The 71306-nt window shown below is 38.6% G+C and overlaps 6 protein-coding genes across 9 annotated transcripts; 5 read left to right on the top strand and 1 right to left on the bottom strand.

Annotated features, from left to right (window-relative positions):
* The first annotated feature begins 2887 nt into the window (after window positions 1-2887).
* Window positions 2888-4834, top strand: LOC130742996 (bidirectional sugar transporter SWEET3-like). The gene is made up of 6 exons (XM_057595109.1): window positions 2888-2993; window positions 3235-3271; window positions 3368-3590; window positions 3719-3880; window positions 4239-4358; window positions 4462-4834. The coding sequence occupies exons 1-6, from the start codon at window positions 2957-2959 to the stop codon at window positions 4648-4650; spliced, it is 768 nt and encodes a 255-aa protein (XP_057451092.1). The 5' UTR covers window positions 2888-2956; the 3' UTR covers window positions 4651-4834.
* Window positions 4835-32651: 27817 nt separating this feature from the next.
* LOC130742962 (uncharacterized) lies at window positions 32652-34684 on the top strand. Its single transcript, XM_057595074.1, has 3 exons — window positions 32652-33008; window positions 33844-34095; window positions 34331-34684. The coding sequence occupies exons 1-3, from the start codon at window positions 32652-32654 to the stop codon at window positions 34619-34621; spliced, it is 900 nt and encodes a 299-aa protein (XP_057451057.1). The 3' UTR covers window positions 34622-34684.
* A 6478-nt stretch (window positions 34685-41162) lies between these two features.
* On the top strand, window positions 41163-47057 carry LOC130742935 (polypyrimidine tract-binding protein homolog 2). 4 transcript variants are annotated; one of them, XM_057595043.1, is made up of 11 exons: window positions 41163-41319; window positions 41750-41949; window positions 42037-42246; window positions 43249-43311; window positions 43393-43466; window positions 44069-44164; window positions 44392-44449; window positions 44683-44787; window positions 44937-45018; window positions 45609-45721; window positions 46357-47057. In XM_057595043.1, the coding sequence occupies exons 2-11, from the start codon at window positions 41764-41766 to the stop codon at window positions 46693-46695; spliced, it is 1326 nt and encodes a 441-aa protein (XP_057451026.1). In that variant the 5' UTR covers window positions 41163-41319; window positions 41750-41763; the 3' UTR covers window positions 46696-47057. The 4 variants fall into 4 exon arrangements, with proteins under 4 accessions (XP_057451026.1, XP_057451040.1, XP_057451034.1 ...); XM_057595057.1 differs by lacking the exons at window positions 41163-41319; window positions 41750-41949 and adding an exon at window positions 42383-42440 and having other exon boundaries at window positions 42073-42246; XM_057595051.1 differs by lacking the exons at window positions 41163-41319; window positions 41750-41949 and adding an exon at window positions 42380-42440 and having other exon boundaries at window positions 42073-42246.
* Window positions 47058-50028: 2971 nt separating this feature from the next.
* Window positions 50029-51986, top strand: LOC130743800 (protein FAR1-RELATED SEQUENCE 6-like). Its single transcript, XM_057596028.1, has 3 exons — window positions 50029-50148; window positions 50227-51410; window positions 51494-51986. The coding sequence occupies exons 1-3, from the start codon at window positions 50029-50031 to the stop codon at window positions 51984-51986; spliced, it is 1797 nt and encodes a 598-aa protein (XP_057452011.1).
* A 15-nt stretch (window positions 51987-52001) lies between these two features.
* On the top strand, window positions 52002-52988 carry LOC130743794 (uncharacterized). The gene is made up of 2 exons (XM_057596022.1): window positions 52002-52574; window positions 52806-52988. Exons 1-2 carry the CDS (start codon window positions 52002-52004, stop codon window positions 52986-52988), a joined length of 756 nt encoding a protein of 251 aa, XP_057452005.1.
* A 15082-nt stretch (window positions 52989-68070) lies between these two features.
* Window positions 68071-68991, bottom strand: LOC130743782 (uncharacterized). The gene has a single exon (XM_057596013.1). The coding sequence runs from the start codon at window positions 68989-68991 to the stop codon at window positions 68071-68073; it is 921 nt and encodes a 306-aa protein (XP_057451996.1).
* Between the last annotated feature and the right edge of the window lie 2315 nt (window positions 68992-71306).

The raw sequence follows: 71306 nt of genomic DNA, 5'->3' as shown, positions 1-71306 counted from the left end.
TTTAAATCTATTTTCCGATGTAACAAAAAAAAAAATTTAAATCTTGTGGGCCATAATAGGAGTGCGTTACGTTTATGTCTGCTTTAAGGCACGTAATTCGGAAGATACCTGAATAAGCTTGCAATTTAACGTGTTTTCAGAGTGTTACACGATTAGGAAACGTGAAACAAACATAGTGAATTGTATCTATTCTTTTATTAATTTTATAATATGTTGTGTTTGGTTGAGAAGAAAATTAAATAAGAAAAAAGAGAGGGTAAAAAATCCAGATTTCACTGCATTGTCATCCATTTGGTTAAGAAAGAAAATGAAATGATAGAAAAGTACGTAATGTGATTCTCTATGTATTTTTCATTTTTTCTTTCATAAATGATTTTTTTTAAATCAAAACCAATCAATTAAGAAGAAGCAAATGACACAGAGGCCAGTACATCAGATTGGACAATAATGCCAATAAATCGAGGAGGTACCTCCTCAATCCACACAACCTCACCCAAGGAAAACGATAAAGAAGCTAAAACATCAGCCGCACAGTTACTTGTACGGCGAACGAACAGTAAAGAAAACAGCTCAAAGTTTGAAAGTAGAAAATTACAATCTCTCACAATAGAATCTAAGAAAGAGCAACCACCAATGCGTTTACAGGCTTCAGCTTAAGGTACGTAGGCAATCATTTTCAAACACAACCCGCCGGAAACAAAGATCCCTCGCCAACGTCATTGACCACCGCATGGATAAAGCTTCTGCCACCGTAGGGGATTTGACCGGACCATATTTCCAACAAGTCGCTGCTAGAACTTCAGCATGCATATCTCGTGCAAAAAAACTGAATCCGCCGCGTCCCTCATGTGTAACCGAGGCGTCGAAATTGATTTTGAAGAGACCTGGAGCATGTCGGGACCAATGTGTGGGGTGGTGTTGCGTCGTACGAGCTGGACCCGCCACCATGGCCTGTTCCGGATGGAACAGAGAAGCTTTCCGAAGCGTTTGATCCATTGTTCCCTGCGCGTTCTGGAAAACTAGCTCATTGCGCGAGCTACACACAACATAAAGAATCTCTAAAAAAAATCGCAGTCTTTCTTCATCAGCTACCTGCAAAAATAAAGCATAAGTTCATGCAACTTACGCTCTTGTTGCATACGCAAACCCAAGCTGCTAGCAAACCACGTTGCTTGCCCCAGCGGTCAGAACAAAAGAGCATGGTGCACGGACTCTAGGGCTTCATGGCAACGAGGACATGTTGGGTCCAACGCCAAACCGCGCATATGGAGCACTTCACGGACGGGAAGAGCTACCAAGCAAGCTCGCCAACCAGTTTCGCGGCATCTAGGGAGGGTTGGAGCTTTCCATATTTTCCTCCAAGCTGCACTAGGCAAAGAAGGCATGGTTGAAACCATACCAGTAGAGAAGATGTAACTAGGTAAATGATTGGAGAAGATGTAATTTTCCGGTGAAAGAAAAAAAATGTAACTACCTCTTTTTACTTAAAATATTAAGAGTTTAATTTTCGACGGTGTATTTACACCGTCAATCAATCAGATTTCAACAATGTGAGAAATTTTTTTTTATTTAATTTCATTAATTGACGCAGCATATTCTTACAATTTGATTGGTTGACATGTAAAAAAACTTTACATTGCTAGTGTATCATCCTTTTTCTTAAATATTAATATCATTTTGTAAAATTAATTTTCTCTTTCCTCCATATACTTTTCTACTCTCATGCAAAATAATCCAAAATACTATCTCAACTTGCTTTTTGTTTCTTAAATTTTTCGTTGTTTCATTCCACTTTCTTTTATTCCATTTTTTTAACTACCAAACAAAGCAGTGAGGTTCAGCCTATTTGATCCAAATTGAAAATTTTCACCAACTGTTGAGCTGCTAAAATAAATGGGTTGGAAAATAAAGTTTTGCTTATAAAAAAATGAGATATATTCCTTGCCTTAGCAAAATAGAATTTCAAAAATATGCGGCTTGCCAAATAAATTTCACACCTCTGCAAGATGGAAGCCACGTCATATAGAACAGATCGTTTCAGTATTGTTTTTAGACGCATTATTGGGATCTATAATGCTTTACCAACAGAAAAGAAAAGAAAAGTAAAGCAACACCAAATGCGTATATCAACTGGTATGATATTATTTTATCGTATGTGGAGAAGGTCTTAAGATTGGATATATGTGAACGCATTTATGTTAAAAATTTAGTTGGAAAAAACTTTTCCATCCAAAATGATACTACTCAACTCAAACATGATTACCTTTTAAGTTGAGGATACGAACAGAAAAGTAAAGGCACTTCAAAATTAAAAATATATAGTTTTAAAAACAAAACACATAGCCAAAATATTGAAGACAACGTGAATTATCAAGTGTCACGCAAGAAATTTGTGAAGAAGGGAGCCATCACACAACAAGATTATGGCAAATAATGTATGTGTGTATCTCTTGCTTCAGCATTATAACACAAGCCTCTAAAAAAAATAAAAAGGAATATGGGGACTGGAGGGGAATTTAGAAGAATACACTCATTTTGAGCAAGTTGATAAAAAAGCTTGTCAATTTGAACCAAGTTTTGCATCCACATGTTTATTAAAGCCGTAAAGAGCAATTCTTCCTTTAGTCTGAGTCTCGGCATAACGGTAAGGTCACTGCTACATGACTTTTCGGCTACAGATTTAAATGATTACATTAGCCTTTTGTAAGAGTAGAATGTAAAACTACCTACATTAAATTTATAAAATGAGACCGACCTCACGCATAACGAGCAGCATGATTTAGTTTTTTCTTTTCATTTTCCCTATTTTCCACTTTTAATACTATTTTAAGCTTCACCACTATACGCGTTCAGCATTGCTTACAATCAGCTATAAATAGAGCATCCCCCAACAGTCTTCTTGGTCGTAAAAAATCTTCATCTCTTCTAAGCTAAGCATAAAGCAAAGAACTAAAAAATGGCAGAGACCCTTCGCATGGCTGTTGCTGTTCTTGGTACTATTTTGTTCATTCATTCCTTAGTTTAACTGCTTAAACTACTTAACAAATTTTTGGAAATCCTTCTTCTACGGTTCGGTTGATTCTAAACTCAAAATCAATTCTCGGAGCAAACTAGCTTCTCTGAGTAGCTTCTGATCTCCTTAACTGATTCTGAGTAAAAATAAGCTGACCCAAGATGCTATGATTATACTTTGAGTCTTGAACAAAAAGTGACTGATTTGCATTTTTCTTGCAGGCAATGCTGCCTCAGTGTCACTTTATGCTGCACCAATGTATGTTACAAACCTTATTCTCTTCTAGTATTTCCATTTCCGTTTCATCTTCCATTATCAAGTGTTGAATGGTTTCCATGCTTTTCATGTGTACAGGGTCACGTTTAAAAGGGTGATAAGGAAGAAAAGCACAGAGGAGTTTTCATGCATCCCTTACATCATTGGACTGTTGAACTGTCTCCTCTTCACTTGGTATGGATTGCCTTTTGTTAGCAACAAGTGGGAAAATTTCCCTCTCGTCACGGTTAATGGCGTCGGTATCGCTCTTGAGTTGTCTTATGTTCTCATATACTTCTGGTTCGCTTCCTCCAAAGGAAAGGTGAGTAATTAACAATTACTTCCTAAACATCTTTGAAGTTACTCTTTTATTTCTTTGATCGCGCCCTTGCACAATTTACATAAATGGGAAGTGACAAGTTTTTCTGATATACAAATTTTTTTGTGCAGGTGAAGGTAGCCATGATCACGATTCCAGTTCTGCTTGTGTTCTGCATAACTGCTGTGGTATCAGTTTTTGCCTTCCATGATAGTACTCACAAAAAGCTACTTGTGGGTAGCTTAGGCTTAGGTGTTTCCGTTGCAATGTACGGATCTCCTCTGGTAGCAATGGTGAGTCATGGTTGTTTCCTCTGAAAAATTGTCATACTAGCACATGTGTTCTTGGTAAAATGCAAACTAAAAGAAAGGAAAGTTAAACCAGAACAGAGGAACAGAGCAGTTCTTAATTAGGTAGCATGTTTTGAAATTGCCAAAATCAATTATGTGGAGAAGCTCTTCTGAGAAACTTCTCGATTTCATGTCAGAATTGATTCTGAGAAAAAACTTGTTGATCTGAAAATGCTAATTACCTCAGTAACTAGAATGGTGATGGAACATTAAAAAAAAGTTTGCTTTAGTGATTTTTATTTTTGGGGGTTTGTAAATCATGAATTGAATGTAACATAGTTTTATTTTCTTATTAGTGCAGAAGAAGGTTGTACAAACAAAGAGTGTGGAGTTCATGCCACTACCATTATCCATATGCACATGTTTTGCTAGTACACTCTGGTTAACTTATGGGATCCTCATTCGTGATATTTTTGTTGCGGTTTGTACCATAATCCCTAATTAATCATAATCTCATAAATCATAGAGAAATAAAAGTTAAGTATTTTAAATACTAATGTTATGTTTTTCCAACTATGATTCAGGGGCCAAGTGTGGTTGGAGTTCCATTAGCCATACTTCAGATAGTCCTTCACTGCAAATACCGTAAGAGGAGTGTTGCTGAAGAACCAAACAAAAGGGACATGGAAAAGGGTAACTTGGAGAAGGTGGACATTGAAATTGGGGAAGTGGAAAAGGATGTCACAAATCATCATGATAAGGCCAACTCGTGAACAAAAGTTATGGGGAGTGATGTGGAAAAGGTTGAAGAGATTTCAGAATGTTCTATTCAGATTCCTTCTTTTGTGTTTGTTTCTCTGTATTACCAAATTTTATCTACTTAGCTACATCTAGATGTATTAACCCCATAAAATTCACTCGTAGTTCTTAATAAATTCCTTCTTTTATTGACCATAATGCATGGTTTGGTTTACTCATTCATTATTATTGTTTGTGATGTGAAGCTCAATACCCCTTGAAGAAAAATGAATCATGTCAACATCAAATATACAATTTTAAGGGATGTGGATCCTCTGCAGTTCTTCTGTTGCTGCAGCATGTATCATTGACTTAAATTCATTCATAAACTACTTTATAACCATTGGAAGCATAGATGAGTGACTGAGATGGTCAAGAAGAAAGGTTGCAAGTCAAAGTGATGTAGGAATCCATTTTCAATTTTAAGGCGACACTTTTAATTTTGTAAATTGTAATGCTGGTCTGTTGATCATATCATGAACTCATGTCACTAATGCTTTGTTTCGCTTATCTAAAAAAACTAATGCTTTGTTTCCCATAAAGAAAAATAATGCAAATATATTTTAAGCAAACCTGCACTTATTGAGATACAGATTGAAAACTGTGAAAAAAAAAGTGAGATATGATAAATGATATAATAGAAAAAAGAAAAACAAAAGGAGTGAAACTATGACATAGGAGAACGAGGGTGTGCACATATCAAAATTGTCCAATAAATAATTTGAGAGGGAAAAAATAAGGAAAAAGAAAACACATATTTCGAGAACTTTTCTCTCATCCAGCTTCAATGCAAAAGTAGTGGACTGGGGGCGCTTGCCTCAGGGTGGTGAGTGAGCCGGGAAGTTTGGGCCTCCCCCGAGGGGCCCAACTGGCCCACTAAGGACAATTATGAGCGCTAAGTCCAACCTCAAGCCTATAAATAGGGGGCGGTTACCAATTGTAAGGGACTCTTAGCTCATTTGAGAAATAACAAACTTGAAATTCAGTTACATTCTCTCTCTAAGCGGTTACAAGCTCTCTCTTTCTCTAAATCCTCAGGTTGCAATCCCTTCACTCTAGATACCATACCTCACCTAAATGTTCTTGGATAAAACAAGTAGAAAGGATGGAATGAATAAAGTGGGCCCCACATAAACTTGTTCCCCGAATTGGATAAAAAAGGTGAGGTGAGGGTATTTTTTGTGATTTGATCAAAATAACCTTATAATATTAAATTATTAATAAATACTAATAATACTAATTATATAAAAAATTAACTTTAGTTTTAAAACTACATATTTATATAATGTTACAAAAAAAACTATATATTTATAAAACGTTAACTGTTTTTTTACATGGAGGGGCTAAATCCTAAGAAAACACTACTTAGGAATAAAAGTAGAAACAGAGGATGCAGACTCCAACATATCATAAGAAATCAGTCTATGACATTCTCCAAACGGAGAATACATCAAGTGATTACCAAAGGGAAATAGAAGCTCAATATAAACCATGTAGTCCGCAAGAGTGCTCGCCTTCCTTTGGGCATTATGAAACTTCATATCCTCATGCTCAACTTGCAACTAACAAATAGATTGTGCAAAGTCTCATAAGGATGATAGCTAACATCGGAGGACATAAGACGAATAAGCTCAAGAGATCGCTCCCTATAATAACACACATAATGCCCAAACTAAGATTCGTCTATGTTGAACTTTGCCCATCCATCATCTGGAATTCGCCACCCATGTTGCCGCATTTGAGCTATATGTCCATCAAACACACTCACCTGCTTGTCCCTGACAGCGGAAAGTTGGGTGACAGAACAATCCACTTAGCATGAAACCCCAAATTCTAGGAATACTAGGTTAAATTCGACTAAAAATCAAATCGTCTCTTAAGTGATAAATTGCCCAGAGATCTGTGGCAAAACATGTTAACTATCACATGTGATTTTTACTTGAAGATGTTTATGTCATTTGTAAATATATTCTTTCGACTTTTCTTTTGACTTTCTTTAAGAGAAAAATGATGAAAAGTAAATAATCATTAAATAGGTAAAAAATGAATAAATAAAATTTTAACTATTTTTCATAAATATTTTTATTAACAATTTTTTATTATATCTTATTTTCACTTGAGGATGTTTATGTCATTTCATAAACATATATTTTAAGTGAGCCTTTGTAACTAATAGACCCAATGGAGAACCTAAGTACTTTCGAAGATTATCAATGCTTTTCATTTCGGAAAGACTCTCTAAATAATTGCTTCTCGAGCGGGGCATACTAATATAGCACATAAACTTTAATTTGTTCAAATTCACATGAAGACCGAAAGAATGACAAAGCTCTTGCAGAACCCAATAAATGAGACTTACTTCAGAGTTACAGGCATGGACAAGAAAGAGGACGTCATTCGGGAAGAGTAAATGAGAATTGCCCAAACCTCTTCTCGACACTTTTATTAGTTTCCATATTCCCTCGTCTAACTTCTCGCAAATAAGTAGAGATAAATTATCCGTACATAGAAGAAATAAATATGGGGACATAGGATCACCTTTGCAAAATGCACCCGGACATCCTTGTTAAGAAAATTCCTTTTCCAAGAAACAAGGTTGCTTTTTGTCTTCTCCAAGTTGGAATTGAAGTGAGCCTTTGTAACTCCAAGTACTTTTTATTATTATTAGTGCGTTTTATTTCGAAAAGACTCTCTAAATGATTGCTTCTTGAGAGGGGCATTCTAATAGAGCACATAAACTTCAATATGTTTACACTCACATGAAGACCGAAAGAATAACAAAGCTCTTGCAAAACCCAAGAAATGAAACTCACTTCAAAATCATAGGAATAGACAAGCAAGAGGACGGGAAGAGTAAATGAGGATTGGTTGAACCTCATCTTGACACTTTAATCGGTTTTTATCTTCCCTCATCTACCTTCGAGCGAATAAGTAGAGATAATTTCTCGATAGATAGAAGAATAAAATAAGGGGCCATATGATCACCTTTGTAAAGCCCTATCGTAGGAGAAAACTTTCTAAACAACCACCTTCCAAAGAAGGGCCAGGCTAGAAGATTTCACACAATTCATAATAAGAGAAACCACTTGTACTGCAAAACCAAATTCGTGAAGAGTACTATCAAGGTAATCCAAATAGATGCTATCGTAGGCCTTTTCCAAGTCAATGTTTTGGCAATAAATCCATTATGAGTGATAGAGTTTTGAAATTCTAGCTCTCGCAGGACAGATGTCAAACTCTACGTCCAGGATAACGCGTATAACATGCACGGGATAAATCACAAAAGCAATACAGTAAGAACAGTAAAGCAATAAAGAAGAAGACAGAGAACTGATAACTCGGTTCAGTGTAACATCACTTACATCTAAGGGCTTCCACCCGAGAAAGGAAATCGACTCTCAATAGTAATGGTACACCCGATCTTAGATGAAAAAACCTTGTTCAAAGCCTTCCTACCTAATACTACATGTGTCTTTCTACTTCGTACTCTCCCTAAGTATGAGGCCCCTCTCACTTTCTCTCAATCACTCACCATAGTGACTGATACAACAACAATAACAGATAGAAGAGATTACACATCAACTAAAACAAACTAACTCTATGACTAATGATTATTAATGGAGGTAGTAGAGTGGTGTAAAATAAAAACAAGGACTCACAAAACACAATCCTAAAAACACAATTATTCGGTGTCCAACGCGCACTTTGCATCTAGGGTTGAGCCTCCATAAATAGTTATTCTTCTGCAAGCCTTGATCTTCAATGGGTTGGATGAAGAAATATTCCATAAACTAAATATGGAACAAATCTTGTTGTCAAAGATTTGATCTCAAACATATTTTCTCCACAAAGTAAAGCAGAATCAAATCAAATCTCTTTTAACGAGATTTGATCACAATAAAACAATTGCCACAAATACGTTGAGGCACACGACAAATAAATCAAACATTCTAGAAAACAGATGGAATATTTCACAGCATCATAAAACACACATGATAGACATCATGTTAGCTAGAACATCTTATCCAACATCTTATTTTAGCAGAGTGCGAGTGCAGTCAATCAACCAACGAAAGAACAAAAGAATCGAATGATTAATCATAATCATAATCATTCTTTTTAGTTTCATCTCTTAACCATCAAAGTTCACTGAACCGCTCAACGGAATCGTGTTCACTGTTCAGTAAAAAGACAAAAGAAAAGGTTAATTAAAATTGAAGCGTGCACTAACATGACAAATGACATGCCAATGCAAGTAACATAAACAGTAAAATTCCAAACCTGAATTATTAAAGTATGGAGATATAGATTCTATTCTTGATAGATTTGCTGAGAAAAAATAACAAGAAATCTACCTAGCTAGTGTGTATTTGGTCACTTGAATTGAATGATTGAGATACAGCTGGTTCCAAAATTCCATTTCCACAAATGTAGTAAAATTAAAATAAGCATGAATACTATTTAAAGAAACCAAAGAAAAGAGGGTCACCAATTAATGGTATTAATTTGCTGGAATTTATACGAGTACACACAATCCATAAACCATTAGTTAATCAAGTGCTCGTTCATGAGTATCGAGCAATGTTGAGATACTTTTGTTTTTTAGTTGTCCTTTCTCCGTCTTGCAAAAGGTTGGATTTTCTAAAGTTGCTGACAGAAAGAATAAAAAGCATAACATTATTCCATACGAATCATCAGTTTTTTTTACAACATGATTTCTAGTTATTTTTTAAAATTAGTGTAATAATTTTCTTTTCATTATTATATATATAAAAATCAATTTACTTGTTTTAAAATTTTAAAACTAATTTATTCCTTTGTTGTTATTTGTGATTGTTGTGTTTTGTCCTCTCAATGCATATTTTTTATCATTCTTTTATTTGTAGAAATTGTAGTTGTGTTGCTAATATTTTAGCTTAGATTTTCTTTTAAGTTTTGGAAACAATAATAATATGTTCGTTCACATCTCATTTTTTATACACTCAATTTTATCAATTTTTATTTTTATCTTTCTCCTCTTATGAACTATCACATCTTTATTTTGTCTTTTCTTCCTATCTCTTTTATCATTCCACATCTTTCCAACCCAGATAGGGGTGTGAAAGAAACATTATTCGTTTAGGAAATTTTGTTTGGGTTTAGGAGGTTCCAATGACAGTTGTCCTGTCGTTCCAATGACAGTTGTCCTGACGTTGCACTTTGATGTAATGAGTTCTTACTACAACGTTTTTTATTTTTCACAACAATTGAAAAGTGTAGTCACAGATACAAAAGGTTTTTTTTGTTTTTTACAACTTCACGTAACAGCTTTTGACTGTCTTTTTTTGTTACCTATGACTTTTAGGGATAGTTTTTTGTGTTCTCTTGTAACACTGTGAGAAAATGTAACCTATTATGGAGAAAATACAATAATTATCACGTAATAATTGTTCCCTATTATTACATATAGAACACTTATTTAATATTGTTATAAAATGTGTTGTCTAAAACGAATCATTTATGGAAATCCTAAGACACTTTTTGCTTGTTGGTTGTTGCATTACCCTTGTTGCTAAAAAGCTAAAAAATGACGTAATGATCTACATCTACACATCTTTCTTTTATTTAATTTATGATTAATCTAAAAAGAAAAAAATCTCGAACTAATTTAGTAGGAATCACCTGACATATTAAAAAAACTGCATAATTAATTATGGCTCCACCATCACGTGTAGAAAGTTGTTTTAAAATATATTTATTTTGCTTCATGGGGTGGTTGTCTAATTTGTCCGTCACGATATATAATTTTATTTTACCTGAATTAATAATATTTAAGATAGATATGTTAGAAATTTCACAATTTTTTACTTTATTTTTCATAAATAATCATATTTATCTATTATGGTGGTTAAATATTAACTCAATGGGTTAAGTTAGATGGGTCTAAATCTTTTATTCTCCCATTTTTCTTATTCCACCTATAAAATTGTATTATGTTCTTCATGAGATAGGACCTAGACACCCTTATTGGTCTCAGTGACGAAGTACACACGAAGTGGCGGTGAGAGTGTGGTAGTGTAGGTTGCAGGCGTCGGGTGTACCTGCAAAACAATTTGACGCTCAAGTCAGTTTGCGAGTAAGGAGAGAATCCAAGAACTTTAGAAAAACTCAATGTGAAAAGCTAAAATGAATAGCAAGTTGAGTAAATGAACTATTGAAATTGTACTTTTAGAGTCGGAGATATGCGTTCAATATCTTTTCATGTGTATGAGAAATCCTTAAATGAGAGCTTCCGAGCGCATGATTAGTTTGCACCAAATTGTTCGTCGCATCTCAGCTATATCATCTAAGAACTAAAGCTATAATTATCATATCCTTTCATTTAAGATTTTGATTCAAGTTAGACAACCCATTTGCTTGATATTTTTTTTCCAGCAGAGGACCCCCCGGGGTAGAGTTGGTTCGTTCTAAAATATCTAAAGCTGAGTTAAGACATCTGTTTCCGTTTGCATTTCACTGCTGAATTCTGCAAAGAAATCCTTTTCTTTCCACTGAACAATACCGCAGACGAGTCTTTTTTTCTCCCGTTTCTCAAACATGCAGCATGTGTAAGCAGAGTTAATTTCTTGGGGAAAGCTTTTCTACGTGTCACGATAGGATGCGGCCATTGCAAAAGCTATTAAGCTATGAGCATTTTCGTTCTAGCAAAATGTCCTTTTCCAGCATTGGCACCAGGGCCTTTTCCCTTTTAGAAGCATGGAGAGGCTGATTCTCTGTTCAAATTCTGCAGCTGCAGCACTCCCAATGGACACTACTTACACCCTGCCACGTACCTTTGATATCATATATGCTCAGACCAGAACATGGGTGTGTGGATTCCTTGTCGTTTTAAATTTTAATGCAGATCATCAAAGGTGGTTGGTTACTTGCTTCTTATATGTGCAAGCAAGAGTGTATTAACAATTCATTTTGGTCACCTTATCTTTGGATATCAATGCAGGAAAGATGTTAGCACTCGATCATTTTAAAATAAAAGTGAGCAGAACAGATCTTTATATAAATTAAGATGTGTTAGTAAGCACAAGGTCTAAACTAAATAAACAAAATGTTGGTTGGTTGAGATGACTAAAACATTAATGAATATCCTCTCTAGAGAATAGTCGAGCGGATGCAGCCATCTTGAGTTTAATTTGGATATAAGAAGTACGATTTTATTACATCGAGTTAAACGTAGATTTACAATGAGTTTAAACAACTTTCAAACATGTATGAGAAGATCACGATGATATTGACAATTTATTTTGGTCATTGGATATTGTTATGATTAGTGTAAGCAAACATTCTAACTCTATCTCAAAAGCTAGTTTCATGTGAGAATTGTTTTACCTATTATAAGGTATTTATTTGGTCACATCTCTAGTTAATGTAAGACCTTTCAACACACTTCTCAAAATCCAGAACTGAATATTTTCGTGTGTGAAATTTGCAAAAATTGGCATTTGTTGATAACTCATATATGAGTTTTTTTATTATTACCAGAGGAAAATGAACTCATATACATGAGTTGCCCCAATAAATGGATATAAAATAGTTTCTTATAATTTAGATATAAGACATTTGTGAATAACTCGTATATGAGTTGCCCAATAAACGAAAAGGTTCTTATAATTTAGATATAAGACTTAGCTCTACTAAAAAAATTAGGTTAAAATTAAATTGAAAGTTGCTCTACCATTTGTAATAGATTTATTTAACTATAGCTCAAAAATGTGGAATTCCTCAACAAAAGTTCTGTGATTAAACTTCTTTCAATGCGTGTCTAGCTAGTCTTCACCACACAGGACTTGCCTCATGTTAATTTTTCATCAACAACCAGATCAGACTTTCTGGTCCTTCACACATGATGAGCACCAAACGTTATTAATTTGAAATAATAGCAAATGTGTGCTTTTTAATTAAAAATACTGTGCCACAACCACATCACTATATCACTTCACTCTCGTTCAATAACCAGTGTACCTGCAGATTCTGTACCTCATCAAACAGAAATTCATATTCATTTGCAAAGCCCCATGCATGAGTCATGATCATCTTTCCACGCGGTAAATAATCAACCGCAAGATCTTGGTGAACTCACATGGCAGTTATAAAATTATCAGTTCCTTTCGCTTCCTGAGCTATCCCTGCTGTTTATGATGTCCATATAATCCAAGGGTATCTAATCTGCATATACTACATTTATTAATGCACAGATTTTTAATTCATTTATATATCTCTTTCTCTTCCATATAATTTTCACGTTTTTTTTTTCTACATTTACCTCTCTTATTTTCTTCACATCATTTATTATATACCTCTCATTTCTCTCTCATTTTTTCCTTTCATATCTTGTATTGTCATTGATTTGGATTCACCATGTAGTATTCATTTTTTAGTGCATTATGTGCTAGTTCTCATTCTTGTGCTCCATTTGTGACCTAAATTCTGAGCCTAATCAATGAGCTGAGTTTTCTCATATTGTTTGGGGCCATGTTTTCAGGGAAGTTAATTCATCACTAGTGGATTCGCTTACAAAATTTGGGTTACAATTGCGAGTTTCGCCTATATTTTTATTTTATCTAATTTTTATTCTGCTCATCAGTTTTTGTTAAATAGTACCTCAACGGTGTATAGTAGAGGGGTGTAGTTTTTCTTTTCTTTTTTTCTTTGCTTCCCTCAAGTGCTTGAGCTCGCTTGAACAATAGAAGAAAAAAAATGTACACGACACAATAGGGCAGTCGATCGACCAGTTACAATCGGTTTCCGGCCGTCGTGTCGGTTTCGTCGGGTGAAAGTCCCACCGCCCGTTCACATCGCCGATTTGGTCGGTTCTCGGATTTTAAGGGTTGCGGGTGCGCCGGATCGGTTAGACGATAACCAAAAGTAAAATCAAGAGAGAAAAATACAATACAAGAAAGGAGAAAAGAAGGAAGACTCAAAGTTCTCACTGAAATTTCACATTCAATACAAAAGATGAACAGCCATAACAATTACAGAACCATGGAAATAATCTATCAAATGAAAAAAACCCAAATAAATGGAGGAACTCAGAACTAGAGATGAACCAATTGGAGGAGCCTATAACCCAGAGCCAAAGCCTCCTCCACCTTGACGAGATCGCCTCCGCCGTGTAGAGATCGTAGCCGCCGTAACAAGATCAACTCCTCTTCTGATCTGATCTGCAACTTCAACTCCTTTGGTAAGATAAAGGAGTAAGCTTTGAAACATGCACGCTCATATTTGTGTCAAGGAGAAAGAGAGAGGGCGGGGATGACATGGATTATCGGTGGGCGGAGTGTTGATGATGAAGATGGTGAAGGCAATAGAAGACAAGGGCTCTTCGAGTGGAAGGGGAGAAAACGAGAGTTGTTGCAGCAAGATGGAGAACAAAAGAGATGAGATTGGGTGGCTAGGTCATAGTGGGAGGAGGGTTCCTCCACTGGCGTGGGTGGGGAAGTGGGAAGAAGAGAAAAGAAAGAGAGGTTGAGCTAGAGTTTCAGGAAGTTTGTTATAGCTAGAGAAGAGAAGTGAGATGGTGAGAAGAATTGAGAGGTTAAAAGGCTAGGGTTAAGGATTAGGCTTGGGCGTAGTGGGCTATTTTACTCCTAGGTTTCTTTTTTTTTATATAGAAAAATACTTCGGTCGGTTCGGGCTCCAACCCAAACCGAAACTGACAGGTCTAAGCCACTTAGAACCGTGGTTTCCCATCCGACCCCACCCACAAACCGACCTGTTTCACTCGAGAAGCCTTTTTTCGATGGCGGGCCGGACGGTTTTGGGCGGGCCAAAAATATTTGGACACGCCTACGACACAAGTAGTTAAGCTGAATAAGGTGTATTCTTCACATTATCTTACGTTTTACATATACATAACCGGACCAGGATCCACTAGAGTTGAAGTTATAACGACATTCCCTTGCAGTTCAATCCAATGGTACTTCAAAGGATGATCGATGATATTTATATTTTTTTTATAAAGATAAAATAATACTAGCAAAAAGCTTGAGAGCAGCTCCCAAGCAGAGAATGATGATATCCACCAATTGTCAAAATCTATGAATAATTGCCACAATTTTATCAAATGAATTTACTTATAAAATAAACGAATTTAAAATATACGACAATTCGTGATCGTTTTAGCTCTCAACACTGGTGTTTTATGTTTTTTTCTTGATTAGTAATTTATGGTGATAAAAAACTATCACAAAACCTGTAAGTCGTCTGATGGGTGTAGTAGTGCACAAAGTCCGAAAATCATTTTCTATTCTTTAAAGGTACAACACTTCCAATATTTCACTAACCTATTTTATTTTATAATGGGAGGTTCAGGTAGTTCAAACCCTCAAGGAAGGGAATGCTTGCACTGAATTTTTGGTTAAAACCGGAGCTCGCAAGGCATTGGTTTTTCGTATGCATGGTTTAGGACCCCATCTAAAACCATTGCTAACTATCGAATGCAATAAGAACTAGCTTTGCTAGGATGTAGGGGTTGGGGGCTTTTTGGTTTTTATTTTGTTGTTTTCCTTTTCTTTTCTTTCACTTTGTATCAAAAAAGAGAAAAGCGATTTCATTAATGCATAAAAGATTATTCACACACCAAAATCGAATAATGTTTGGTGGCCATATGATTTCCACCTCACCTTGAGTAATATGAAGAGACAAAAGAAGAAGAAAAAGGTGATATCATATATAATGTGACAGGAAATGCAGAGAAAGATAGGAAAAAAAATGTGTGCAAATGAGATGAAAGAGAAAGTGAAGTGTGAATAAATCATTACTCCACCAAAATCACTTCCACTTCGAGAGAGAAATGAAGATACGAGAGAGAAATGAAAGATTTGATTGTTAATGTGATATGAAAATGAGAGAGACCAAAAGAGAAAAGTGAGTGAAAATTATATCAAATGAAAGAAAAAAAAATGTATGAACGAATCATAACTCTAGATAGTACTAATACGAGTCCGACTCCTCTAAAGTGCTCAAAGTATCATAATCATTAATTGAATCACATTATTGGTTTTTAAAATAGACAATCAGTATTAATGCTTTTGATGATTTACTTTGCACTAACATGACTTCTCACTTGAGCTAAATTGCTACTACCTATATGTTTTCTATGTAAAGAATTAGAGCGTAAAAATGTTGAAATGATTTCACATTTTTAATAGATATCAGGAAAGAAATATACTTAAAATTTCAACCTATGAAAATTTGAGAAAAGTTACACATGATAGACCTGAATCCATTTCTAAAAACATATGGTGCGAACTATTCAGTTGTTTGTTTGGGCTTTTTTCCCTTCATGTTAAAAAAAATGATAACGTGTATTTTTTTTTTATAAGAATATGATAAAATGTATATATTATTAGAATTTTAATGCTGGACAGACAATAATCATATAGACACCAATTTACGCTATTTGTTTTGGGCTAAGGTGTTTGCCCTTCTTTTTGGGTCATTCTTGTTTTTTGTTTGGTCAATTTCAACGGGCTCTTATTGGAACAAAATGTAGTTTCACAGTCTTTCAGGCAAATGAGCAAGAATTTAGTTATAAAACTGCATAATGTTTGACCAAACAAAAAAAACAACTGCATAATGGTCGAGATGCGGCCCAAAAAAGACAAAATTAGCTTTTGATTGAATTCGAGTATTTGACACACAATAAAGACAAAATTTGAAGAAGTGTCTTTTTTCACTGACAATTTTTTTTTTTTAAAAAAAATGTTTTGGAATTTGGTTTTTCTACGGCCTATACTGTGCAACATCTCTAAACTAATCAGAGCATTTATAACATGGTTTTGTCTAGCATGAGTGTTAATCCAAAATTTTACTTGGTAAGATTTGTCGACGCAGAACAAGCAATGGAAGGGTTGTCGACATTTGTTGAAATCTAGCAAAAGAAAGCCAGGAAAAATGCTAAGTTAAATTGGCAAGTTTGGTTAATCATGGAACTCGACAACCACAACGCTTAGAGCAGTTACGAAAGAGGTGGGCAGTTAAAAGCACGTGCACTCACCCACGGTGCAAGGAAATAGTTAAGAACGCGTGCCTCCCCCCATGACGCAGGCCACTCATGATGCAGGCAAGCGGTTGAGATGCATGCCCATTCCCACGATGCAAGAAGCTTCTGGAGCAAGTATGAGATCGTGGAGTATCAAGCCCACTAATCCATTCAGCAGAGGAAAAGAAAAACCGCCAAGGACATGTGAAGCAATTGAGCACTATAAATAGGAGGAGATCATTCAGAAAAAGGGTTGTCAACTCAACTCCAAAAAACTCACTAAAAAGCTCACATGTCCGCATCAAAGAGACTTCAAGAGCCTAACGTGATGATGAAGGAGTATGTTGCAGAACCAGCCATTTACAATTCCTGCATTTAGTGCTTTCAAACTTGTTGTTTTGCTAAGTTTTCTGTCGATTTCTCATTTGATGTAATTTCCCTTTGTTTTTCGATTTACGTTTCCTGTACTTTGCATTTTGATTAATGAAATTCGGTTTCCAGTCTTTATAAATTACTTGTTTTCTTTGCAAATTAACCCGTTCACCCTTGTTTGTCGAAAAACACATTTTGCACACAACACTTTGGTAAGACGTTTTCCCAAAAGAACCCCTAATCTTAAACTTTTTCCAGTCGAATTTGGAGAATGTTTGTTTACTAAAAATCACCAAAAACAATGGGTCAATTACAAACTAATGCACGGTGGTTCAGTTTTGTGAAATGCAATTATGTGCGTTGGATATCAATTAAAACAATCTGATGGTCTAGATGTTTTACAAGTTAATGGATCATAGGCATCAACTTCAATGTATATGTTGTTAAAACCCATATTTGGGGACCAAAATCACGTTAAACTAGAGGAATGAGGGTGCTGGGTTATTTTGCTTTTGAGTATAATTGTGAAGTGTCAAAAGGACTCAGTTGAAATAATGTTGTTTTTCTTATCGGTCAACCCACTTAATTAACTTACTATTACAGGAGTGCTTCAACCAAATACATTGACCATCGGATTGTAGCCTTATAACATTGACCAATTAGTCTTTCATTTTTTATGTGTTTTTATAAGCAATTAGAATTATATTGAAATGAAGTAAAAGGGGTGCTTCAACCAAATACAAGTAGGAAGGAAAAAATAGAGCTAAGTGTAATAGCATTCACAGAGACAATGATCCTTCTACTACCAAAGTTAACCTATCACCTCCTTGGAAAAAGACTTTAGAAAAAATGCCTCATTAAAACCTTACTAGGAAAACCCCCCTTGGGAAAACCTAGTGAAGGAAAAAGAGTACCCTTTTCTAAAATCAAAAGGTAATTCCAAAGAGAACTACAACATGACAGCAACTAAGTGTTGTAAGATCAAGTTTTGATCTAGTAGTACAACTCTATGTTTTGTTGATTACATGTTAACTATTGTGTATGAACAATTATGGTACTCTAACGTTGTTTTCTAAGTGTTTTAATGACAGACTCTGACTCTGATGTAATTACACATAAATCAGAAGCACTATGCTAAAAGAGTTACCTCCGCAACGCTTTCGCACTCACTATGTTCAATCTGAACAGTAGATTAAGCTTCAGAAGATCTGAAGATAGTAAAGCTCTGATATGGATTCAGTTCACTTGAAGTTCTGAAGATCAGAAGCTCTGAAGGATCAGAAGCTCTGAAGGTCTAGAAGCTCTGAAGGTCCAGAAGCTGAGTAGTGACGATTCTGAAGTCCAAGAGTAAGCTGACTCTGAAGACCAAGTACTTCTCCTCTGAGTCCAGAAGCAGAAGGTACAAAGGTCAGAGGATCCAAGCTTCCCTCTAACTCTGATCACCAAGCTTCACAAGTTCCAACATGAAGCGTCGCTCTGATCAGAAGTCAACTAGGATAAAGGTCATGTCACTATCCAAAGTACAAAAGCAATTGTATCATTCCTGACGACCTTACCTAACTTATTCAGCCACAGCAGAACCTGGAAAACCCATATCTGCCCTCCAACGGTAGCATTCCATGCAAACTTCCAAATCTTAATCCTTGGAGTATATAAAGAGGCTGAAGATGAAAGATGTTGTTTTGAAGAAACTTTGTTCAAGATCACGCGAAATTCAAATATTCTCTTAAGCAATCTTTCTTCACATTGTACTTATTGTGTTTACTATTAGCTTTCTGAGAAGCATTTCTTTGTAAACCCAAACTTTTAAACAGTTGTTTGTTTTTCCTTAAGGAGACCAAGGTTGGTCGGATCCTTGAGAAGACTAAGAGAGTGAATCTTAGTGATAGCTAAGTCATTGTATTGTTAGTCACTTTGCAGGTTGCAAGTGTAGTTGTAACAAACTATGATTAGTGGATTGCCTTCATTCTAAGAAGGAAGAAATCACCTTAACGGGTGGGCTGAATTAGCTTGAGGGATTTATCAAGTGAACCAGGATAAAATCATTGTGTGTTTTCCTCAACTCTTATCTTAACACTTTTATCTTTGGTGTTTGAAGAGATTTGTTAAAATCTCAAGTGGGAAAAGTTTTAGATTGAAAACGTTATTCAAACCCATACCTTCAATTGGTATCAGAGCGCAAGTTCTGATTACCACACCTAACAGTGTTCAGTGATCCGGGCCGGTGTGAAAAACTGAGATGGCTGCCACCATTGAAGCGCAAAAAGATGTCTATAGTGCAAAACCTCCTATGTTCGATGGTCAAAGGTTTGAGTACTAGAAAGACAGGATCGAAAGCTTTTTTCTGGGCTTTGATGCAGATCTCTGAGATATTATAGTGGATGGCTACGAGCGTCCAGTTGATGGTGATGGCAAGAAGATCTCCAGAACAGAGATGACTGCAGAGCAGAAGAAGCTTTACTCACTGCATCATAAAGCTAGAACTATTCTTCTCAGTGCTATTTCTTATGAAGAATACCAAAAGATTACAGATCGTGAGTATGCTAAGGGTATCTTTGATTCCTTGAAGATGACCCATGAAGGAAACAAGAAGGTGAAAGAGTCAAAGACGTTGTCCTTGATCAGGAAGTATGAATCCTTCCAAATGGAATCCAGTGAGTCCATTGAGGATATGTTCTCCAGATTTCAGTTACATATTGCTGGAATAAGACCCCTCAACAAAGTTACACAACTGCTGATCATGTCATGAGGATTCTTAGAGGTCTTTTTGAAAGCTGGATGCCTTTGATAACTTCCTTGGAGCTCACAAGAGATGTTAAGAAAATGAGTTTGGAAGAACTCATATGCATACTGAAGTGCCATGAACTGAAGCGTGCTGAACATCAGGATCAGAAGAAGAAGTCTATAGCCTTGAAATCCAACTCTGAAAAGGCTAAAGCTCTCCAAGCTGAAGAAGAAGAATCTGAAGAAAACTCTGAAGATTCTGATGAAGATGAGCTAACCTTGATCTCCAGAAAGCTCAACCGCATCTGGAAGCACAGGCAGAGCAAGTACAGAGGCTCTGGAAAGACTAAAGGAAAGAATGAATCCTCTTCTGGTCAGAAGAAGTCTTCATCAAAGGAAGTCACATGCTTTGAATGCAAAGAATCAGGGCACTACAAGAGTGATTGTCCTAAGCTGAAAAAGGACAAGAAGCCAAAGAAGCATTTCAAAGCTAAGAAAGGTCTCATGGTGACTTTTGATGAATTAGAGTTAGAGGATGTTGACTCTGATGGAGAAGTTGTTGAAGGACTCATGGCTATTGTCAAGAACAAGGAAGCAGAGTCAAAAGAAGCAACTAACTCTGAATCTGCATCAGAGGAAGATCCAGACTGTGACGATGAAAATGAGGTATTCGCTTCTTTCTCAACCTCTGAACTTAAATGTGTTTTGTCTGATATCATGGATAAATATAACTCTCTCCTGACTAAGCATAAAAAGTTGAAAAAGGATTTCTCTGTTGTTTCTAAGACTTCTGCTGAACATGATAAAATTATTTCTGAGTTAAAAGAGAATAATCATGCTTTAGTAAACTCTAACTCTGTGCTTAAAAACCAGATTATTAAGTTAGAAGAAGTTGTTGCTTGTGATGCCTCTGATATTAAAAATGAATCCAAATATGAAAAATCTTTTCAAAGATTCCTAGCTAAAAGCGTAGACAAAAGCTTGATGGCTTCAATGATCTATGGCGTAAGCAGAAATGGAATGTGTGGCATTGGCTATTCTGGACCCAGTAGAAATGAGCCTCCCATGCCTAAGGCTAAACCTCTGTATGAACATTTTGTACCCTCTGATACTATATTACCTGAACCATTGCCTGTTAAAGTTGCTAACCCCCCTCCTAAGAAGGGAACTCTCTCTATGCTTAAATGTCATGCTCAAATTCCTTTACATTATCATGTTGAGAAACCCAAGGTTGTCAGAATCTCTGGGGTAACTAACAAGAAAGGACCCAGAAAATGGGTACCTAAGGATAAGATTATCTATGTTGCAGATATCCTTGATCGCTCCACTGAAACACCAATCATGGTATCTGGACAGTGGATGCTCGCGTCACATGACGGGAGAAAGGCGTATGTTCTCAGAGCTAAAACTTAAGCCTGGAGGCGAAGTTGGTTTTGGTGGCAATGAGAAGGGTAAAATTGTTGGTTCTGGTACTATTGGTGTTGATAATAGTCCATGCATTGATAATGTTCTGTTGGTAGATGGATTAAATAATAACTTATTGTCTATAAGTCAATTAGCTGACAAGGGTTATGATATTATCTTCAATCAAAAGTCTTGCAGGGATGTAAGTCAGATCGATGGCTCTGTTCTGTTTAACAGCAAGAGGAGGAACAACACTTATAAGATCAGATTATCTGAGTTGGAAACTCAGAAAGTAAAGTGCATTCTTTCTGTTAATGAGGAGCAATGGGTATGACATAGACGGTTAGGGCATGCCAGTATGAGAAAGATTTCTCAGCTGAGTAAGCTTGACCTTGTCAGGGGCTTACCCACTTTGAAGTTCTCTTCAGATGCTCTTTGTGAAGCATGTCAGAAAGGCATATTTACAAAAGTCCCTTTCAAGGCAAAGAATGTTGTTTCCACCTCAAGGCTGTTGGAACTTCTGCATATCGACCTTTTTGAACCAGTGAAAACTGAGTCTATAGGTGGCAAGAGATATGGGATGGTCATTGTTGACGACTATAGCCGCTAGACATGGTAAAATTTCTATCCCGCAAGGATGAGTCTCATTCTGTGTTCTCTACTTTTATTGCCCAAGTGCAAAACGAGAAGGCTTGCAGGATTGTGCGTGTCAGAAGTGATCATAGTGGAGAGTTTGAGAATGACAAGTTTGAGAGTATGTTTGATTCCTATGGAATTGCACATGATTTATCTTGTCCTAGAACTCCTCAATAGAATGGTGTTGTTGAGAGGAAGGATAGAACTCTTCAAGAGATGGCTAGAACCATGCTTCAAGAAACTGACATGGCAAAGCACTTCTGGGCTGAGGCAGTAAACACAGCATGTTACATTCAGAACAGGATCTCTATCAGACCAATTCTGAGTAAGACTCCTTATGAATTGTGGAAGCAAATAAAACCCAACATTTCTTACTTTCATCATTTTGGTTGTGTTTGCTATCTTCTGAATACTAAGGATAGATTGCATAAGTTTGATTCTAAATCTTCTAAATGTCTATTACTTGGTTACTCTGATCGTTCTAAAGGCTTTAGAATTTATAATACTGATGCTAAAACTATTGAGGAATCTATTCATGTTAGATTTGATGATAAGCTTGACTCTGATTAGTCAAAGCTAGTTGAAAAGTTTGCATATATGAGTATAAATGTTTCTGATAAAGGCAAAGCTCCAGAGGAAGCTGAGCCAGAGGAAGACTCTCCAGAGGAAGTTGGTCCCTTTGATTCACAGCCTCAGAAGAAGAGCAGAATTGTTGCCTCTCACCCTAAGGAGTTGATTCTGGGAAACAAAGATGAACCAATCAGAACAAGATCAGCATTCAGACCCTCTGAAGAGACTCTGCTTAGTCTGAAAGGATTGGTATCCTTAATTGAACCAAAGTCAATTGATGAAGCTCTTCAAGACAAAGACTGGATTCTGGCAATGGAAGAAGAATTGAATCAATTCTCCAAGAATGATGTTTGGAACCTTGTTAAGAAACCTCAAGGTGCTCACATCATTGGAACCAAATGGGTTTTCAGAAACAAGCTGAATGAAAAAGGAGATGTAGTCAGAAACAAAGCAAAGCTAGTTGCTCAAGGCTACAGTCAGCAAGAAGGAATAGATTATACTGCAACATTTGCTCCAGTAGCAAGATTGGAAGCTATCAGACTGCTGATCTCATTCTCAGTGAATCACAACATAATTCTTCATCAGATGGAGTGCCTTCCTGAATGGATACATCTCAGAGGAAGTGTATGTGCACCAACCTCCTGGTTTTGAAGATGAGAAGAACCCTGACCATGTTTTCAAATTGAAGAAATCTCTCTATGGTCTGAAGCAAGCTCCCAGAGCATGGTATGAGAGACTTTGCTCATTCCTTCTGGAAAATGAGTTTGTAAGGGGTAAAGTAGATACAACTCTCTTTTGCAAAACTTATAAAGATGATATCTTAATTGTTCAAATTTATGTTGATGATATTATATTTGGATCTGCTAATCCATCTCTCTGCAAGGAATTTTCTGAGATGATGCAGCTGAATTTGAAATGAGTATGATGGGAGAACTCAAGTACTTTCTGGGAATACAAGTTGATCAAAAACCAGAAGCAACTTACATCCATCAGAGCAAGTACACAAAGGAACTTCTGAAGAAGTTCAATATGATAGAATCAACAATTGCTAAGACTCCTATGCATCCTACATGCATTCTGGAGAAAGAAGATGCTAGTCGAAAAGTATGTCAGAAGCTCTATCGTGGAATGATAGGTTCACTTCTATACTTAACTGCATCTAGGCCAGATATTCTGTTTAGTGTACATTTATGTGCTCGATTCCAATCAGATCCAAGAGAAACTCACTTAACTGTTGTTAAGAGAATTCTCAGATATCTGAAAGGTACCACTAACCTTGGCTTGATGTATAAGAAAACATTAGAGTATAAGCTTTCAGGTTACTGTGATGCTGATTATGCTGGAGATAGAACTTAAAGGAAGAGTACTTCTGGAAATTGTCAATTTCTGGGAAGTAACTTAGTCTCATGGGCAAGCAAGAGGCAGTCTACTATTGCACTAGCCACTGCAGAGACAGAATATATCTCAGCAGCTATTTGTAGCACTCAGATGCTCTGGATGAAACATCAGCTAGAGGATTATCAAATCCTTGAGAGCAACATTCCAATTTACTGTGACAATACTGCTGCAATCTCACTCAGTAAGAATCCAATCTTACACTCAAGGGCAAAACACATTGAGGTAAAGTATCACTTTATTAGAGACTATATTCAGAAGGGCGAACTTCTTCTGAAGTTTGTTGATACTGACCATCAATGGGCAGATATCTTTACAAAGCCCTTAGCAGAGGATAAATTTAATTTTATACTGAAAAATCTGAATATGGACTTTTGTCCAGTATGAAGATGGATCAGAACCTCTGACTATGATGCTTCCTCATCAGAAGATGTCTAGTTCAGAAGGTAACTTTGTCAGATGCTAAGTACCTATTGGTGCTTACTCTGAGACAAGACAATAAACGTGTGTCAGTTTATTCTGATGCCTCGTTCCTTGTGCCCTTCGGATAATCTGTTGTAATGAGTGTAGATGTGCTTATTCTCCACCGTGTGTTATGTGTATTAACTGTTCATAATGATGTTCTTAATTTTTAGCCGTCGATTTTACTTTTGTTAAACAATCAACAACGGTTACTTTCTAAAAACAACTACGCACACATGCTCCAAACTCCTAAGTCCACTACACCAACCTCACCCATTATACTTCCATACACTCCACAAGCCTCTGAACCACAAGCTCTAGAGACACCAACCACTGAAAAGTCTAACTCTGAGCCTAAACCCTCTGATCACTCAAATCAGGAACCCTCCGATAAAGAAATTCTCTCTCCTACTCCCTCTGTCTCTTTTCCCACCACTGTTCAATTTTCCTCTCCTTCAAATAAATCTAAAGCCTCTCGCCAATTCTTTCAAATTGCCAGAGAAAGAATTTCGAAAATTCCTGAACATTTCATAAATGTTTCAAGTCCAAACCGCTATTCTGGACCAAGACCAGAACCTCTGGTTCCTCCTGATTTTCCAATCCATGCGGTCCCTCTGACTTCAGTACCACCGCCTCTTCCTCTTTCTCCTCCACCTCAAAATGAAAATTCTGTCTCTGACCAATCTCCAAATCCAGAGATCAACTTTATGCTGCTATTGAAGAAGCAAGGAAGAAGAAAGAACAAGAAGAAGAAGCAGCAAGGTTTGAAGCAGAACAATGTGAAGCTCTTAGGTTGCAAGCTCTGGAACAAGCAGTTAGATTACAAGCTGAAGCTGAGGCTCTTAGAAATCAAGCACTTGGAATTATTCCATTTACTGCTATTGCCTCCACCTCTGCTCAAGTTCCTCACTCTGATCAAGCTGTTCCGTCTGCTCAAGCTCAGTCAGACCCAAGACTTGACCTCATTGAACGAAGACTTGATTCTCAAGAAGCTCTTCTCCAGAGTCTTCAAGAGATGTGCACAGAACTTCTGAAGAGGACACCCAAGCCTTAGTCTTTAGAAACTATCTTTTCTTATGTTTTCCTTCTACTATGTTACTATGTTTTCGTATTTAACTATGTTTCTTTTATCTAATTATCGTTTTTCTATCCTATGTGCTTACATAATTACTTGTTCATCATTACTTAGTTTTTTTACTCATACGCATTAATCAACAAACAAGCTTCTTTTATAAATAACATCATTCATACATTTGCATTCATACATTTAAAATGGAGGATTTTTCCTCAATGATCTACACTGCCTGCGCATCGCTGCTTTCTCAAGCTCCAGACGATGCTGCCTATACTCTAGTTGGATCAAGCTCTGGCGCACTTCCTGCCTCTCAGGACCCTCTGCCATTGTCTCAAGTGCAGTCTTCGTCGCTTGTCTTTTGGCAGAATTATCCAGCTCTCGCTGGAAGAGATCTTGAAGCTCCTCTACAAACGCAAGGAAGCCTCTAAGGATGCTGTCCATTTCTGGACTTAGGCCCATGCCTAGTAGCTGGTTTGTCAGACTATAGACACTCGGCTCCTCTGGATGGTGCACGTTGATGAAGAGAACTTCATCAAAGGCTTTCTTCATTAATTCTTCGATGTATGCTATGAAGGATGCCATTGCAATGTTGATTTCAAGTGCAAATGAGATGTGAAGACTGTCATGCTTTAACCGCTATTTATAAGCTCAGTTCAGTCTCCAGAAGTTAATGCTGAAGTAGTTTCTCGAGGATTGTTTATTGGTAACAGATTCTTACCTTTAACTCCTTGGCCGGTAGTAAACGTTCTGCTCTTTCATTTAATCTTCTGCATACGCATTAATTAAATACGTTTTCTTTAATTTTTTTATTTTATTTTCTCCATCCTTTTAAACTTAGACCTTCTTTAAGGAGGAGTACTTTGTACTTCAAGCTAAGTTTTTCACACCCCATGCTTTGCTTATGACAAAAAGGGGGAGTATACAACCAGTTTTTGATGTGTAAGCTGTGTTAGTGTGATTTCTTTTTCTTTTGGAGAATTTAAGAGTTCCACTCTTTATGACCATAGATCTGTCCGTGGGCATTTGCAAGGAATACATTTTCACTTCTTCTGAAGTGATCATATGCTAAATCAGTTGACTCTGATACTTTTGCCTTGCTTTTGACTCTGAATATTTATGCGCTCTGATATTCACATATTATCAATGTCATAAATTCTCACTCTGAACTCTTTTATTATTTAGCTCAGAATCTAGATATTACTAATGTCTTCATTAAGTCTTAGATTCAGGGGGAGCTAAACTCAGAATCAAGCTGTGACTTGGATTCAGAACAAGCAACATAAACCATTCACCTTAGGATAAGTTTATCTCTATTCTCTAAACTCTGAGTGAATTCAGTTTATTGTTTAAGAATTGTTCATCAAAATACTTGGTTTTGTCATCATCAAAAAGGGGGAGATTTTAAGATCCAGTTTTGATCTAGTAGTACAACTCTATGTTTTGATGATTACATGTTAACTATTGTGTATGAACAATTATGGTACTCTAACGTTGTTTTCTGAGTGTTTTAATGGCAGGCTCTGACTCTGATGTAATTACACATAAATCAGAAGCACTATGCTAAAAGAGTTACCTCCGCAACGCTTTCGCACTCACTATGTTCAATCTAAACAGTAGATTAAGCTTCAGAAGATCTGAAGATAGTAAAGCTCTGATATGGATTTAGTTCACTTGAAGTTTTGAAGATCAGAAGCTCTGAAGGTCCAGAAGCTCTGAAGGTCCAGAAGCTGAGTAGTGAAGATTCTGAAGTCCAAGAGTAAGCTGGCTCTGAAGACCAAGTACTTCTCCTCTGAGTCCAGAAGCAGAAGGTACAAAGGTCAGAGGATCCAAGCTTCCCTCTGACTCTGATCACCAAGCTTCACAAGTTCCAACATGAAGCGTCGCTCTGATCAGAAGTCAACTAGGATAAAGGTCATGTCACTATCCAAAGTACAAAAGCAATTGTACCATTCCTGACGACCTTACCTAACTTATTCAGCCACAGCAGAACCTGGAAAACCTAGATCTGCCCTCCAACGGTAGCATTCCATGCAAACTTCCAAACCTTAATCCTTGGAGTATATAAAGAGGCTGAAGATGAAAGATGCCGTTTTGAAGAAACTTTGTTCAAGCTCACGCGAAATTCAAATATTCTCTTAAGCAATCTTTCTTCACATTGTACTTATTGTGTTTACTGTTAGCTTTCTGAGAAGCATTTCTTTGTAAACCCAAACTTTCAAACAGTTGTTTGTTTTTCCTTAAGGAGACCAAGGTTGGTCGGATCCTTGAGAAGACTAAGAGAGTGAATCTTAGTGATAGCTAAGTCATTGTATTGTTAGTCACTTTGCAGGTTGCAAGTGCAGTTGTAACAAACTCTGATTAGTGGATTGCCTTCATTCTAAGAAGGAAGAAATCAACTTAACGGGTGGACTGGATTAGCTTGAGGGATTTATCAAGTGAACCAGGATAAAATCATTGTGTGCTTTCCTCAACTCTTATCTTAGCACTTTTATCTTTGGTGTTTGAAGAGATTTGTTAAAATCTCAAGTGGGAAAAGTTTTAGATTGAAAACGCTATTCAAACCCCCCCTTTCTATCGTTTTTCATACCTTCAATTAAGTGTCACCAGCAAAATAAACTCATTGACATATACAAGTCAAAGCTATCCAACCAATAAAATATACTCCCTCCTCAAGCAGATAGGCAACAAAACAATTTCTTCCCACACAAAATCTCTGAATACGTAACAAGTCCATCCATCACGTGACAGACACGCAGTAGTAGCATGAATGAAGTGCCTTCTCAATCTATCACTCCAGCGCTGCCACAAGTGAAAAAGTCAAACACCCAGCACTAAACGGATTCTAGCTAATTCCTGCAAAATCCACAAAAGAGAGAAGCATCAACCCACAATAAACAAAAGACAGCAACACTAAGCCATCAAATTCCAAGCACATCCAACTGAAATAGCCATCATCCATGCATGAAATCCCACCAGCCATTTTAACCCAAAAGCATGACAATGGCCAACAAGTAATCCAATTCCATGCATATCCAGGAAGCAAATCCAAAACACAAAATCAAACAAAGATACAATATAGTCTAGAAAAGAAAATCCCGCACTACTTGAGATGTAAATCAGGAAATATCAGTGAGACATAGCAATGGCTCATTGAAACATTTAGATACAGAATGAGTAAAATGCCTCTGATTTGCTCGTAACCATTCCCAAGATTGTAGCTTAACCTGCTCAAGAATTAACAAAGGGGAAAAAGATCCTTCATGGAAAATAACATTATTCCTATTCTGTCAAATTTGTGAAACCACCACTAGCCAAATAATAGAAACCCAAGCCTTCTTACCAGATGTGTTACTACCTACAAATTGGACAAAGTGTTTCTTCAGATGAATAGGAGTAGCAAAAGAAACGCCCAACCACTGGCACACAAGACCCCAAACCCGACACACACATCCAAAATGGAGGAACAAGTGATCAACAATTTCAGTAGAACCACTACATAAAGAATAGCACGACGCATTAATAATGATACCCCTTATAATCAAATTATCCTTGGTCTGCAGCCTATCAAGCAAGGATCTCCAACCCAAAGGAATTGAGTTTGATGGAGCATTAGCTTTCCACAATAGTTTAAACACTTCTTCTTCATTAGCAAAGCCACCGCCAACAATCGCTTCATAAGTTGATTTAACAGAATCCCTTCCATCCCCTTCTTTGATCCAAACCCAGTCATCCTTCCTAATCATAACTGGTGCAAATGAGGATATACTTCTCAGTAGTTCATTAAACTATCGCTGCAAATCCCCCTCTAAATTCTGATTCCACTTAAAATCCCACACCCATTTACTATCACTCCAAAAACCCATCTCACTCACAGTCATGTTTTGCTGTTCTAAAATGCAAAAAAGGTCCGGAAATTTAGCACGCAATGACCCAAGTCCATACCAATCCTCGTCCCAAAAATGAGTTTTATCCCCCTCTCCTATCTGTCGACTCACAACATTTGCAAACAAATTATGCACCTCATCACCTAAACTTGCTTGAAATAAGTCCTTACACCAAATAGAAGCCTTTGATAACTGGCCCTTACCATATTTTTCCATGAGCACTCTGTACCACAATTGATCATGTTCATGTAGCATTCACCAACGCCATTTCCCCAACATAGCTTTATTGAAGCACTCCAAATCTCTCACACTTAAACCCCCTCCAATTTAAGCATACAAGCTCACTTCCAACTAGCCCAGGAAATTTTCCTGATTTCATCCAACCCACCCCGCAAGAACCGTGACATAGTCTGAATAATTTTATTCTCGACCCCTTTTGGAATTTTAGAGAAGGAGATGAAATACAAAGGAAGAGCAGACAAAACAATTTTAACAAGACAAATTTGCCCCCCAAATGAAAACTCTTTACCTCTCCAACAAGAAAGTTTCTTCTTTAGTTTTGCCAAAATTAGTTCCCAAGTGGCCAATCTCCTCGGATTACAACCTACCAGAAGCCCCAGGTAAACAAAAGGCAGCAACATCACTTTGGAGTTTAGGAGGGCAGCAAAGCGGCTGGTTAGGTTAGACTCAACTGAAATACTAGCAATTCTACTTTTAAAGAAATTCACCTTCATCCAGTGACGGATCCAGAAATTTAATGTTGTGAGGGCAATATATACATATATTTTTGTAACAAAAAAAATTAACATATACTATTAGAGGTTATGAAATTTTTTACTAAAGCGGACACAAGTGAAAGCATTTTTTACTATATGGGTCATCAAAAATCATACTTTTACTACTCAAGTGAGGGCATTTAACAATGTGGGATACAAGTGAGGGCATTTTTTACCAAAGAAAGCATAAAAAACCACATATTTTTACTACTCAAATTTTTTTCTAATGATATTTTCCAAATTCAAGTGAGGGCACTTGCCCTCATATCCTTGAACATAGATCCGTCCCTGCCTTCATCCACGAGACCAACTCAAAGCATCTTAAGACACATTTAAGAGCAATTGAATTATGAATATTTGCTTCCCCTATAAATAATGCATTATCCACAAATTGAAGTAAAGACACTTCCACCTCCTCCCACTTGAGCTCACCTTAAGTGACAAAATGTTATTAGTTGTCACTGCTTGCTTCAAAATCCCATTCAAACCCTCAGCCACAATTAAGAATAAGAAAGGAGCAAGAGGATCACCCTACCTAATCCCCTTCTCCATTCTAAATTCTCCAGTAGGGCTTCCATTAACAAGAACAGAAACAAATGTTGAATTTACACAACCTGGTACCCAACTGATCCATTTCTCCGCAAAGTTGAGTCTTCTCAGCATATAAAACAAGAAACTCAATTTCACAGAATCATACGCCTTCTCAAAGCCTACCTTGAAGACAAGAGAAGGGAGCCTCTTGATCCTTTCATTTTTTATGTCAAATTTTCTCAAAAAAATTGTCCTAAAATATTAGTCATTCTTCAATATCTATAAAACTCTAATCACATTTTTACATATTTACCCTTATATTTAATATGAAGATATAATATGATTTTAAAAAGTTTTAACTTGGAGAGAGAAATCCATGGGTAATGAAGAGTTAATAATTGTTTTACAAATTTATTTCTAGTAACTAGTACTTTTTTAATCCTAAAAAATTAGATAAATGTGACTTATAAATTTGAAAAAAAAAAGTATTAGATAATATAATCAATGGTTGAGCTTGGATCATAATTATACTACAAGAAATGGATCAAACGATCTTCATTGAGATGGAATTTCCATACATCCTCATTCCTTGAATACTCTCGCAGTACGAGGCGTAATATTATATGCCCAACACATCAGTCGACTTTGAAAAATGCATTATGGTATAAAGAGATTAAGAATTTATAATTAAAGTAAATATCACATATTACTCGACATATCGATTACAAGATAATATTATATGTTTGCATGATTTACTCCAAGTTTGCAATAACCATACTCTCTGGCTTTTCATAAACACATTTTTTTCTACTACAATATTCCTACTAAGTTGAGCATTAGAATGTCTTCTAGAGAGGCACCTATAGTGCCCACCTAAATTGAGGCACCTCGCGAAGGAGAGCACTCTCATACAAATGACACAACACTCTGATCAATGTTTAAGAAAAAGTACAAGAAGATAGGAAAAAAAGAAACGGTACGCAAAGTATCATTAATGTTTAAGTGTTTATTTCTCTAATATTCTTTTAAAAGAGAAGAGATTTAATCATATGTGAGTTTTTTAACTCTAACTTAGTGATTGAACGATAAGTTATTTAATTCTAACTTTCTCATTGATTATTTAGACAACGTAACTTTTATTTTAATTTCTCTCGATTTCTCTACAATAAAATTTTTATGGATCATCTAAATGACTCATATACAGTGACAGATTCAGAAATTTGATGTTGTGAGGGCAATATATACATATAAATTCATATAAAAAAATTTAATATATACTATTAGAAGTGAGTGCATTTTTTACCAAATGGGACACAAGTGATGACATTTTTTTACCAAAGAGATCATATAAAACCATATACTTTTACTACTCGAGTGAAAGCATTTAGCAATGTGGAATACGAGGGCATTTAGCAATATGAAACACAAATGAGGACATTTTTTTACCAAAAAAGACATAAAAATCACATACTTTTACTACTCAATTTTTTTTCTAATGATATTTTAAAAAATCAAGTGAGGGCATTTGCACTCATAATGTTGTACATACATCCGTCCCTGCTCATATAGATTATTAACCTACAACTTAATAGACCAATAATATTTTTTTATAAATAAATTAATAAATAAAATATAGAAATTATAATTCCTTCACTTATCTTTATTGTGATTGAACGATACTTATTTAACCCAAATTTTCTCATGAGTTATTTAGTGAACCTAATTTCAAATTTACTATTGAGTCATTTGTATTTAAACAAGAAACACCGTCATTTATCAAAGCAACGAGAAAAGAAAAGTACGTAGAAAATGAAACAGATCAAAGAGAAAAATAAGTGTGAAGTTGACAAGGCTCTCCATTGACCAGCAGCATCGGCAGTTTATTCTCCATGACACCACGCGTCAAGAGCTCAGACTACACACCAATTAACACAACTGCATGCACGTAGCCACGTATAGCCAAACCCAAACTCATCATCACTTACCCTCTTGTCTACTGCACCAGAAGATCCACACCAGCAATCCACTACTATTCAACTTGCAGCAACAACAAATCAAACAATACTCATTGATTCCCTTCTCTTCGCTTAGAAGCTTAGAGCCGCTCCTTATTCGTGTCTTCTAACAGATGGTGAAGCTAGCATCGGCGAGGGACTTTCGGGCTTACGGCCCGGGCCTCGCCAGGAACCGCTACGAGTACATAAACGCCGGGCTCTATCTTATTGCCTCCGTTGTCCTCTGTTCTGGTTTTGTGGCTCAGTTTTCTTCCGAAGCCCGTTCGGGCCTTGTGCTTCTTATCATTGGTTTGGCTATTTTTTTCCTTGTTAATCTCCATGACCTCTTTGCACATCTCGCTGGGATTGATTTCCAGTTACAGTTGATGGATTTCGACCTTCAGCTCACTTTTGTGGAGTTCGCTGTTCCGGTGGTTCAGATGATCGGAACGCTTATTGAACTTCTCGGAGTTATGTTTCTTTTTATTCAGGTATATATTATACACTTATGTTTGTCCATTTTTAACACCTGAACAAAGAGAGAAAGTGATTCATTCATGTATATAGACAGTCCAAATGGGAGAAGAGAGGAAGGAAGCTATTTGTGATGAATCAATTAGTTAGCAGCTGATTAGTTAATTAGTAGTTAGTTTCACTAAGTCAGTTATTAGTTAGAACATTGTTAGAGATTGGTGGTATATATCTATTACTCACTGATTAGAAAATTAGTACAAAAGGTAAAGATAATTTCTCTTTTAGGGGCTATTACCCCATTTTAAATGTAGTTCATGTGTGTCTTTGCACTTGCTAGGATAGTTAATAATGGAAGATTGTGCAATTAGAGATATTTTAGATGTTGATGCATATATGCTTTTGTTTCTCTAGATGTTTGATCTATTTACCCAAGTATGGTTGTCATGGTTAAAACTGGATCGAAAGTTACATCCTTAGAGAGGGTGGAGGCAGGAATTTGAGACTAGGAGAGCCAAATAAATGCGAGGGTGTCTATAGTGGTTCATACTGCTCAAATACACATGTATCACATGTATTGAAACAAAAATTGAAAAACCGGGGGCATGGAGTTGTGTGCCCCCCTTGCCTCCACCGCTGCTTGCATTTTTATTTGAGGTCAAGTCTCCTTTAGCACTTGGCCTAGCAACTCTTCGAAAATTACTTACAATTCTAAACTCTAAAGTAAGACTCAATAGGTTAATCTCAAAATTCTAATCTCAAAAGTAAGACTGAATTTTAGAATTGAGAAAAGATAAATTGATTCATTTTTGCTTTTGGTTAATCTCAAAATGATATATGTTGTAAAACATGCAGAAAGAGAAAGGATATGATCACTTCAAGTTGGAAAAGCATGCCGTGAACATGCTGGTTGCTGGTCCTGTATTGTGGGTGATAGGGTCGATCCACAATTCATGCCAAATTTATGAGAGAGCGGATGGTCATGTTCAAATCCTGCAGCAATGCGTGTATATCCCTTTTTTGATGGGGAGTTTGACATTCATGCTTGGTGCAGTTCTCAATTATCACGAGCAATCTAGAGTGATCCACCATGGCATACACTTGCTAGTAAGTACTCTAATCTATTGGATTAAGATACTTTGCATCCATTTGGTGTCTCATTCTCCCCACAAATTATAACTGTCATATTCATGTTGTTTTTAAGTTACATGACACAATTTAATTGACTGGCTAGACGGGAAAGGGCACACCAATTTAGGAACAGAGGATTTCGGTCTTATATACACGAGTAATGTTTCTCTTGTTATTATGGGTACTAATTTGCGTTTGATTATTGATTCAGGGTTGGACTTGGATCTGGCTAAGCATCTTTGGAAGCTTGATGTTTTTCATTGGTGGATTGACAAACTTGATAAAAGTGTTCAAGATGCAACAAATGAATGGAATGAGGTTGGAGAAACTGCGAGGTGGAGCACAAGAGAGACTGGTGAGTGCGAGGGAAGGACATGTTCCTCTGATTTTGGAACATCAACCGATAAGCCATCATCATCAAGCTGAAGATACCAAAGTTGCTTCACCCAAGCTTCCCCCTCTACCTACTCCTTATAAGGATGTCCTTCTTGGTGGCCAATGATTACTGCTAATTGTCATCTTCTTTGGTGCTCCTGTTTTCCTTTTTGATCTATTACATTTTTCCGGGGGCTTTTTTTTTTTCTGAGTTCTTAGTATACATACAGATTTAATTTATAGACACTTCCTCGGACTACAAATGTTAGAAAATTTCATCTACCTAGGGTTTTCAACATACAGAAAACCTAAGTCAGGATCTTTAATTTATATGATTCTCACTAACTTTAAGGGAGGAGATGACTAACCTGAATTCATCCCAGAATCTATGAAGAAGTCCTTATGCTCTTTTAATCTTTTTCTCTCCTCTTTGCCTTCCACCTTTTGTTCTTCTCTAATGGATGAGAGAAGCAGAATACGTTACTTTGAAAACTGCTCAGTAAACCCTTTATTGTAGGTTGGCTATTGTAACCACTCACTCATCTTTTAATTTTCTGAAGGAAGAGGAGAGGGAATTCAAAATTGAATTTTGAAACCCCAACTAACTTTAATTGCTTTAATATCCTAATGACCATCACATTGAGGATCTTTTCATAAAGTTAGTTCTATAAGTTACATGGGCCACATTAATTATTAAAAATAATTTAACAATAAATTGATAGTAAACTGAGATTCAAGTTTCAATTGAAGTAGACATACTATAGTTTCTAATGACACTCATCTCTAGTCTCCTCAAAAGTTTGTTAAAATAAGTATTGACAGAAGGGTTGTTTCTGATTTAGTTTTATACACTCGCACCCACCTACTCTTTCACTTCATTTTCATATATTTTTTTATTTCATCTCTTTCTTTTCTATCACATCTCACATTACATCTTTAGTTTCTCTCCCTTCTACTTTTTTTTTCTCTAGGCATTGGTGGATTTGGAGTGTGAAGAGATTTTTTTACTATGTGGTTATAGTTTTTTTTTTTTTTTACAACGGAAAGATAAAACACTCTTCAGGAATTGATCCATGAACCTTCCTCTCCTTAACTAACTCTTACCATGATTATAGCCATTTGCCCCTAAGGATGAGATAGTCTTATTTAATTATCATTTCAAACTTATTTTCTCTTTCATTTATTTTTTCCCTATTTCTTTTCCATTTCTCTCTTATCTTCAATCCCTCTCTCGATGGATTGAAATTGAGGTGAGAATGAAGTTCTAAAACCTAATTTTGAATAATGGATATTGCACTTTAAAGTGCATTTTTAGATATACTAAATTAATAATTGTGTGTTAGCATGGTGTGTTGCGTCGTCCCAAGTGTTAATAATAGCCGACGTGTAAGATTTCACGTGTGAGTGATCTACCTTTGAGATATTGTCCACAACTTTTTTCATGTGCTTTGGTCAAAACGTAAGCTTTTTAGGGATAGTGGTATTTTTTAGACGTCCTCATGTATTAATGTACCGGGATATGCTTCTTGAGTTGCCTGAATTTTGTTCTCCATACTGGTCTGGAGAAGAGTACGCCATAAATTGTTCATGGTAACTAAATTACATCACGAGGTCGGTCTTGTCGACACTCGATGTAGGAAAAACTTTTTGGAATGTAGTAGACTGATCATATATTGCTTGGTTTTTTTGTGCTAGCTAGGCAAAATATGTTGTTAGCTTTATTATTATCCACCTTTTGAAAATAGCCAAATTTCATTTTGACCTTCCTTCGCTTGGTAGTCACATTTTACTTGTGATATATAAGGTGTTGGGGATCAGTGGATCACTGCATCCAGTCGAGCTGGCTCCGAGATATTTAGCGATATGCAACTCGATGTTGCATGCCTTGTATTCAGATTTTGTTCAAAGGACCTAAGTCATTTCTCATTTTTCAATACGATTTCATCCCCCATTACATTTTTTGTTGGAAGAGGTGTCTTTGTTGGAAGGTGGTTTGCTTCCTATTTTCTCTAGTATGAGGCTAACAAGTACTAGCGCTTTGATTGCGTGCCTTGGCTCGAAGGACAAGTCGTATTTTGAATGTTTTATCGCCCAAGTTACTTATGGTAGGTCCAATTTGCGCAACACAATTTGTTTTGAGAGATTGGTTCAGATTGTGGATGAGACTAAAAATAGTGCCTTAGTCTTCTAGCTATGGCAACCGCGGTGAAATTAAACCATAGTTTTTTCACTTTCGATCCATTACCTTTATTCCTTTTAGCACTTTATTGATGAAGTATATAAGTTATCGTATGCCGAAGTATATAAGTTATCGCATCTCTTATGCGTCACGGATTGGGGCTAAACTTACTGCCTCATCATTAATGGTGAGGTATATGAACAAGCATTTCTCAAGTTAGGACAAATAATGAAGTTAAGTAAATGTCAATTTTAGCCCTAAAAGGATGTTTCACTTAGGCCATTCAAAAGTTTAAAACAAAAAATTATCATTAGAATGAATTTAAATTAAATCATGCATTAAGTCAATAGTTTCAAGGTATTATAATAAAAATCTAATATAACAAATAGAAATTATAAATATATTTATATTAATTATATTTAGTCAACTAGGTCAGTTTGTTGTGTTTAGAAGACTTCCTAAATTGTCCAAGTCTAACATTTTAACTAAATATGCTTTTAGAAAGGGACTAAGTTTCATTCACACCTCTCAAAAATTAAATTGGAGATGAGGTGTTGAAAGAAGAAAGATAAGAAGGACAAAGAGAAAATAAGAAATGTGATTAATGATATGATTGAAAAAGAAAAAAAAGAGATAGATAAAGAGTGGAGAAATATAATATTGATGAATCATAACTCTTTAAAAATATAGCTTTATCCCTTATTTGATAAAAAGAGGAGAAACATAATAGTAGTGTGAATGAATCATAACTCTTTGAAAATATATAGCTTTAGCCCTTATTTATTTATTTCAAAATTTTTGATTCATTTCCATTCTACACATTACTAGTTTCTGTGCGTACTATTTTTTCTCTTTCTTTTTTTTTGGTTACAATGAGGGGACAACAAGCCCCGAAAACGAAAGAAACTAGCTAAGGCCTACAAGGGAGCTAACGACAGGAATGCTATCCTGTTGCAAAATATAGTGGCATTCTCCAAAGGGAGAGTCAAAGTAGTGACAGCCATATTGGAGCTCCAAGCCAACTTTCGCCAAGTAATCCGCTAGGGAGTTATAAGCCCTCGGGGTGTGCTGGAACAGAAGGGACCCATGGTCGCTCTGCATGTGCAGGATGTCAAGAACTAGCTGCTCGTATCGATGTGAACTGCCATCAGGAGTAAGCAATACGTTGATTACCTCCATAGAGTCGGACTCTATAATCACATTGGGAAACTCCATATTCATAGCAAGCTCAACCACTATCTTCACCGCTATTAACTCAGTAAGGAACACATTTGCTGATGACAGAGTGCCCAAGTTACGGCTAAAACCCTTCACCCACGAGCCCGTTGCATCTCGAATAGCTCCTCCACAACCAGCTTGAAGATTATTGCTAAGCGCTCCATCCATATTGATTTCATGCCAACCTGCATCCAGAGTGGACCAACCTGAGTTTGAGGTACTGGCAATATTGCAGTCAAAGACTCCTGCTTGATTACCCGTGGAATGAGATAACAGAGGAGAACTGGGAGGTAAAGTAGCGAGCTTCTCCATGCCCAAGGACTTAATCAGGGACCATACACGCGCTGAGGAATGCGGAGTCTGGTTGAACACCTTGTCGTTTCGCATGCGCCACATAGCATATAACGTTGAAGTAAAGAAACGGGGCCAATCAACACTCGTGCCACCTCAAGCTTCCCCACTGATATTTCTAGAAACCCATGATTCCCAGCCAGTCGCAAAAAAGGCATTTGATAGATTCCCAGGAATAACAGAGCGCAAGAATGACGAGGCCTCACGACAATCACGAAACAGGTGGACACAGGTCTCGAAGCGGAATGACATAACAAACATAGATCATTGGAGCTCATGTGTCTCCGTTGACGAATAACATTCGTGAGGATCCCTTTATTGCAAAGCTTCCATAAGAAAACTCTTATTCGTTGGGGCCCTTTGATGCGCCAAATTCTCTTCCAAAAATCCTCCACGGCTCGATTGGGCTGAGTGCTGGTTATCATTTCAAATGCAGATTTAGTGGAGAATGCACTAGAAGCTGTGCCTGACCACATAACTTCATCCTTACCGTTGCCCGCTCGCACCTCATGGAAGGATATAATCTCCTGGACCGTGGCCTAGGGAAGCAGGTGATCAAATAGATTGTTATGCCATCCTTTCCCCTCTTCATAGAAGTGAGAGAGAAGAAGGTCTTGCTCGTTGTGGGGGACCTGATGTATTGCCAGATTCAGAAGGATATGCCCAGATAAAATCCAAGAATCTTTCCAAAACTTAATGGTGGAGCCGTCCCCCACTTGCCAGCTACAGCCTGAAATTACTTTGTCCCAGGTATGGCGAATCCCACGCCAGACAAGGGATTCTCTACTGCAGCGTTTAACCACTGGTAAAATATCATTCTCGCACCCATATTTTCCTCGCAGCGCACGAACCCACAAAGAGTTAGGATGATGAATTAAACCCCAGCCTATTTTCATAAGAAGGGCTTCATTAAACTCGGAAAGTGCGACGAAAGCCAAGACCTCATTGATTTTTTGGACTGCATATAGTATCCCCCGTTTGGTTAAGGACTCGTGGATTTTTTTCTCTTTCTGTGTGTTCGATTTGAGGTCATTATAGTAAAAATCTTACCTTAAAATTATACTACCTCAAGTCATTAACAATTTGGTTCTTTTTTAAGAATAAAAAAGTTTGTACTGCATTAAATTTTTGAAAAATAAAACATTTGACTCTCTCTCTCTCTCCATGTATCAATGAAAATAAATTAATTAAAAAAAGTTTGTTAAAAATAATTTTGAAAAGTTAATATATTGGGAACAAATTTTTAGTGCTACCTACAACATTAAAACCTGGTTTGAAAGAATTTATTTGAGTTTACCTTATAACATAAACTCTAAGCAAGAATTTGAGAAGTTATGCAAATAACTAATGACATACTTGGTTGTTTTTGAGCTAATTTTTGTAAGTTATTCATATTAATAAGACTTTATGCTCATCCTTAACCTATTTCCAACTTATTTTGATAAGTTTATCAAACTAGCTTATGATAAGCGCTTATTGTAATAAATGTTTACTTACGTTATTTACCCAAATGCAGTTTACCTATTTTTATTTTTATTTTTATTTTTAAGAAAATGTGCCTTGATGGTATATTTTATTCTTATAATAAAGAAAAATTGTAATACCATTTATTTACTTATACATTATAATAGTCCCTTCGATGGACAGTCGCCAGGATAGGGAGTTATCAAGGTAAATTTTGATGCTTCGCTCAAGATGGGGCAAGGAGTGGGTTTTGGATTCATGGCTCGGAATTGTGGGGGTCAAGTGTTGGCTATCGCGTTAATTTTACAGGAATGCTAATAGTATAAGTTAGATATTGTAATTTCTATTTAGCATGTGTTAAATTTTCGCCCCCTTAAACGATTTTTTCTGGTTCCGTCCCTGGCTACGGTGTTGAATTTCTGGGAGGACGCTTCAAACCCTGTGCTGGCAGAAGCTTGTTGTTTTCGGTGGGCAATCAGATTAGCATGGGAACTAGGCTTTAAAAGTGTGATTTTTTAGAACGATTTACAGGTTCTCCATTGTGCGTGGAGTTCCAAGTTGAATAACCCTTCTTATCTAGCTTCCATGGTTTAAGATAGTTTATTTATTTCCATGAATTTTACTTTATGTAGGTTTGTCCATGGTAAGCGCAGGTGTAACGCGATAGCTGACTATCTTGCTCGGAAAGCCTTATCCCTTAACCAATATGTTGGGATTGAGGAATATCCGAAGGATTTAGTGTCTTTCCTCACTACATATGTACCAACTTTTATTCCTAATTAATGAATTCGTATGTTGACTGTTAAAAAAAGTTATTATAATCCCTTTAGGTACAAATGAAAATAAGTCAGGCCAGACTTTTCGCGGCCCAAGTTTAGCCTGTGTTCTAATTTCGCGACCTAAACCTGACATGTGGCCTGTCATATGCCACACTCTAAAGCCGGACTTGGCCTTTACGACGGTTTGACCTGACCTACTAGTCTGCTTAAAAGCTTATTTAACCGATAATGCCTTCATAAAGAGTTCAATACTCAGTATGTGAGCGGGCTAATAAACTGCAACCTAATAGGCCTTTGTATATATCACTGCATTTCCATAAATTTATATTATTAATAAAAATAATATTATGCAAATAGACTGACATATCAAGTCAAATAGACTTTTTTACAGTTTCAGCGCAACCTTTTTACATAATCAAGTTTTTCTAAAATGTCGAAGCCTGATCTTTTCAATAAACAAGTCCGGTCAGGTTGCAAGCCCCTGACAAGCCTGACATACTTCTACCCATACCTTCCGAGCGCACCGTAATATATCTTTTGTTACAAGCTAAGCTAGACTATGGCGTCAAGGCAAAGCGATGCAATGACATCAGACGCAAGGAGCCGCCAAACACGCCGCCGAGGGGAATTTAATATCATAATAATAATAATTTTTGTAAACACAAAATTGTCATCTCATCTAACCCCACGCGGCGCCAACAAACGATAAACGCGAAGTTGATAACGGAGAAGGCTAATCTCATCTCATCTTTTTTCCCCCTTTTCTCGAAAACCCTAATTCCTCAAAAAATCACAGACCTCTTCTCCTCCTCTTCCTCCTCTCAATTCTCTCAGGTAGTGAATTTTCCCCAACACTTTCTGTGTTCTTCTGCTTTTTGATTCACGTCGATCTCGAAAACCAACAGCATCACGAACATCAAATAGTTTCAATTCCATTAGCGATTTCTTCTGAGCTACCTCCTTTGATTCGGATTAGGTTTCAATTGCATTTGCACTTTGTTGTTACCCCTAAAATGGTGTTGTTTTCCCCTTTTGTTTAGTTTTTTTTAATGTTATTGCATAATGGCATCTGAAAATGTCAACCCTGTTACCCTAGTTGTGGAATGATTAAGGTTTGGTTGTTGGGTCTTTATGAAACATGTTAGTTGAATTATGAGTAAATGAATATCCAGTTGTTGGAAATTGTTTTGAGAAATACAGTTATGCAGTAATATGCTTATGTTGCTTTGTGGGATACCTAATTGTTAAATGGTTATTGTTTTAGGTTTATTGTCTGAAATGGCATCGGTGTCTACTCAGCCACAGTTCCGATACACTCAGCCACCGTCGAAGGTGCTTCATTTGAGAAACTTGCCATGGGAATGCACAGAGGAGGAACTTATTGAACTTGGAAAGCCGTTTGGTAAAGTTGTCAACACCAAATGCAATGTTGGAGCTAATCGAAATCAAGCTTTTATCGAATTTGTGAGTGGATTTAGTTTTCCTTTTGTCTCTGTACTGATTGTTAGTTACAAGTCATTCATATATGCTATTTGCTTCCATGATCTCCAGGCAGATTTGAATCAAGCTATTGCGATGATATCCTACTATGCCTCATCATCGGAGCCTGCGCAAGTACGAGGGAAAACTGTGTATCTGCAATATTCAAATAGGCAAGAAATCGTGAATAACAAAACTGCTGCTGATGTTCCTGGGAATGTACTCTTAGTAACGATTGAGGGTACAGATGCACGCCTTGTTAGCATTGATGTTTTGCACTTGGTAAGCAGTTGCATGTGTATATTAGTTATATGCTAACACTGTTATGGTGAGGATGCTGGTCACTTAGTTTTGTTATTAGGTTTTTCTTTGTCAGGCTATGGAAAAGTTGTTGACATGTATGTAAATGAATCAGCAGGCCCATGTCAAGGCAATATCTTCAATGGCAGCTTAGTGCTTTGGGAGAAATAGCGCTTGTGTGTTTGTCTCCTTTTCTCCTTTCCTTAACACTACCTCTTTCTTCCCTATTCTCTCCCTAAACTCCTGCCATTCTTGTAGTTTAGGATGTTACCATTCTTTTTTCATTTTTGCATCCGTGCTTTATTGACTCATCATCTGCATTTTACTTTTACCTAGATTTAGTCACCAAATTCTGTGCTATGCAGTTTTTTTTGGTGTTCCAACTATTGTTTGGCTGTTTTAGATATTTTTAAAGTCTTATCAGATAATAGTAGGCTAAGTTCCCTTCTAACCTTGGCAATGGAATGCTGAGTTTTCGCATAATTTATAGTTGAGGAGGTCATTTACTCGCAAATCCTTTGTTTAAAACTTTGTATCAACTAATCAAGCATTGAAGTGAATGATACCATTACCTTCAAATTCTTATAAGTATTATTAGAGAATACAGATATATATTCTTGGCAGTTATTCATCTAAGAAAACTGTGATTTGGATTACATCAGTTGGATAAACTATACCCCCCCCCCCCCCCCCCAATTTTTGCAGTTAAAGAGAAAACTGTTGCTATTGTTTTGATAGTTTATTGACTTTTAATCTTGCTCAGTGCTTACAAGTTATAATATTTTAGTTCCTCTGACGCTAATGTATTCAACAAGAGCATTTTTCTATTAGCATTCCAAGAGATATATTCTGAAATTTTAGACTTGTTAGTGCTCCCACTTTTCTATTGTATACAACTTTAGAAGGCACAAGACACTGTTCATTTTGTGCTACAGATTTATCTTAGTAAATATCATCTTGAAAGTATATTGTTTACTCATGCAGGTCTTTTCGGCCTTTGGATTTGTGCATAAGATTACAACATTTGAGAAGACAGCAGGATTCCAGGTTTAGTGATAATCATCCCTTGTTTTTTATTCCCTTATTTAATCTAATGAGCACAACCTTATTCTATATAAAACTGTGTAGGCACTGGTGCAATTCTCTGATGCAGAGACTGCCACAGCTGCAAAGGATGCTTTGGATGGAAGAAACATACCCAGGTAACAATTATATATTTATATTGTTTGACAATGTTTTTAGTTTACTGCTGTGGATCATATGATGGTCTAGTGTGGTTCATACTACATACGTTCTTAGATGGGTTAACTGTCAGCGGATTTGCTGTTGTATATTCACTCTTCCGCAGTTCTTTGAGTTTTTACATTTAACTTAAGATGGAGTTTATAGACTTTAACAATTATATTATGTTTTACAATGTTTTTAGTTTACTGCTGTGGATCATATGATGGTCTAGTGTGGTGCATATGTTCTCATATGGGTCAACTACCAACAGATTTACTGTTGCGTACTTTTGTACATTCACACTTCTTCAGTTCTTTGAGTTTTTACAATTAACTTAATATGGACTTTATAAACATTGTTTTTTGCACTTGATAGCAATTCTATGGATCGTTGAATATAGCAAATATTATAAGCTACATAATGTCAACCGGATCTTCTTGAATAAATGAATTATAAAGTGCTAAGTTTGAATCAGACTGCAAAATGCAAATTGGTTGTGATTGGAACATTAATAATTTCATTTTATTTCTCAATTTTTGTTATTTCTGATCATTGATCCTTAATTTCACCCTGGTATCAGCTATCTGCTCCCTGAGCATGTAGGACCATGTACACTCAGGATCACATATTCTGGACATTCAGATTTAACTGTTAAGTTTCAAAGCCACAGAAGCAGGTATTGCTTATTTCTTTTGTATGTCTTGCTTATTCGAAACCAAGTTTTGGCAGAACTTTTTATTTTATGTGCCTATAGGCTATAGTATATTCTTTCCTTATCCTGTTGGTTTTTGGTTTATTCCTTGTTTTGTATATTGGTTCTATATCTCACCCTTCATATAACCTTTTATCCCTATTTCGTCCAATGATATGATTTTTTCGATTGGTTACTTTTTCTTGCTCCAGAGACTATACAAATCCTTATCTTCCTGTTGCTCAATCAGCCATGGATGGAAACGGACAGGTAATATTTTGACTATTAAGATCTATGTGTTAAGTATCAGCATGACATCTATTGTTACCTGCTTGTTTGTACATTCAAGCCTTCTAAATTGCTTGTTTTAACTTGAATGCTTACTTCATGGCATCATGCACATCATTTAGGTTTATGCCTTACTGTCACGGGTTTCCTTTGCATGCTGATTTGCTTATCGAGTTTTTTTCCCCTGTTTAAAAATTCATTTATAATTTTTGCAGGTCATGGTTGGTTTGGATGGTAAAAAACTGGAGACTGAGAGTAATGTTCTCCTTGCATCTATTGAGAACATGCAATATGCTGTAACATTGGATGTCTTACATATGGTACTTTAATCTTCACAGCCCATTTTTTCTTTATTGATTAACATATGGTACTTTAATCTTCACAGCCCATTTTTTCTTTATTGATTAACAATACTGTTTAGTTAATAATATCCTGCCTTCTTTTTTCTTTCTTTTGTGCCTCTCTGTAGGTATTCTCTGCTTTTGGACCTATCCAAAAGATTGCAATGTTTGATAAGAATGGTGGTTTACAGGCTCTGATTCAATATCCAGGTTAGGTTCTTTGAAAAAATTTCCTCATCATTGCTTGGATAGTTAGATATATTATGTTTGTACTTCCGAATGGTATTTGTGCAAACTGGGTGGGTATCAATTGTTTTCCATGTCTCTCAGTTTTAAACATTACATGTGCGTCTATGTAGCCTGATTCTATGAAAATCAAGCATTTATGGTTTCAACTTACAAATTGGTGAGGAAAATGGCAAGTTTTACTGCACAAATGTCCATTGCTGAGATTGATTTATTGATTCTGTATAGAAATATTGAAGAAAGATACTTCTAGCTGCATCTTCTTGTTCTTTTGAACTTCCCTTTAGATTCTGTAGATATGATTGTTCTCTTAAGGAGTATGTGTCTGTTTCTTGCTGGGAATCTCCTCAGTAGGGAATATGATTATATTTGATTGGTATAATAATGATGATTCAAGTGCAATATGCATGCATTTTTATGTCAGTGACCCAGTGAGTAAAACATGGGGGATTTTGACTTTATCAATAGTAGAAAGCTTTTTAACGGCCTTGTTTTGTTTTATACTATCATTATAAGCTTGAGAACTGAGATAGTGATATGCCATGGGCTTGCAGATACTCAGACAGCTATTGTGGCTAAGGAAGCCTTGGAAGGACACTGCATTTACGATGGAGGCTTTTGCAAGCTTCACATCTCATATTCACGTCACACAGATCTTAGTATAAAGGTAAACAATCCTATCTAGAGTGAGGGTTGATCTTACTATAAATGCTTGAAAGAGCATATGATTTGGAGATGTCTTAACTCTTAAACCAATATGATAAAAGTAAAACAACGGTCCAGTTGTTATACTTATATGAGCAAACAAAGCCAATTCTCTTTGTTCATGGATATACTTAGTCATATATACCCAAAACTTAAGAATCTAGTTTTGGAGTTTGGCTTTCCTTTCTGAGATGATCACTGAAAATCCTTCAACTGAAGATCAACAGGAATCCCCTCATTATCATATATCTCTGTCACTCGCAGCTTTCTTATGGAATCTCGAGTACTATAATTACAAAAAATAGATCAACAGGAATCCCCTCATTATCATATATCTCTGTCACTCGCAGCTTTCTTATGGAATCTCGAGTACTATAATTACAAAAAATACATTATACCGGTCTCATAAAATAAAATTATGATTTGCTGTTCAGTATTATATTTTCTTTTTTATGCTGGGACTACATTTATCGTAGACTGTAAAATCATTTTTTATGGTTGCTGCTGGTTGGAACCTATTTGTCTCTTGAAAGAATTGCACTTATATTATAACTTCAATTGAACTTTAATTTCAAGGACCATTTTGTGTAATTACAGGTCAATAATGATAGAAGTAGAGACTACACCATTCCCACTACACCTGTTGTGAACACACAGCCCTCAATTTTAGGGCAACAACCTGGTCCTTTGGTGGGTCCTGCTCAGCAATACAATGGGTCTCAGTATACTCCAATTTCTTCACAGTCCCTGACACCTCAATCCCAGGCTGGGTGGGGAGCACCAGCACAGTCTATGCCAATGCAGATGCACAATAATATGTATGTTCCACCTGGAACTATGCCTCCACAAATGGCCCCTGCAATGCAATTTCCAAGTCACAGCTCCCGACAACCTACGGGCTCATTGCCACCATATGGATCCGGTCGCCCTCAATAGCATGCATCTCGGATGTCTCATGTATCCATTTCCATAAGCGGCAGCTGGTTTCTGCAGAAGTGAGGATTACCATTTTATATTCGGGTTCACATCTGACCTCCCTTTAATGGTGCTATTCTGAACCTCAAAAGGACCTCCATTTTATTACTTTTCATGTTTTGGATGTGAAAGTCTGCATGCAATTGGTAAAAACACTTAGTTGGCTGTTGGCTCAACTACGAAACGAAATGTTCTGTTGTTTCTGTTTTGGTCTCTATGGATTAGGTGTTTATATAATGAACTTGTGTTTTGGAATTGTATTTGGGAAATGATTCTAATACTAATTAATCTCTTGTGGATGGTGCGCTAGTCTCACACTTTCACTTGCTCTTCGTTTTTAGATTGTAAATAGAGGTTAGCTTGTTTACAAATTTTTTTCCTTAAAATGTCATTAACGTGATTAATGATTAATAATGGATGAAAGAGTAGTGTTATTATTATTATTATTTTGGTTAAAAGAGTAGTGTTATTAAACTTGAATGAATGTATTATGTTTGAGTTAAATATTTATATTAAGAAAAATACTTCGTGCTTGCTAACATGTAAAGGAAAGAAAAGAATGAAGAAAATCAAAACATGGGTGAGGGTTTCAGTTGAAGCAAAACAGTTTTTTTATTAATGGGAATCACATATTTTGGCTTTCAATTTTGAAATCAAGACTTCTATTTTAATGATTTGATTAGGAACCTCAATAGAAAAAAGTGACAAATATAATCTTTCACTTAACCTAGCTCACTGAGCTTCGCCAAATCCAAACAAAAAACCAAGCTTTAAAGGGTTCTAAGAAAAACTCTTATGATTTATATACACCTCCACTCGTTTTCCACCTTTATTTTCTATTTATTTATCTTTTCCCTGTCAATCAAATCACCTATTATATCTTTACTTTCTCTTTTCTTTCTCTCTATGTCTCTTTTCCGTACTCATTTCTGCGGATACAAAGTCATGAAGCTTAAAATTACAAAGTCATAGAATTTGTGGCCGGAGAAATTGATTACATGTTTGTTTAAACGTTGGACGTCCGGCTGAGCTTTTTGGAATTCATGTTCCGAATTCCAACCACCTAAAAGTGAAAAGAAAAATAACTACACTTATGTTGAGTTCAACATAACGTAAATATAAACAGAGAGTGCAAAATGCGTGAAAGAGCGGAACTAAAAGGGATAAATTAAGAATTTAAAATGGGGTGGGGGTGTGTCAGTTTGTAGTTAAAAATTCTCATTTGCAATAGTGATGACAATAATTATCATAGTACTTCAAATGTAGCTTACAAAGAAGTCTTTCGCAATGTAATATGAAGATCTTTTTTCTAGAAATTTACAACGATACACTCTCAGTTTTATTCTCAATGCAATAGTTTCAATTGCAAAAAAAAAAGCATTCAGTGACTTTTTAGCACATACATGTTACTTCAACTCCCTGTAATAAACTATTCAATAGATATTAAAAAAACCATCAATCGAGCATTTAGAAAAACAAGTTCAAAAGATAAGAACATAATAGCAACTAAAAAAAACATTAAGTACAAAACAAAATAAAAATTTATGATTACATATATTTAAAATAAGTTTAGTTCTTTCAACCCATAAAATATCTTTAAAAAACACATTAATCAAACACACAGAAAACAAAAATGAATGTCCCTCGTGCATCGCACAAAGTACTAGTATATGCGTGTGTCTAATAATAATAATAATAATAATAATAATAATAATAATAATAATAATTTAATACTCAATCACAACTTACTTAACTAGGTTTACTTTAAGAGTGCCGCTATTTGGCACGAGTAGCAGGGCACGAGAGAGGCACGAGTGACGTGGATTGACATCTCCCTTATGTTCACCCTCATCTAATTAGTTACCAACCTGTTGCTTCTCGTCTGCGAATCCTCTCCATGAGACAACCAACTACAACCTTGTATTTATGCACCGCCCCTTTGCAAAACACTGTAATGGAGAGGAGATTTTTCGGTTTCGATTACAACTCCACTCCCTTTCACTTTTTCCAAACCTTTCTTTCCTTTATGTGTTTCCTTCCTTTTTATAATTGCACAGTGTTTGCAAGAAACTACCAAATGCAGAGTCAACAAGGTGGAGGGAGGGATGAACCAGAGGTTTTGGGCGTGACGACAACATGGATGATAGTGGCAACAATTTATGAACCAAATGTTTTGGGCACGGCAACAGGACGACGACACAGGTCACTTCAACGACGGCGTGATGGATGGGGCAATAACACAGGCTTGAGATCTCGACAACTGTGGTCATTGGAAAATGAGGCATAGCCGACGGTGGAAGATGGATGGGGCAGAAAAGCAGGTTGCGACAGGAAATTGGGTTGTTACCATTCACACCCAAGGAAGCGTGTTAATGAAGGGGAAATGGGAGAAACACTGCTTTTTGGATTGTCGTGCGATTTCGTGCTTAAAGGCCTCGTGCCATTAAGCATTTTCCTTACTTTAACTTTGTTGTATTCATTTCATAAATGAAACAAGAATACATTAAAGGAGAGTCATTTGCTTGATATTAATTGGATATGAATCATCGACTGGACAATTATGAGCTCTCGAAGCAAGAACATATACTACTGATTATGTTAGGTGCAACATCCCAAAAGACATATTGGTTTTACACGTGGAAATTGAAGAGGGAGGCATGCAGTTTGTCCATGATATATTCCAAGGGAATTATTATTCAGACCCCCCACCCTATTTAGACCCCCAAAAATATGGGAAATGTCTAAAATACCCTTAATGAAATTTTTTTTTTTAAAAATACCCCTCCCTCCATCCTCACCTTCTTCCCAGTGCTATGTTGAAACCCCCCCACCCCCCTCTCACCACATACTCTTTCTTCTTCCAAACCCACTCTCTACTTCCCACATTGTTGCCGGCCACCGCCTCCACCACCCACGCCACCGCCGCCGTCGTCCTCACCCAACACCATCACCAACGTCGCCACCGCCGCCGTCGTTGTCAGCCGACTTCTCCTACCTCGTTGCCGTCGTCATCTGTGAAGGTACTGCACTCTAATCCCGATCTAGATCTATCGCACTCTCATTAAGCGTGAGCACCGTACTCTATGTTTGCGTCCGTTTCGCACCCTGTGAGTGCGACAGAGACGCACACTGATAGTGCGTTTATCTGTTATATTTATCCAGACACATTGTTTAACCGCGTCTCTGTCGCACTTATAAGATGCGTGTGTGACGCGCTTGCAACGTGCGATTAAAACATTTCTGGCATGTTACAGAAACAGTAAACAATTTGCATATTTTCTTTTGCATTTCAGGATGAGTCTCCCTGAGTCATATGAAGTGAAAATGCCACAAGAAATGCAATTAACCAATGTAGAAGATATACATGATGTGCCAATTGCAGCGAACTACACAGAACAATTTACCACAGACAGGGTATTTTCATAACCAATGAGTGAGTTTATGTCAATAAGTTGAATTTATATGTGATGTATATGTGTTAATATTTTGTAGGTTTTTGCTACTCGGGAGGAGCTTTTGGATTGGGCTAAGAATGTAGGAAAGCAACATGGCTTTGTGATCATAATTAGAAGGTCTGATTGTGGGAGCAAGGGTCGTGGGAGTAAAGGCAGACAGGTGGCTACTTTGGTGTGTGAGCTGAGCGGAAAGTACAAACAATACAAGCCTGTGTTGGTGCGGAAGGGGACAGGAACCAAGAAATGTGATTGTCCGTTCAGGCTCAAGGCGAGATACACATCAGAAGATGGTTTGTGGAGGTTGACTGTAGTCCGTGGCGACCACAACCATCAGCCAGCCGAGACTTTAGTTGGCCATGCCTATGCCGGTCGCCTTACAAGTCAAGAAAAGGATATGGTTGCTCAAACGGTTGACAATAGAGTGAATCCAGGTAACATGTTGCTTGCATTGAAGGATGCCAACCCTCAAAATGTGACTACCATAAGGCAAGTGTACAATGAGCGGATGACACACATTAGGGCCAAAAGGGGACAATTGTCAGAGATGCAACACTTGATGAGGTTGTTGGAGGAAGACAGGTACACGCACTGGTCCAGAAATGAAGAGGGTTCCACGGTGATCCGGACCTTATTCTGGGCCCATCCAGTTTCCATCCAACTATTCAACCAATTTCCTACTGTTGTCTTGCTTGATAGCACGTACAAGACCAACAAGTATATGATACCATTGTTGGAGATGGTTGGCATGACATCAGTTGGATTCACATACACAATCGGTTTTGGCTACATGTGCAATGAACGTGATACCGAAGTTACATGGGCACTTGAAAAACTAAGGGGGTTGCTACTTAAAGAAGAGGACATGCCTAAAGTCATGGTTACTGACAAAGACACTGCTTTGATGAACGCAGTTACAACCACATTCCCTACAACAGCTCACTTGCTATGCCAATTCCATATTGCTAAGTGTGTAAAGGCAAAGTGCAAGCTCACTATCCAAGACAAGGAGATGTGGGATGATGTCGGGGACGCATGGAATAGAGTCATGTATGCCGAGTCAGCAGAGGAGTTTAATACAGGCATGAACTTCTTACGTTCACTTGTTGGGGAGCACTCTGGCCTCATGAATTACATTAAGGAAACTTGGTTGCCGTTTAAGCACAAGTTTTTGAAGTATGCGATTGACCATTACGTGCACATGGGTAACACAACTACTAACATGTACATTCTTAGACACTGACATTTCAATAAGTTTGCTACATTCATTAACTATATATTAATATGAACATTATAACTTTGTACAGGGTTGAAGGTGCCCACGCAAAACTGAAAGCGTGCATCAAAGATAGCAAGAGTGACATGTGTGCGGCTTGGGCAGCTATACATAGGTGCACACTTCTCCAGCATACAAGGATTAATGCTGCTTTTCAGGCAAGTATCTTCATCAGAGAGCATACGTTTAAGGATAAGTTGTACGACAACCTACGTGGTGTAGTCTCAAGATATGCCCTCATGTTGATCGCAAAGGAAAAAGCGCGCGTTGGAAAATGCTGCTGCACTATCAGGAGGACACACGACCTGCCTTGCTCATGTCGCCTTGGTATGATGAACACTATTCCATTGACAGCAGTGGACCAACATTGGAGGAGGCTTACATCAACATCTGCACCTGATGAATCCCAACCTGTTTTGGGATTGAGCATTGCGACAGAGTTAGAAGTCATTGCAAAGATGCTTGAAGAAGCTAATGTTTCAAGAAGACAAGCTATCAAAGAGAGGCTTCGGGAGATTGCATAGCCGGATCAGACTTCTATGTGTCCTCTTCCAAACAAGTTTCCTACAAGGGGTCGGCCCAATGAACCTAAGGGTTCTACCAGACGCATTCCTTGTTCTTGGGAGAATGTTGATGCAGTACTTGGGTCAAAGCAAGGTAGCAACTCATCAGCTCCAAAGGGCAAGGGGAGTAAGACCCGATCAACAAAATGGAAGAGCATTCCTTCCAATCAATCTGCACCTAAGAAGAGAAGCAAGAGGATAGCAAGCAAGTTAGATCCGCCAAAGCACCCGAAAGGCAAAGTTTACTCGGCCAACTACATCCATGAAGTGCCCAAATTCCTCCGTGAATATGTCATTGACATTCACAATGTTGAAGATGATGGCAATTGTGGATATAGATGCATTTCTTCCTTGATGGGTAAGGGAGAACAAAATTGGAAGCAGGTTCGAGAAGACATGATAAATGAGCTTACATTACGGCAATGTGTTTATCATGGTATGTATGGCACCGACAAACATTACGAAAAAGTACTACAAGACTTGCATCTTTCTCCAAATGAGTTTGCAACGGAGGAGAAGTGGTTATCTGTGCCGGATATGGGCCACATTGTTGCTACGATGTACCAGTTGTGTTCGTGACCTTGTCGAATCGGGGGGCGCCACCTACTTCCCTCTCACCGGTCCAGTGCTATATCCGTCAGAGCACCAGACTATATGTTTACTCCTTGTCAACAACAACCACTTGATGAAGGTACCGATCAATATTACATTTAGTATGAATTTGCCTTACATTACATGAACTTTATGAGATACTTAACAATATAATTGATCATTATGTAGGTGCTTATTTCAACTGACTTTCCTTTGCCAACAGTTAATCCACAATGGATTTATCATTGTACTGTTGAAGCTCGTGGTTGGCAGCTACCATACCTGGATTGCATGGCTCTATTCAACAAACTCTCCCGAGAGGCAAACATGCATAAGGTCGATGGAGGAATCATAAATCTCGCTGAAGATTAGTTTCCAAATTTTCATATTAGTTGTAATGTATCAATGAAAGATTATACTGTAAGAATTAACTTGAAGTTTATTAATGTATCAACGACAGATGTAATATAATCTTAGTTTCTGTTTCTGTTGTGTTAAAGTAGTTTATGTTTCTGTTGGAGTTCCTGTCTCTGTAAAGTTTCTGCAAAAACTCGCACTACGGAACTGCGTCCACCACGCACGCTCAGGGTGCGATGGTAACACATTTGAAAACAGCGACTCATATCACGCTCTTTGTAACTGCGCGACTAACGCACTTCACTAAGGGCGCATATGTGCCTCTCCTATGTATAGTCAGACACTGGGACATCAACTCTGACCCTAATTAATCGCACCTTCAACATGCGCCTGCAACGCATATTGAAGGAGCGTCTACGTCGCTCAGTGGGCAGGTGCAAGGGAAACGCACTACAAGGGTGCGTTCGAAAGAGGTACTTTCGGGTTTCAAAACTTTCCTTCGGTCTAAATAGGGGGGGGTCTGAATAACAATTTCCATATTCCAATTTCACAACAGGCTCTATCAACAATTGTAAGCGCTGCAAAAAGTAAAAATAACCATTTGCATAAACTCATCATATCCATTTTTATACATTGTGTAAATTGATTGAGAATGGACTAGTAAATCTTACAGTATGCAACATGCTTGTTTAGAATATCCCCAAATACACGAAAAGAGTTATTATATACAAATATGGCATCCGAATGATTTTTGTTCAATCGGTTCACTGTTGATCTAAGCCCTTCAGTGAATGGTCCCACCATCTGATTTACCGAGTTGACACAACTTCCTGCTAGAGCTAACCCCTAGATCTTTGACTAGGGGTACAACCAAGTGGTCCATTCCGACTAAAAAACTTCCTTAATCCGAAATTATATGGTGTCTGCAATAAATTATACTTGAAATCACTTTGATGTATAGTAAATTCAAATGCAACTTCAAACTCTTCAAATAAGGATAAGTTGAAGGAAATATGTGATAGACTGGCGATTTTATATGCACAATATAAAAGATAAGAAAGAAAAAATTTACCATAATCTTTTGTATATAGTTGTTAACAAGAAGGTTGTCAAATTCTTGGGTCGTATAATTGAGACTTGTGGTACAATTCCGGCATGAGATAGTTATTGATGCACCCAATTTTTTTTCAAGCCTGTCCATCCTTCTATGGTACAATTCCGGCATGAGATAGTTGTTTACCACCCAATTTCTGAATGTTGTATACAATATTGAGCCAAAGCGATTTCATGATGTTGTTGGGCATGAAATCAATGATATTGTTATATTGCAAGATCCTATGGGGAACACCTTCAATCTGTCAAGGGGAGTACATAATTGTGGTTGGTTTGTTTAACATCCGATCGGTTCACGAAATACAAAATACTTTGATGATGCACTTTATCTATCGTGGATGTTCTATCCAAGAACATAGAGATGAGGTACGGTACCCATAGTGAGAGGATGGTGATGTGATAATCTAGAGAGAGTAAGAGCGTAACCGCTTAGAGAGAGAAAGTAACTGAATTTCAAGTTTGTATTTCTCAAATGAGCTAAGAGTCCCTTACAATTGGTAACCGCTCCCTATTTATAGATTCGAGGGTTGGGCTTGGCGCCCTTAACTTCTCCTGATGGGCCAGTTAGGCCTCCTAGGAAAAGGCCCAACTCCCTGACTCGCACGTCGCCCCAGGCTGGCGTGCCTGAGCGAGGGACCCTAGGGTCTCGCCCAGTCCACAAGTCAACAAGACACCGAGCTCGAAGCATGAGAGCTGAGTGTGTCTTTTAAAGAAAAAGCAGATACAAGGCGACAATCACGAGTAAGTTACCTAAAGCTAAAACATAACGACTTAAAATAATTGCCAACACAGCTTGATAGCGAGAGCCTAAGACTAATTCTTTGATTTTCCCGGCGAATTCCTTTGATCCCATGAGTCCACAAGTTGGCTTGTGGGGCGACAGCGCTCGGATCCCTCGCCCCGTTCTAGCAATGATCACCGTGGACCACGATGAACCGACGCGTGTAAGCCCCATGTAACACATTAGGATAACACAAGGTCCAACGAATCTTTACAAAATCTTAACCGCTATCTCCAATATGTCCCTTCAAATCACAATAAAGTCTGTCAATTTGAATTTAAACCAATGAACTTCAGCGGTTGCAACTTTCACTTATTGTCGTTCTCGCTCCCCCAAAAACCGCGTCACGTTCTCCTAGTGTAATCATTCCACCTTACCACGATGGGACACGATTTCCCAACTGCTACCCACTTTAACTTTTAAATGCCCCTTGTTCCATCATTCACCACTTCTGAGATCCTTACATCCTGCCAAAAACTTTTACCCTAGCACCTTACCCTATCTTTACTCCATTCTTCTCCTTCGGCGATAATGACTTCCCCACGTCGTACTAAAAAATCTTCTCGATCCCGAAGCATGGCCCCTACGCCTCCGCCTCCAGTTGACCTTCCTCCCTGCGGAGGACTTCCCCTGGGCGAGGGGGAGATCACCGCTTTCTGGCGCCGGGTGTTTGCCACCCTCCCAGAGTCCGCGGATAAAACCCCCATCCAAAAGGCCATTTGCCAAACTTCTGAATTGTCCTCTGATGAGTCTGTTAGTGAGATGGCCCGCCAGGCTGATGGGTTTTGCTATGAGAAATCTCTTGAAGAGGTTCTTGTCACCGGGAGATGCCTATCGATTCGCCGGCCCTGGCAGCACCGTGCGGTCGATCATGGCGTGGAGAGACCCCACTTCTTTTATGTCTACGAATATATGTTCCTTGATCTATGAATCAAACTGCCTTTCTCCCCTTTTCTTCGCCAAGTTATGAGGGAAATCAAGGTGCCCCCCTGCCAACTACATCAGAACGCCTGGGCCTTCGTCTGTTGTTTTGAGATTCTCTGCGACGCCGTTGGTCTTGAACCAAAAACTGCCCACTTCTTTTACTTCTACGCCGTGGAGCCGAAGTCCTTAAAAACCAAAACCCCAGGGTGGGTTTCCCTGAAATCACGCACAGGCCGCCAGCGTCTCCACCCCTACCAGAGCAACGTCAAGATGGGACCCGGGCGCCGATACTTCCGTATAACCGCGCATCCTACTTATCCCGAGGCTTTCACCCTTCGGGACGGGACTGCCATGTTTCCCTTCTACTCGACCAAGAGCCCTCGCGATGTTCCGCCGCCGTCAGATGCGTCGCTGAGTGATGGAGATAAAATCATCCTTAACTTTCTCGCTGGGCTTCCAGTCCTTGAGTGCTCCCAATTGCTTGAGGCTGCTCGCAAGAACACCCTTGGTTCAATCCTGGGAGGAATGAATTTTACTAAAACCGAACTGGAGCGTGCCCTGGCCGCCGAAACCGTCGAATTTCCTCCCGTCTTCAACACCAACGGAAGTAAGAGGAAACGCACTGTCGCGGATGCCGACGCCGAGGCCACCGCCCCCTCCCCAAGGAAACGGGTACGCAAATCCGCATCAGTTGAGCCTGCGCCGCCTTCTCCTAAGGCTGGCGGGGCAATGCCACACACTGTAGTTCCTGGGTCTAGCGAACCCACGCTTGATGCTGTCTTTCCTCCGGAGACTGACGAGCCGGCGCCGGGTTCTACCATCAACACCACTCTTCCCTCTTTGGCGGAAGATTCCCACAAATCCAAAGAAGCTGACCTTGGCACAGACAGAGAAACTATAGCTGCCCCCGCTCTACTGAAGAAGAGGAAAAAGAGAACCAAGGGGGTCAAAATCACCAAACCATATGTTCCTCGCCAGGATGTGGCGGGCGAGGACATACCGGACCCCAAAAGCAGTGAGGCGGAAACCTCGCCCCTTCTTAAGGAGACTCCCCTTGGCCAAGGCGTCTCCGAGAACGCCGCTCCTGATCTTACTCAAACAGTATCCCCTTCTGGCCATGCATCCCAACAAGCTGAGGTAAGCTCTCCCAGGGGTTCCCCAACCCATGAAACGACTCGGAATGACAAGGATCAAGCTCCTGCTGTCTCGCCCTCCCTTCGCCCCTGTTCTACTGGCGTCGGTCATCCGAACGCTGTCGAGGAAGAAAACCCCCCTCCAAACCAGAAACCTACTCCCGTCGACTTCATGTTGTCTGATCCCTTCTTTGATAACATGAGAGGAGCTGAGAATTCCGACCTTGATGGCATGGCAGAAGAAGCCATCTCGAGCCTCCTGCGGGCGGGGTGTCTCTTTGCCCAGTTATCCCAGGATTCAGCCTTTGCGGCTGAAGTTAAAGAGCTCCGTGTTGGTCAATTCGCAAGTGTACGAATACCTCCGGGTTTTAAAATATCGAACCACAGGGATTGTGAGTGAGAATTGTTGATTTAAGCCTAAAGTTTGCAAGTTTCTAAAGCAATAAAATTCAGAAAATGGTTTTGGTTGTTTGTCACAAAAGTCTTGCAAAAGAGCAACGTTGAAAATGTTGTAAATAACAATTGATAGGAAATTGCCTTGGGTTGTTGATCATCTAATCCACTTTAGTCCACCTACCCTATGCATGTGATACCTTGATTTATCTCTTGTTGTTATAGCCTATGTACTTACTAGTTGATTCCTCACAAAAGTAATTCTCTCAAATTGAAAGTTAAGCCCAATTCCTTGTGTACTTAAACATTCATAAGAGGTTAATAAGCATGTATATTCAGGCCAACAAAACCCTACCATCACTCTATGCCTAGAAGCAAGTATAGAAGGATCTATTTCAATTCCTGTCCCTAAATCATAACAAACTTCCATTTGATTATAATCTAGCCTATAGCAAAGGTGCACCAAAGCTAAACATGCAAAATGGAAATGAAATACAAGATTAAATCAAGAACTCATGCATAGAGATAGGATTTAACAAACTAAAACTTCATAGAATCTCTTAACCCAAAGCAAAAAGGAAACTAGCCACTCATGGCTAGTGAATTCATGCAGAAAATGTAATGAAAACCTGAGAAAAATACAAGTAGGAAGCCATCCTACAGCCCCAAAGTTCTCCTCAGCTCTCAAACTTGATCCAAAATGAGCAAAATGCCTAAGTCTCCCAAAGAAATTGGCCTAAACCTTATTTATACACAAAAAATACGAGTTTGGGCGCTCAGGCGCCAATTCAGAGCGCCTGAGCGCCAATTGCATGCCCAAAACATGCTCTCTGGAGCTAATTGGCGCTAGGCGCCAATTCCAAGCGCCTGGGCGCCAATTCCAAAGGCTTCAGGAAATTGCACTAGCGCCAATTCCCAGCGCCTAGGCGCTCAAGCTCGCATGGAAAAGACTCTTTGGCTTCTGTAACTCCTCTTTCAATCCTCTTTAAGTCCTCCTTCAATTCCATGCTTCTTGGCCTTCTATTACCTTCAGTTTCTGCTCTCCAAACCTAGCCAACAAGTCAAGGAAGAATCTAGAAGCTCAAAGAGCTCATTAGCACAAGAGGTCCTTCATAAAACAAAAGAAAATCATGCAAGTCCTAAACTTAACTTAAAATGCAAGAAAACTCCCTATAAAACTACAAAATTACCAAAACAAAACAAAGACTCAAGAAAAGATAAAAATGCATGATAATGCATGAAACACTACATGAGACTCAACAAAAAGACTCAAAACAAACAAAGAAATGACCCTAAAAACATTACTAAAATAGGGTCATCACACCACTATACTCAACGACAGCTCGCCCTCGAGCGTAAATAACACTCGCTTGCCCTCAAGCGCAAGAAATGCTCCCAAACAAGTGCTCACAACAGTGAATACTTCACCAACAAAACAGGGGGACCAAGTAATCACAGCTAGTTCCAAGAGAAAGACCCGACAACCTACTTCATGCATCTTTTGAAAAGAGAAGAGTGTAGAGCCCATGCATGAGAAGCATTTAGATCTACAAATCCTAGGATGAGATATTAATTTAGTGCACTGACCACACAAGCAAGTTCATAGGTCCTGAATGTCATTCACTCAATAGCAACAAAGATCAAACATGCAAATATTCAAAGAGACTTTCAAAAGGGTTGAAACATTGGCTAGGTAAAACATGATGGTGGTTGGTCCCTAAGGGAAAACTAGGCTTTCAAGCACATTGAGTGTGGTCCTCTTCTAGTAACCACGGAGCTTTTCACAACAAACAATTTTCACAAGTCTCTTGCACCCTTTTTCCAAACTTTTTTTTTTCCTTCTTTTTTCCAACTCCAACTTTTATTTAGGAGTTCTTTTTTAACTTTTTATTTGGGGCAAGAGACTATTTCACAACTTTTTCAGCTCCATTCAACAATAACAAGGACCAACACTCCCCAATATTCCAACCAAACATCCGTCCCAAACTTTTGGCTACAAAAAGTTTCTCCAATTAAGCTCAAAAGGGACAACTAAGGGTAATGTTCAACCAACAAATTCAGAATCTCAAGAAATCCTACAAGTCTAACGAATAAAGCAAGAATCACAAGGTATGCTATGAGTGAAATTAACGCAGAACCAAGAATTGCAAGTGAGTCAGGATCCTCCGGAGAATTTCTATGGTGAAGGGTCAAAGATAGACCCTTAATAGACTCACCTCGACTCCTTTCTCAAGAAACACTCAGAAGACCGAAGTCTCCTCCTCTCTTCCCCAAACATGCAATCACTCATCCCCAAAAACAGCAACAAGTATTCACAAAAACATTTTCAAAAACAGCACAAGTAGGGAAGCAAAACTATAGCTAAAAGCATGTGAGTATAGGGAAGTAAAAGACCCAAAAACAAACACTCAAACAACAATGCATGATAAAAATAAAAACAAAATCTACAAATTGAAAAATATGCTAAAGATCCATGTCCTAAACTAAGAGTAGGAATACCTCAACATAGTCACTCCATGGGGTCATGGTCACCCTTTCCATCACCATAATCCGGATGAACACCGGCGTCATGCATCAAGCTCAAATCAATCATCCCCTGCTCCGAGGTATTGAAATCCATGGGGCCATTGTACCTGGGGTCTGATGTGCTACCTCCCCTCCAATGGAGGTCAAGATCCCTGTGTAAGCGATCTTGCCTCAAAAACATCCGCCCGAAAGCGGCCTCTATCCAAGATGGAGTAGGGTCAGCACGTGGTGGAGTAACCACCTCATTCACCACTTCAACATTTTCTTCTTCCTCCCCCTCTTCTGCTTCTTCTTCTTCATCTTCCTATTCCGCTGGCTCCTCAGGATCCTCTTCCTCTTCCTCCTCTTGAGGCATTCTTGCCGTCCATTCTTGATAAAGTTGAGTGATCCTCTCCTTACTGAGCAGAGGTGCAACAAGAAGCCTCTTCTCAATAACATGGACTGGCCTCCTAGCTCTGTCCCTCACTGCATGAATCAAAGAGCAAATCAAGTGAGGAAAGATGGGTCGATGCTTGTCTTTACTCCCGTTGTAGAGGGAATAAATCCGACTAGCAATGATGGTGGCCACGTCCATAGGATGGCCTCTCACAATGCAGTAGATGGCAACCATTGTAACCTTTCTAACTTCAGATTTGTTAGAGCTAGGAATGAGGGAATCCTGCAAAAGTTCAGCCCAAACTCTAGCCAGCGGTGTCATATCCTTCCTCCGCACAAAAATGATCTCATCATCAACTACTTCCCAGTCCCGCCCAGGCCTAACAATCACTCCCTTCATGTCTTCCAAGATCTCCGGTGACTTCTCCTCTAAGAGCTCATGATAGGTGGCCTTCTCGGGGAAAAGCTCCTTCTCTTGGTCCTCCGTGAGGAGACCAAGATGCCTGCGAATGACTACTGGATTGTAATCAATCACATCTCCCCTTAACCAAGATGAATTCACCGGTGGCCTGGACCTGTCCTCTTGATTGTCACTGTAGGTGTTCGCGTAGAACTCCCTAACCATGACCTCACAAGCAAACGGAATGGGGTTAACCCAATTCTTCCACCTCCTAATCTCCATGGCTTCTTGCATGCCCAAGAGGTCTCTTCTTCCCTCCCGATAAAGAACTCCCTGCTCCTTCACACACTCCTTGTGTGTTAGGTGAGATCGGTAAAACTCCTCCTTAATTGATGATAGGAAGCGGGAGCGATCAAAGCTCCGGGAGGTGGAGGAAGAAGCTGCAGCTCTTGTGTTGGTTCTTGATCTTTTTGCAGGCATCGGCAAAATTGTTAGCACATACACAAGCCACAAACGTTAGAGATGTTAGTTCAAAAATAAAAAGAAATGAAAGGAGAAACTTTGTACAAAAAATGAAAAATAGAACTACCTAGGAGCACCCAACAAGCCTCATAGTGATTTTGGCAAAGAGAAATAGACAACCACAGAAGCAATTGTCAAGAATCGACTAAAAGAACTCATTGAAGCATTCTAACAAACACATAGTAAGCAAAAACTAAACTATACTAAACCACAAAATCATAACTACCCAATTCTCACAAATTCACACACCCTTTCTAATTAAGCACAAAATCAACCCATTATGAAAAATACAACCCAAACCCAACTTGTATTAGCACAATTCACTCACCCAAACCCCAAAAGAAACATGCATTGCAAAACCCCTGAACTATGATGAAGGGAAGTGGAAGATGGAACTTACCTTGACTTGAGAGTGAGTGGGTGCAAGTGAGAGGAACTTGAAACAATGCAGAACTTGGAAGCAAATGGAAGAGCTAAAGTGTGTGCAAGTGAGAAATGAGAGGTAGAAATGGGGTATGGAGAGAGTGGGGTGCGTTTTTTATGAAAGAAATGAGAGTTAAGAGTGGGAAAATGAAAGGTTGGGTTTTAAAACCCAAAATGTGGCAAAAATACGAATAGGAGCGCTCGAGCGCTCGAGGGGAGCGCTCAGGCGCTCAACCCAGTTCCAGAGGCAGTGCCTCTATCACTAATTCATGGGCGCTTAGGCGCTCAGCCCAGTTTTTTCACAAAATTTTTTCCTTTTTTTTCTTTTTGAATTTAAACACCTAGAATACTCCAAAATTAAAAGATAGAAAAGAGCAAAAATAAAAAGAATGGGTTGTCTCCCATTTAGCCCTAGGTTATAGTCCTAGGTGGACTCTCCTTCCAATGGTGTTAGGAAGGAAATTCCTTACCATTGATCAATTCTTCATGAGTGCAAGGTAAAAACCTTGCACAAAACCTCTGGAGTAAATCCTCCCATGAGGTAATGTCAAAGAATGAGGGAAGAGTTTAATCTTCACTTCATCACTTGAAACACCCTCAATCTTAGCAAGGGAGCTCGCTTGGGTGAACTTCACCATGTGAGCATGTAAGTTCTCATACTTGGTCCCCCCATACTTGTTACCACTAACAAGCTTGATGAGAGCCGGATGGAACTCTTCAACTTTTTCATTTGCCTTGGGGGACTCTTCCGGAACTTTCGATTTGCTTCTAATCACATCACAAACAAAATTGTTATCATGGTTAGTCTCAATCATAGGATTAAAAACAGAAAACCGTACTTTTTCCTTACCAACACGGAGAATGAGGTGACCCTTGTCAACGTCAATCTTAGCTCTACCAGTAGCTAAGAAAGGTCGACCAAGAATGAGCGGAATCTTCTAATCCTCCTCCATATCAAGCACAACAAAATCCACAGGGAACACATACTTGTCTACCCTCACCATGACATCCTCCACAATCCCGTAAGGAGTCTTGAGGGATCGATCCGCCATTTGCAAGGATAGCATGGTTGGGGTAACCTCTCCTAGGTTCAGCCTCTCAAACATGGTAAGCGACATCAAATTGATGCTCGCTCCTAGATTGCACAAGGCTTCCACATCCGCCATGCCTTCAATTTCCACCGGAATTGTGAAACTTCCGGGGTCCCTCCTTTTCTTTGGCATCTTCCGCTGCAAAATGGCACTACATTCCTCTATCATCATCACCGTCTCATCTACTCCCTTCAACCTTCTTCTCTTATGCAAAATATCCTTCATAAACTTAGCATAAATAGGCATTTGTTCCAAAGCATCGGCGAACGGTATACTAATGTGGAGCTTTTTGAAAACATCAACAAATTTTGAAAACTTTTTATCTAAGCTCTTCTTAGCCAATGCTTTAGGGAACAGAACCTTTCTAGTTTCAGGAGTAAGATCAACTTCTTCTCTCACCTTAATAGGCACAACTACTTCTCCTCCCACTATCTCCTCTCTCTTTTCTCCCTCTGTTTTTTTCTACACTTCATTCATCACTCTCCCACTTCTAGTGGCTACAACAGAGGCATTTTCTTGCTTAGGATTGGGGATAGTGTCGGAGGGAAAATTACCTTGAGGTCTCTCGGCTATTTGCTTGGCCAGCTGGCCAAATTGATTCTCAAGATTCTTGATAGCCGCCACTTGATTCTTGTAATTATTCTCCGTCCGGTTGATGAAAGTTTCCACCAACTCTTCTAAGCTCTTCTTGGAACCACTACCTTCACCTTCTCCTCGCTCTTGAGGTTGTCTTGAGCTTTGGCCTTGGAAACCTTGGCTAGGAAATTGCCTTTGAAAGCCATTCCCTTGCCCATTATTACCTTGCCTCCAAGAAAAATTGGGGTGATTCCTCCATCCTGGATTGTAAGTATTTGAGAATGGGTCATTCCGAGCTTGACCCATGGCCTTCACTTCCTCCTCCGGTCTATTCTCTGTGCATTCTTCACTGTCATGTGGCCCTCCACAAGTCACACACTCCAATTTGGAAACTCGACCACCAATCTTGGTAGTCTTCATTTGATTTTGAATCTCATTCATTTGCTTGGAGAGTTGCTTGTTGGAGGCCATGAGCTGATCATAAGCCTCAACCTCTAGGACTCCTCTTCGGGCTTGGCGTTCATTACTTGAGTTCATGGCTCTTATAGCCATTTTTCCAATCAACTCGTACCCCACTTGTGGAAGTAAGGCATCGAACTCACCGCTTGAAGCCGCATCCAAGCCAAACCTCGAAGAGTATTGGAGACCATCATAGAACTTTGCTACTTGTTCAGCTTGGGTGAGGTTGTGTTGAGGAAACCTCCTCAAGAGCTTTTTGAACCTTTCCCAAGCTTCATAAAGATTCTCATCGGTGGATTGAGCAAAAGTCATGATGTCGTTCTTGAGCTTCCTCAAAAGGGCTCTTGGAACAAACCTTGTGGTGAATTTCTCAGCCAAGTCTTCCCAAGATGTGATGCTACCTTGGGGTTGTGAATTCAACCATTCTTCAGCAGTGTCCCTCAAGGAAAAAGGGAACAAACTCAAACGGATGGTGTCCGCTGAAACATTCTGAACTCGATAAGTGTTGCAATTGCAGATAAACCGCTCCATGTGTGCATGAGGATCTTCAAGAGCACCTCCACCATACTGATTTTGGCTCACCAAATTAATGAATGCCGGCCTCAGCTCAAAATTTCCCGTGCCATCGGGGGAAACTATGCTGCCCGGATAATCGTAACTCATGGCAGCCGAGGTGAGGTCTCTAAGAGAACGATTGGCATTCTCCGCTTCTTGCTCTTGAAGTCTTTGAGCAATAGCCTCATTCACTATTTCTTCAATGTGGGCTTGCAATTCCTCCTCCGTCATTTGGACAGCCATGGCGGCTATCTCAGCAGCTGTTTGCCGAGCTCGACGACGATGGAGAGTACGCTCTGGCTCCGGATCAAACACCAATGGATCCGTGCCAAGTCTACCGCGCATAAACTGAAATCACAAAAACAAAGAAAAGGTTAGTAATACCTATTCAATGTAATGTAAATAGTATAAACGAACAAACTCTTTAACTTAAACCGAAAACCACAAACAATCCCCGGCAACGGCGCCTAAAACTTGTTGGTCAATTCGCAAGTGTACGAATACCTCCGGGTTTTAAAATATCGAACCACAGGGATTGTGAGTGGGAATTGTTGATTTAAGCCTAAAGTTTGAAAGTTTCTAAAGCAATAAAATTCAGAAAATGGTTTTGGTTGTTTGTGACAAAAGTCTTGCGAAAGAGCAATGTTGAAAATGTTGTAAATAACAATTGATAGGAAATTGCCTTGGGTTGTTGATCATCTAATCCACTTTAGTCCACCTATCCTATGCATGTGACACATTGATTTATCTCTTGTTGTTATAGCCTATGTACTTACTAGTTGATTCCTCACAAAAGTAATTCTCTCAAACTGAAAGTTAAGCCTAATTCCTTGTGTACTTAAACATTCATAAGAGGTTAATAACATGTATATTCAGGCCAACAAAACCATACCCTCACTCTATGCCTAGAAGCAAGTATAGAAGGATCTATTTCAATTCATGTCCCAAAATCATAACAAACTTCCATTTGATTACAATCTAGCCTATAGCAAAGGTGCACCAAAGCTAAACATGCAAAATGTAAATGAAATACAAGATTAAATCAAGAACTCATGCATAGAGATAGGATTTAACAAACTAAAACTTCATAGAATCTCTTAACCCAAAGCAAAAAGGAAACTAGCCACTCATGGCTAGTGAATTCATGCAGAAAATGTAATGAAAACCTGAGAAAAATACAAGTTGGAAGCCTTCCTACAGCCCCAAAGTTCTCCTCAGCTCTCAAACTTGATCCAAAATGAGCAAAATGTCTAAGTCTTAGCAAGGGAGCTCTTTTTCCCTACCTTCCACTCGCCGCCCCCGCGCTGAAAACCATGTTGCTCCGTCATTTGCTCCGCCACCTTTTCCTTTCTTTCTTTCTGGCCCGTCCCCAAAAGAGTTGGCTTCCTGAATCTAGGCAATCCCCAGAACGTCGCGTCCTTCTGACTCCAACTGAAGAGGTCAAAATTGTCCTCTACCAGCTTTTCCAGGCGCCTTTCCTGATTGGTTGTGAGCCTGGGTTTGATTGCGAGCACACCTCTGTTGAACTTATACTCCTCCAAACCTGCTATTACATTCGCCCAACGCTCTTTCGCATGTGCATCCGTGAACTGTCCATCCCTTCCTGTCCTGTCCCCTGGCCTTCTTTGACCTTGGCTGTTCCTTAGCCTTTCTATCTTCCGATCGATCATCTGCTCTAGCCTTCCTGGTCCGTCCTCCCCCTGATCCTGCACGCCCGAACCATCCTGTTCGCCCCCCAAAAGCTCAATCTCGTGGCACCTGTGTCCCTCGCGCAGCCCTCTTTTTTCCATATAAACTAAGACAGTTGTTATAACACTCCCTTGCTCTCCTCTGATCAACCGCGATTTTTCCCACCTTTCCACAAATCAGAGGGTACTTCACCGCCAGGTGAGCTGTTGAAATCACCGCGCAAAGACGGTTGAGCGTGTTCCGTCCAATAATGACGTTGTAGGATGCCACGACCTGCAATACCAAATACCGTACACACAGAAGCTTGGCGTTTTCATCAACACCAAAAACTGTATCCAAATCCAAGTAACCGCGCACCCAAACCTGCTCTCCTGAAAAACCTACCAAAGTCCCAGTATATGGCATCAAGTCCTTGTCTGTCAAACCCAGCTGATCAAATGCATCACCGTAGATAATGTTCGCAGAACTTCCCTGGTCTAAAAGAACCCTTCGCACATTAAAGCTGTTGATTCTTACCATTACTACCATCGGATCGTCTTTATTTGTCTTGATTCCCTCAAAATCTGCTGATGATATCACGATATCTGGGTGATGAAAACCAAATGGGGCTTCAAACTCTCGTACTGACGTCACCGCCCTTACATGCCTTCGTCTCGCCGAAGGTGTGTCGCCACCTCCATCGATCGTGTTTATTGATGACCCGGGTTTATATGATGTTTTTAGGGTTTTTCTTTGTTAGTTTTGAGTCTTTTTCTTATGTCTCATGTAGTGTTTCATGCATTCTTATGCATTTTAACTTTTATTTGTGCATTTGCATTAGTTTAGTAATTTTGTAGTTTTATAAGGGTTTTAGTTGCATTTTAGTATAGTTTGAGTCTTTTGTTAATCGTCATTAGTTTTGAGTCCCTTGTGCAATTAAATGGTTGGTATTCTTGATATTTTTCCTTGAGCTTTGTTGAGAGTAATCAGGTCTGAAACTGAAGGAGAAGGAAGGTCAAGAAGCTTGGAGAATTGAATGGAGGCTTAAAGAGGAGTAAAGAGGAGTTAAAATGAAGATCAAAAGCCTTTTCAACGAGCTTTGAGCGCCTAGGCGCTAGTTTTTTTTTGCCAAGCTTTCTGAATTGGCGCCTAGGCGCTCTGAATTGGCGCCTAGGCGCCAATTACCTTCCAGGGGCCATATTTTAGTCATTTTCTTTTGTAATCTTTGATATCAATTCCATTTTTACATAAGTTCAGAGGTAGAGGATCATCTAGGAGAGTGAGAGAAGGCTTCCAAGCTTGTGTTCAAGGTTATTAGCCAAGCATGGCTCTTGTCATGCTTGGCTAATCTCTCTTCTTTACTTTGGTTTTCTTGTAAGACTTTTCCTTTTAAGTTATAATCTTAAGTTCTTTCCCACATGTTCTTCTTCTTTCCTTGAATCCCATATCCATGCTTTATGTTTCAAGTTAGAACATGTGCTAGCTTTATACTTTTCTATAATTACAACGGAAGTTTGTTATAGATTAGGGAACTGATTTGGGATTGCCCCTTCAATCTTGGCTACTAGGAATAGAGGAAGGGTTGGGGTTTGTTGGCCTGAACTTTATAATCTTTATGCTTCAAACAAATGTTTAAGTCACAAGGAATTGGGCTTATCTTTTGGTTTGAAAGAATTATCTATGCGAGGCATCGATAGGTAGTTGCTTAGGCTATAACATGAAGGAGAGATTCATGAGAACATGTGCTTAGAATGATGTGCTTGAATTGATTAGTTGAGCAAGAACCCAAAGTAAATCACTCTTTCTTTTCATTTTCTGTTTCATTTCTGAATTTATATTTTCTTTTTCCTTATTACTACTTCAAACTCGAGGCTTAAACCGAATCTATTCACTCACAATCCTTGTGGTTCGATATTTACAACCGGGTGGATTTCGTACACTTGCAGATATATCCAACATTTATCGTCCCAACTGGTGGCTCGAGATCTTTGTTGAAGGTCTCCTCCGCCCCCTTCTTCCTTGTTGCCAGCATTTCTTTCTTGTCAGAAGTCGGTGTACGACGGCGATCATCCCGCCTTCGATCATCTTGCTGGCGATCCCCTTTGTATCGATTCCCCTGTTGTCGTTCGCCGCGCCAACGATCACCGCGGTCGTTTAACTACGAGCGTCCCACCCAAATTAACCTTTCAATCTCGTTCTTTAAAGTGAAACAGTTTCCGGTGTCGTGACCCGCCGAGCGGTGGTACTCGCACCACTTTGTTTTGTCCACCGCCACTCGAGGCGGGTTGGTCTTCTTCTCACCCGCCTCGACCGCATGCGTCGCCTTGACCTCCCGAAGTAGTTCTGTCAAATGCGCGTTTAGACTCTTCCCCGACTCCACACGCCGGCGGGAGTCGGTCTGATGCCACGGGCGACGGCGCTCGAAGCTTTCCTTCCTAGGGTACAATGGTTCCTTCGCAGTCCTTTCCCCAGACTTTATCTTCTTATCTCGCCGCCTACCACCTTCTCCTTTCTCTTTACTTGGTTTTCCTTCCGACGATGCATCTCTCTGATCGCCCTCCTTTTCCGTTTTTGCACATTTTCGTTTGAAAGCATCATCCTCCTCGTCCAAAATGTAAGTGTTTGCCCGCGCGCGGATCTCCGCCATCGACCGAGCCGACTTTGGGCTCAACTTACTGTTCAGCTTTCCTGGTTGTAACCTGTTCTTGAAAGCACGCGCACAAGCATGCAGTTCTGATTCCTCAATTTTAACAGACGCCACACTGGATCGTTTCACGTATTGCTTCAGAGTTTCCCCGTATGATTGGCGCACATTGTATAAGTCCTCTATCGTAGCCTGCTTGCTCTTGCTCGCGGAAAACTGAACAAGGAACTTTGACGAGAAATCGCGGAAGTTCGTGATAGATCCACGAAGCAAGGTCGTGAACCACGCCATCGCTGTGCCTTTGAAAGTTGACGGGAACATTCTGCATTTCACCGCGTCAGAAGCTGCACTTATCACCATCTTCGTGTTGAAATACAGCAGGTGCTCCTTGGGATCGGCCTTGCCACTATATGCTTTTAGAACGAGGTTCTTCATGTTATCCAGAATAGCCACCTCCCTTACCGCCGCCGAGAACAGCTCGAACTCCGCCACGGCTTCAGCTTCCCGCTCTCCTTCATCTTGTTGCTCGACTCGATAATACTCCAACTGCTCCTGTAAGTAATCGTTCCGCTGCCGAATGTCATCGACACTTCGGATCAGACGTTGCAAATCTCGACCGGTGATCGGAGCTTGTAGCGGCGGTGTTTCTCCCCGTGAGGCTCCTAGCGAGTGTGTTGGTGTCCTCTGTTACTCCGGTGAGGACGGCGGAGAAGGCAAAGGAGGTGTTGGAGAAGGAGGAGGTGGAGGCGGTGTAGGTGGATGAGGAGTTAGTTGCTCGGACTAGTCGCGGCGGACCTGTTCCCGTCGTGGCCTGCCTCTCAAGCGATGTGGTGGAGAACCGCGCCGCTGCTCTTGCTCTTCGTCGCGTCTCCGATGACGTGTCTCCATCAGACTTCACAAGCGAACGAAGAATTAAACCAAAATTCCAGAAAACTGAAGAGAATTGCACGGAAAATCGAACTGCTCTCAACCAAATCACAATCCACGTGTTCGGGAATCGAAATCTACCGATCTCCACAGACAGGGCCAAATGTTCTATCCAAGAACATAGAGATGAGGTACGGTACCCATAGTGAGAGGATCGTGATGTGAGAATCTAGAGAGAGTAAGAGCCTAACCGCTTCGAGAGAGAAAGTAACTGAATTTCAAGTTTGTATTTCTGAAATGAGCTAAGAGTCCCTTACAATTGGTAACCGCTCCCTATTTATAGATTCGAGGGTTGGGCTTGGCGCCCTTAACTTCTCCTGATGGGCCAGTTAGGCCTCCCAGAAAAAGGCCCAACTTCCTGGCTCGCACGTCGCCCCAGGCTGGTGCGCCTGGGCGATGGACCCTAGGATCTCGCCCAGACCAGTCCAGTGGACATGCTAGATTTGTTATCCACGTCTTTGATCCATTTTGCAGGGAGATTACATACAAACTTGCTCTTGATCTGCTTCCTCAGATAAATCATAACATTTGGTGATACTGAAGACAATGATGTGATTAATACATCCAGTGATGAGGAGGCCAATGAGGAAGCTCAAGAAGCATCCTGAATGGAGAAGATTTAGGAAGCCAATATTATTGCTGCACAGATATATGATCGTTAGATTGTGGTTTGTCTTATTTGTTTATTCATATTAGATTGTGATTATAAATTTTCCTTATACTAAATACCAAATTTATATTATATCTGTTTTTGTAGACTATTTCAAGTCAGATACAACAAAACAATTTCATAAACTTCCCCCTGTTATAAACGTTTTGCTTCCTAATGACATCATTGCACAGTGACACATTACACGACATCCTCCACGCTATCCAGCTGCAGGGGCATCTGGCAGTGGTTGGAGGATTGATGAGTTGGCTTCAGGGTGGTGCGACTTCTATATGAATGATATCATCCGTCATGCCAATTATGGGCAAGTTCACAAGATTGAATTGTGGGAGTCATCTGAATCTGATACATATATTGTTTATGTGAACGATGCGTGAACAATTAGTGTTTGAACGATTGTGCTGCAATACTTCCTTTTCATGTTTTGAACAATTATCTGTTTGTTGGTGCGTTCCATTAGCCATTATGTGAAATACTATGCTGTATTTTTTGTGTGATGTTTTTTTTTATCAATATTTACTTTTCCAATTAGATAATGATATATGTTGAATTATTTTCTAGTGTTATTTAATAGTGAGGACTCATTGATATGCTCAACAATATTTATTAGTGGTAATTTAGATCACCCTTTTATCATCTAGCACCAGCTTATACAAGCTTATACAGTACTCATTCTAAGGCAAAAGGGGTTGATGTCAATTTAAACCAACACCTCTAACACCCCTAATTTCCTACAAAAATAAAAAATATTTCATGTTCATTTAACCTATTTATATAATAATTTACAATAGAGGACCCCAAATTTATTTACCCATTAAAATTTATAATACTTAAATTTAAATTATATTCAAAAAGTGTGTAATTCATTTCTTAATTTATTTTATTAACTGTGTTAGGATTGAAAAGTACTCTCTACTTGCTCGTCATTCATCTACAACTTATATGCCAATAATTTATTGTGTATATGAGTAGGCATAAATAATTTTTTTTTTCATTTTTCTTAATTATCCAGAATTCGAACTTCAATTTAAATTACAAATTACATGAGATTCTCAATGTTAAAGGTATTGAACATACATCATTTCCATTGCCATTTAGTTTTTTCCTAAAAGGAAGAGATTCACTACGATTATCATATAAACTTAACTTATCG

The sequence above is a fragment of the Lotus japonicus genome, chromosome 1, assembly GCF_012489685.1.
Source record: "Lotus japonicus ecotype B-129 chromosome 1, LjGifu_v1.2".
NCBI classification, from domain to species: Eukaryota; Viridiplantae; Streptophyta; class Magnoliopsida; order Fabales; family Fabaceae; genus Lotus; species Lotus japonicus.
Note: the sequence above shows the minus strand (reverse complement) of the source record. Positions and strands in the feature narration are given on the sequence as shown.

Bases quoted from the DNA above. Each gene is read 5' to 3' on its own strand.
- LOC130743782 (XM_057596013.1), bottom strand. From the start codon at position 68,991: ATGAAGAACCTCGTTCTAAAAGCATATAGTGGCAAGGCCGATCCCAAG.
- LOC130743794 (XM_057596022.1), top strand. From the start codon at position 52,002: ATGTGTCCTCTTCCAAACAAGTTTCCTACAAGGGGTCGGCCCAATGAA. The intron at 52,575-52,805 runs GTTGCTACGATG...ATCATTATGTAG, and splicing joins TGCCGGATATGGGCCACATT to GTGCTTATTTCAACTGACTT.
- LOC130742935 (XM_057595043.1), top strand. From the start codon at position 41,764: ATGGCATCGGTGTCTACTCAGCCACAGTTCCGATACACTCAGCCACCG. The intron at 43,312-43,392 runs GTTTAGTGATAA...AAAACTGTGTAG, and splicing joins AGAAGACAGCAGGATTCCAG to GCACTGGTGCAATTCTCTGA. The intron at 44,165-44,391 runs GTATTGCTTATT...TTCTTGCTCCAG, and splicing joins TTTCAAAGCCACAGAAGCAG to AGACTATACAAATCCTTATC.
- LOC130742962 (XM_057595074.1), top strand. From the start codon at position 32,652: ATGGTGAAGCTAGCATCGGCGAGGGACTTTCGGGCTTACGGCCCGGGC. The intron at 33,009-33,843 runs GTATATATTATA...TAAAACATGCAG, and splicing joins TTATGTTTCTTTTTATTCAG to AAAGAGAAAGGATATGATCA. The intron at 34,096-34,330 runs GTAAGTACTCTA...TTATTGATTCAG, and splicing joins ACCATGGCATACACTTGCTA to GGTTGGACTTGGATCTGGCT.
- LOC130742996 (XM_057595109.1), top strand. From the start codon at position 2,957: ATGGCAGAGACCCTTCGCATGGCTGTTGCTGTTCTTG. The intron at 2,994-3,234 runs GTACTATTTTGT...TTTTTCTTGCAG, and splicing joins CATGGCTGTTGCTGTTCTTG to GCAATGCTGCCTCAGTGTCA. The intron at 3,272-3,367 runs GTATGTTACAAA...TCATGTGTACAG, and splicing joins TCACTTTATGCTGCACCAAT to GGTCACGTTTAAAAGGGTGA.
- LOC130743800 (XM_057596028.1), top strand. From the start codon at position 50,029: ATGAGTCTCCCTGAGTCATATGAAGTGAAAATGCCACAAGAAATGCAA. The intron at 50,149-50,226 runs GTATTTTCATAA...AATATTTTGTAG, and splicing joins AACAATTTACCACAGACAGG to GTTTTTGCTACTCGGGAGGA. The intron at 51,411-51,493 runs GTACATTCTTAG...AACTTTGTACAG, and splicing joins GGTAACACAACTACTAACAT to GGTTGAAGGTGCCCACGCAA.